Below are 60,948 nucleotides of genomic sequence, written 5' to 3'. Positions count from 1 at the left end.
TGGAAAATGTGGAAAGTTGTTGAGCTTCTACACAAGAGGTGATCAGTGTGATGAGACATAATTTTTTCATTGAGCTGAAAGATGTGATCTGTGGGAAACTTGATAAAATGATGAAACTGAAGCAAATTTTTTTTTTTGAGAAAAGAAACTGAAGCAATTTTGAACACTCAAAAGTGATGAAATTGAAATGTGCATGAAGTGTCATTAAACTTTAATTTCAAGAGGGTTTGCCTTGGAGATTCTTCAAGTCATTTCCAGGCCGCCGCAGATCGTATACAAATTCAGGCACTGGGGTTACATGGAGGGTCCTTTCAATGGCCATGCCCCAACTGGAGAACTGGTCGAGGTCTACGGAATGGCCATTTTTCATGTACAGTAATCTTGACCGATCTCTAAGTTTAGAACACTTGTAGAGTGTTAATTCTGTTTTTGGTGAATTTAAATACAGTTGGACGAGAATGAAAAAATAGTGAAGGTGGAGTTCTTTTACGACCCAGGACAGCTACTTGGAGGACTCTTGAAGGGTCCAAAAGTCGGTTCTTCTGAGGAAGAGATTGCCTCAGGCTGCCTGTCTTAAGGAATACTGGGTAGTGTACGTGTTATACAAGTATTGCGTACTCCATGACATGCAAAAAAAAACCCATCATCAAGAAAAAAATAAAATCTCTCTCAGGTTTTTTTGTTTTGTTTTGTTTTGAAATGATCTATTTCATAGTTTGATCTTAATAATTTATGCCCATATAGGTATCGGACTATTCTGTGTGAAATTATTATGTGTCAGATTTCTTTCATACAGCCACAATTAAATTATCCATGAATTATATATGTGATCGATAATGAAACATCCTCAGTCACCTACACTACTGCACTATAGTGCTATACTAGCAGAAGAAAGAGAAAGCATTTTTCCAGTACTAGAAACTGGATTGGATGAAATGCGCAACAATGAACGAGCATTTTAGTAATTTGTATATCACTTTTATTGACTACTTGACCTCCTGGCTATATAAGTACAAGCTAAACCGAGCAAATTCGTTTCTCATGAATCATTTAAATTTTGATCCCTTCGGCTGCTTATTTACTTGTGTCACTACTAATCATGTTTTGTTTTTTTTTTTCTAGTAGAAATTCAGGCCTATTTTATTAAATCCTCATACTGCAAGACAAAATCACAAAGACAACTAGCTTCACTATGACTATCCTTGCCTTCTAAACGTACGACCGAGAGCCAGGAACTAAGATTTAGTTATATTATCATGGGTAAATTTAATAAACAATAACTCAATTATTAGTTATTCTAATTTTTAGTACTTTATATTTGAAAACTATCGCATTGGTACCTCAAGTTTCTATTTTAAGTGAATTTTAGTTCATTCCGTCACTTAACACCGTTAGTGTTTTATTTCCTACCAATTTTTAAAGGCATTTTTGTCACTTTATTTTCCACTGATTTCACTTAGTTTATAGCCAACATTTTATATGATGAATGCTCGATTACTCGACATCAATATTTAACCCTGAACACATCATTAGTAGTATAAAGCAAGAGGGTATCGTTCACAAACCGGGGATCCAGCCAGGGCTTAGGATCACAATACTTAACACGAATCCATAAAGATATAAAAAGTTGATATAAGTTTCGGATTGAATCATAAAAACAGTAAATAAAACCTAAACTAATATATACATGTTATCAACCAACCAACACATAAACAATCACCAAAACAATTCACATAAAGAGATCGAAACAAGCTTCATGACTTCTTTTTAGAATTATGCCGAGACTATATATTGAACAACTAAGGATGGATCATGCAATTAGGGTTCTAAGCAGTAACCTAAACACATAGACACTTAACACATTCGATCAATACCAAGCAGCCATAATCGAAATCTAACATGTTCATCTTCATCATGTAATTCCAAAGCCATGCACATTGAATTCATCAAGTATGTCACCTACTTAACCAACAACCATGCAATTCGAAAATTACATATAAAAGAATAAACATGTTCATAGCATAAGTCTTTAATCCAACAACCTAAATATCATGCTACAAGCATAGTCATAACACTTAGAAATCGAAATTGATCATATATACAACTCGGCAGAAACCAAAACAGAAATTTCATAAAACCAAAATATAATTTTCGAATCCTTTATACAAATTGAATCAAGTAGCTATTTCATAGACAAAATTGAAACAAGATTACACTACACAAATCGCAAGCTTCATCCAAGAACAAGAACAAAACCAAAACCGAATTTAAACAAGAGTGAATCATGGTTACACTTTATAAATCAAGCAATCCACAAGTGTAGCCGAGACTTCTATGGATGAAACCTTCTTCACAACCGTGGTTGAAGGCTATTGATTGGTGGGGAATGATGGAATCGGTTTTAGGATTTCTTGGAAGGGTGAGGGATGAATTCGGCAGAGCTATGGCTTGTGTTTGTATGTAAGGCTGATGATGATCTGAATGGAGAGGCCGAGCCTCTATATATAGGAGTTTAGGAAGCCTCTTGCTGTCCTATAAGGAAGTAGAATCCAATTGGGAAGCTGAAATCCTCTTTGTTATGGATTTAATTTATGTACTCCATATCCAACTTGATGTAGGAAACCAAGTCCAATAGGGAGATCACAAATAGGGCTGCACGGCAACAATCTTGGTCCAACTAGGAGTAGCTAGGCCAGCCTCCTCTTCTCCTTCTTCAACTCGGATATGATTTCCTTGTTCAACTAGGAATGCAACTCGGCAACTCTTCTTACTTTCCAAATATGATTTGTCTTTCCTGAAAAGAAATCGTCGATTAAGGAATATGAAAGAATGAAAATAGGAAAGTAGAATCATAGTTGAGTAAGGAATCCTAGCTCAACAAGGATTTCTAACACTTAGCACAATTTCATCATCAATTCATTCAAAATTCGAAATAGCTCTCCTTAGAACATACATATGACAAATATGAACCTAAAACAACTAAATAAGAAGTAACAAAGCATAAGAATATGTCATATATACATTAAGAACGTCACACTTTGTGCTCCTATCATTATACCATTCAAATTAATCAATTGTTATATAAGCATTTTCTTTTTCTTTTGAAACATTTAAATGTCTATGATCAATGGTCTAAATAGCAGTTATCGGCATCATATCGATTTTGTAAAATAAGGATATAGCGAGGATATATCGTTTTTGCTAGTTTTTAATTAAATTTAATATATTTATTAACATATACTTCAAAATATACCAAATACACTTGAAAAATTAAAATTTATAGGTTTTGCTAGTTTATTTTGTAATTGCGAACTTTAACTTGTTTGTAATAGTTGTGGTAAATGAAGAATGCATATTAATTTTATAATGAAATGTTGTGAATTAATTAACTTGGTTTTAAAAAAAATTGAAGTTAAAATTGGAAGAAAATGAAAGATGAAATTGAAAAATAATGAATTCACGAAAATGCCTTTAAAAAATTGGTGGGATCATAGCCACAAACGGTGTTAATTAATTGAATAATTTGGAACTTGATGCTGATATTTTCTCTTTTTAAGAATATCGAAATATAAAAATTAAATCTATAATACCTTGATAAGATTACGGGAGACGAAAATGCGAAGTCAAGCTGATAGCCCGCCTAGCCGAGAGGATATGCATGGACTCTCTTGGAGTAGCTAGTTACATACAAAACTACAATATAAATACGCGATTTCCTTTAACTATACATATGTTATATCTAAGGATAATATTATCAAATAATGTCACTCTTTTCTATACGTACACATGACTGGATCATACATGTAGACAAGGACGTTTTGTCTTTCAATAACAAACCAAATACATGCATTTTGTACATAGATAATGTGTATATATGCAATTACGACACTTCATCTGCGAGACTGCGACGTCCCATATCTATACATTACTTTATGTTTCAGTTTGCATGTCACCTCAGTTGGCCTTCAACTTGTCTAAGTGATAAAACCTCTGCAAAATTGAACCTTAATTACTCAACCATTTATAAAAAAGACAAATCCAGTTTCTGCCACACATTAGTTAGACCTTAACTTGAATGTACTTTACCAGAATGGAGTGGATCTGTTCAAGATAAGGCACAAGTAATGAAACCAAGGCTTCCATTTCAAGTTTCAAGTTATCATAGCTTTCATCTTTGGCCATGAGGCTACTAATGAAGGTCTCATTGTCAGGCACCAACATTAGAGCTACCTGCACAAGAACACTATAAACTGAAAGTCCAAATTACAATACAGAGTTGAACTTCATATGCATGTTAATTTGCAGGCAGTAGGGCTAGAGCTCAGCTTTACGAGCAGGCCGTTGCCTAAGTCATAGATCCGTTTCTGAGCTAGCTTGATTATACGTCCCCTCTAAACCCTAGTTAAGACATCACATTTTTTTTCCCCTTCAATTCCCTCGCTATGAACAAGGTATCCATTCTCTGATATATCATGTATCATACTCACGATCTATTCTTCGAAGGATTATTGGCATGAATGGGAAATAAACTCTCTTCTTAACATTAAATCAAGAGGGCAAGACTTCAACTTTGTCGTGGAAGAATCCACGTTTCAACAAAATGGAGATCGAGCAGACGGAATGGTACCCCTTTTTTTCGAACTAAGTTAATTACCTGATTTAATTACCTCCATTTTATGCATACAACTTCAACGCTCGCGCGGCTCTGAGATTATGGAACTAGATGCAAGTGCCTGGTTGTAACAGAAGGGTAGTGAACTGATTTGAACTAATTAGGTTAATTACGATTTCCCTCGCAGACCTATAGATCGCTTCATCGCTAGCTGTCCCTAAGTACGTTATGACAAAATCGATGCATGCATGTACTAATTTGTTTTTCTTTGTATTATAAAATTGAGTTAGTAGTTTGTAGCTGTGAGAGAAAGACAATCGAACTGTACTTTAGAAGCAGCTGATGAAATCCATCTGTGCCATGGCTTTAGAGTGAGGTTGTAAGATTCTTCTACTGCCTCCTTCATGTTCTGCCCTGCTGGGTTCACCGCTACATTTTACAATAATTCTGCCGTAAAATCCAAGGATCTGAATATTTGGAATAATGTGATTATTAGTTTATAAGAAAAGAAAACGGATATGTACATCACTAATACAAGGTTAATTGATATATGCATTTTAATAATGGATTGTAGAAACAGAGTGAAGATTTATTAATTAAGCTGGCTGGCAGGCTGGGTATAGCTGGGTTGGTTAGTACCAATTAAAACTTCTTTCGATAATTGATTATTCACAGTATTAAAAAGTGTATTATTCTTCAAACAAGAGAATAGTGCATGACGATCCGTACGTCATTGAGTTAACAATTAAAATATCTAGGGTTGACATGAACCGAGCCATAAACTATGTAGTAGATAATGTTTTAAGGGTTTCGTTTTCTATTTTTAGCCAACTAAGGGTTTTGTCTAATTATACAGATAATCCAAGGTTGAAGGCATTAAACAATTACAAGGTTATTTATTATTACTAACCAAATTAATTACCTGGTGAGCCAAACAAAAGCTCTACTACAACTTGTAAGATTTCTTGCAGTGCCGTCCGTGGTTTCTGTTTTCAATATCTCAACCATGTTTGAATATGTTGAAGGATCAGATTCATGCCTTGTTTCCAATCTCTACACACAATAACATGCAGAAGCCTATTTTCAATTAACACTTATGAACAGAAGTTGATGTAGTATAAGCAATAGAAAAAAAATTGACCAAAAAAAATAAGCAATAGAAAAATGATTGTTTGACTCAAATTTTTTGGGCTTAAAGGCCTTAATACTAGGTGTCTTGCAAAGTCAGCTAGATACATTATATTTTTTTCAGATAATATGCAACATTAATTTTAAGTAAAAAGATTATCAAATCCTTTTTAAATTTGATTATTATTTATTTCCTACTTTTGGTTTATGTTTTTTACTCAATATATCTTCTTCAATACTACTCATGGTTCGATTTAAAAAAAATAAATTAAATATATCGTGAAAAAACACACACACACATATATATATATATATATATATATATGCTTTTGAAACACATTCAATGAGAACAATGTAAATGACAACATCAAATTTCACATTTGAAGAGAGAAATGCTACTAATTATTTGAAGCATCCCAACAAGGGGGGGGGGGGGGGGGGGGGCGGAAATGAACTAATTTGATAGCTTAAAGACAAACATAACTTAGATGTTAACTTGTTTACCATCCAGCACTACATCCTATAGCTAGAAAGCAAGAAATCAGGTATTCGATTTTCTTGCAAATCTAGCATATATACGTACACGACATAAGGTTGGAAAGCTTTATTGTCAAGTTTATGTTTACCAAGCTGCAAGCATGTTATGTTATCAGAGCAGATTGCGTTAATTTTCATATGTAGGTCAGATCCTTTTCTTACCCGAATATTTTGATGAATATCCTGTCGTAGAACTGACATCGTCGGTCCTATTTTATCTGTAGAATGGAGATGGACAGTAAGTAATCAAGTTTTTAACTAGTAGTAATCTTAATGTGTCTGTGTGTGTGTGTGAGAGAGAGAGACCCAGAACTTGAAGAAGCAAGCAGCAAAGAGAAAGAAAGGGCCTGGCGGGAATATGAGCAGCCTCATGATTGATAAACGCAGCATCATGATCACCATTTTCAGCTTGGAGTGTCATTATACCTGTAACTTTAACCATGACTGACAGTTCTTCAATGGCAGATCTAATCTCTGATCCCTTACTCTGATCCATTATCTTCCTTTTCATTCTTTGGATAAAAATATAGATAGAGCTATAGCTAATTAAGCATCTATGATTGCATAAATGTGGATAATGACTTTGAACTTCTTGTTGAAGGGATACTCTCTATGTAATGTAACCCCAGTTGTTGCTTAATATATATACTACTCGATCTTGATGAGAACATGGGGATTTTTTTTGTCATAATGATCCTATGGTATCAGATGCGCGTTAAATTATTTTGAACTGTTTGCAGCTCATTATACAACTTGATGGTGACATTAATTTTAACCTGTTATTTTTTAGGACTTTTTATTCTTGGCTTAGCATTGTGGTTATCAACATGTATCGCTATTTTAACAGTTAATTAGCAATACTACTACTATATGATATTTATCCTGTGGGAAGAGATGTTCTACTCAATCTCATACACTGATTATGATCAATCTGCATAGAGTAGTTAATGTGAAAGGATTAATACCCCGTACGCGTACTTAATCTTCACTAAATCTTCCAAGGATTGTGGTGGCTAGCCGGTACGTTGGGTGGTGGTTTACCTTCTATCGGCAAAGCAGTGCCAGTAAATTTGTTGCTATGGCTCCTCCAGTGTGGGGCGCAGTTTGGTCTCTTCAAGTTGGTGCGATGAATGTTGTGCGAACATGTTCGAGTTTTTAGGGATGCTCGAGTTTGGTTTTTGGGTCAGTGATCGAAACAATGAGAGATTAGTGAATAGTGGTGGTGACAACTAGGCCTCATTATTTAGCCCGTGGAGACCCGCAAGTCCGATAGGCTTTTACACGGCCCGTCCCGCGAGAAATCCTGTAAATATCGGCTTTCATGGATAGAGGGCCGGGCTTAGTTTAGAGGTGTGAAACCCGACCCTGCCCGCCAAAAGCTTGCAAGGCCCGGCCCGCCAAAATCCCGTCAGGCCAAACTCGTAAAAGTCCGCCAAATAATAAAATATTATACATACATATTCTATTAGGTTTAGAATAAAACTATCGCATTATGAATCAACTATATGAAGGAAACTTCTCGCGATCGATTGACACCAGCAGATATGATCGGTATATATATATATATATATATATATTTAATGATCCTGTAAAAAATTTATCCAATTCGGACCTCAATTGATTATCGGAATTTCTGGTAAACCAAAAACACCACTAATATGCCCTAAGGGATGACCTATTACCAAGATGCGAACACCGAAAACTGTTTGCATATATGAAATCATCTAATTTTTATCACCGATCGTGCGCAGTCACACCAATTTTGAATCTCATTTGGCAAAGCCCCGGTCAATGGGGGTTTTCATATGTCAAAACTCATCTTTTTTGTTGACCGTAGGTACGGATAGTCAAACCATGTCCAAAACGAACGAAATTTTTACAGGATCCCTAAATATATATACCGATAACATATGGTGGGTTCAATCGACCATATTTCGAACCGGAGTTGTTGATTGCTGAACTATCCACTAATGTATTGTAATATTTATAGTAGGTTTAGAATAAAACTATCGCATTATGAAGCGACCATATGAAGAAAACTTCTCGGGATCGATCGACACCAGCCGATGTGATCGGTATATATATTTAGTAACCCTGTAAAAATTTCATCTAATTCAGACCTCGTTTGACCATCGGAATTTCCGGTCCACTAAAAACACCACTAATACACCCTAAAACAGGACCCATTACCAAGATGCGAATGCAAAAAGCCATTTGCATATCTGAAATCACCTAATTTGTTTCCACCGATCGTGCGTGGTGCATTAAGGAAACTCATTTGACAAAGCCCCGATTAATTGGGGTTTTAATATGTCAAAACGCCTCTTTTTTTGTTGACCGTAGGTACGGAAGGTCAAACCATGTTCAAAATGGACGAAATTTTTACAGGATCCCTAAATATATACCGACACATGTACTCATGTCAATCAACCATATTTCGAACTGGAGACAATTGCCGAAGTGTCTACTAATGTCTCATAACATTTATATTAGGTTTAAAATAAAACTATCGCATTATGAAGCGACTATATGAAAAAAAAACATCTCAAGATTGATTGACACCAGCTGATGTGATCGGTATATATATTTGGTGACCCTGTACAAATTTCATCCAATTCAGACTTCGTTTGACCGTCGGAATTTATGATCAACCAAAAACACCACTAATATGCCCTAAGGGATGACTCATTACCAAGATGCGAACGCCGAAAGCCGTTTGCATATCTGAAATCACCTAATTTTTGTTACCACCCTGTGAGCTGTCACACCAAGGAAATTTATTTGGCAATGTCCCGGTCAATGGGGGTTTTAATATGTCAAAACGCCTCTTTTTTTTGTTGACCGTAGGTACGGACAGTCAAACCATGTCCAAAACGAACGAAATTTTCACAGGATCCCTAAATATATATGCCAATCACATATGCTGGCGTCGATCGACCATATTTCGAAGTACAGTTGTCGATCACCAAAGTGTCCACTAATGTATCATAGCTTTTATATTAGGGCGATTGACACTATCTGATGTGATCAGTATATATATTTAGTGATTCTATAAAAAATTCATCCAATTTGAACCTCGTTTGACCGTCATAATTTCCGGTAAACCAAAAACACCACTAATATGCCCTAAGGGAGGACGTTTAACCAAGATGCAAATGGCAAAAGTTGTTTACATATTTTAAATCACCTAACTTTTTTTACTGATCGATCGTACTCGGTCGCAACGAGAAACCCTTTTGGCACAACCTCAGTCAATGAGGTTTTAATATATGTTAAAATGCATTTTTTACTGTATGTACGTACGGTCAAACCATGTCCCAAACAGACAAAATTTTACAGGATCCCTAAGTATATATATCGATCATATCTATTGGTCTCAATCGATAATATTTCGAAACTAGAATTTATTTGTGACCCTTAAATAAGAGTATTATATTTTTTCTTCTAATACAAGTCCGAAAGGCCCAGCCCGTAAAAGCCCGCAAGACCCGTTTTAAGTGGGCGGGTTTGGATCTTGTGGACAGGCTTAGATATTTATATTTGTGAAAATACCCGGCCCGGCCCGGCCTGTCACTTATTTAAATGTGCTTAAGCCCGGTCCATTGACGAGCCCTAGTGACAAGGGAGTTGGGGTGTGTTGAAGAATATTAGAAAAGGAGAATACTGCAATTATAAAAAAAAATTAGAAATGGAGCTACCGAGCTAGGAAGGGAGGGGGTTGGGGTATAATCAATGTTTTAAAAAACTCATTTCAATGCTTGCCTAAAGCTTAAAAAGCTTAAGGTTACTTATAAAACGTCTATATTTTTTGTCTAGGCAGTGAGGCTTAAAAAAGCTTACGTTGTTCACATCTATAGCTTTTTTCACGTCTTTTACTACGCCTTATACAATAAAATTTTTAGGTATCTTTTTATATTACTGTATATATTGTGTTTACATTGATGAAAACTATCTAATAAGTTTGGATTATGAATTTCATTATATCTAAATGTAATCTATTGGTAAGTTTTCATGTATATATGTTATATTTGTCTGTATATAATTATAAATTTACGTATTAAGTACTAATTGTTTATAACATAAGGCTTATGTCTTATACGCCTCAAGTTTTAAGGTTTAAGGTTCTCAATAAAACCCCTTCGATGTGTCTTTGCATTTTAAAACATTGGGTATATTTTAGAAAGAATGACAGTGATAATAAAAAATAAGATCGAATCATTATCTATTATCTACACTCTCCTATGAAATGAAAATGGAGGACTCATTCGATCTATAATTTAGACGGGGCGCCATAAAAATATAATTTCTCCATAAATATTGTTAATAAACACCTTGCATAATGGGAAATTCCAAACAGTCCACGCCTTGAGAATCCAGCTCAGTAAAGACCATTTTGTGACTTCCAGTGGGTTGGGAAACTTTTCTCTGGCATTCCATCGTCATTAAAGAGATAGTTGCCATCCTATAGAGGACGAGTAAAACAAATACATGTGAGAAGTCTATTTTAGAAATTATCTACTCATACAAGATGAAAGAAAAAAAGTATTCAAATAGAGTCAGCAAAGGTTATACCTTGAGCCATTTTAGCACAGTGCTTTTGTAGCCTGTAGCAAATACGATAGCATCATAACATTTCAGGTAGCCATTCTCGAATTGGATTTCATTTCCTTCTATGCTTGTTATGGATGGCAAAACCTGGACATGAAAATTGGTTAAATTGCATGATTCTCATGAACAAATGATCTTTATTGTATTCATTCATTTTTTAGGGTTATACGAATGGTGATATTTGGAGATTTTTAGTGTTATCATTTAGTTGGTTTTAATCAATGGTTAATGCATCTAAATTCGACATTTTGGATAGAAGTGTTGTCATGACCGACTCACTTTTGGGGTAGTTAAAGACTTATTAGTCTCCAATGAAGTTGTGTATGTGACGTAATTTTAGTTTTAGTTTAAGTGAGAGAAGTAGAATATTAATCGTTCTTTTAATACCTCAAGTTTTATTGCGTTGCAACATTGATCTAGTTAGGTGATGCTTGGTTATTGAGTGATTGTGTCAGCTAGTACTTTCCTTATTATGAGTTGAAGACACATCGGGAGCTAAGGTGAGTAAACCTCACAATGATCATCATGATCGAAGTAGTATTATAATTATTGAATTTAGATAAGTTGTTAACACAATCCTTGCATCACTAGCTTATAAAATTTATTCTAAAAAGATGTTTTAGTTTAAATTACGTGAACTGGATCATCTACGGTTCATGGATAAGTAAAACGGTATTTTAATCAAATGATTTTAAAAAGTTTTGGTGATTATGGACTATGGTGAATGTGAGAATGAAATTGGATTATACATCTGGATAATGACATGATATAGTCAATTTATATATGGACATTAAATGGTAATAATAATATACATATATGTAATGACCCGATTTTTTTGGGATCAAATTATACGAATTCTTAGAAATTAATAAACTTCGTGGACACGTCACGCGTTCTAATCGGACGTCGTACGTGAAAGTTATTAACGACGGAAGTTAGTTTCTGATTTTAGAACAGGGTATAAAAAGGAAGTTTTAGGAATTCAGGTTTCTAATTTCAGAAACCCCTCACCCACAGCCTTCCTCTCTCTCTCTCTCTCTCGCCCCAATTCTCGCTCCATTCCTCCCACCTTCGCTGGCGATCTCCACACCCCGGCCTCCCTGGCTCTCACCGCCACTCTCACGACCTCCACAAGGCCGACCGCAGCAAACCCTGGTGCCATCTGCAATCGATTTGGGGCCAAATCACGTCGCGCTTCGAATCCACCATGAAATCGATCACCGGCGACTTAACGAGCTCCTCCGACGACTTCCCGGTGGTCCTAGGGCCCGATTTAGGTAGGAAAACGTTCCTCTTCTTGCGTGCTACGATTTGATGTTGAAATTGTTGTAATCGGAGTTGGTTTTGGAGGGGGAGGTGGAGGTGCGCGTGTCGCCGTCTGTGGTGGCGCTTGGGAGGTTGTGGAGGAGCAGGGAGGCGGTCTTGGGCTATGGAAGAAAGGAGAAGAAGGAAGGAGAGATTTTGGGCGGCGGTGGGCTAGCCACGCGCTCCGGTTTGAAGGGTAAATCAGTGATTAGTATTTACTGACAGTCTCATAGGAGGTGCGTTTGTCGCCGTCTGTGGCGGCGTGTGAGAGGTTGTTGAGGAGCAGGAAGGCGGCCTTGGAAGAAAGGAGAAGAAGGAATGAGAGATTTTGGGCGGCGGAAGGCAAGCCACGCGCTACCACTATGGAGAGGCGTGTAAGCGCCACGCGCTGTCGCCGGAGGTAGCGCGTGAAAAGTGATTTTTCAAATAGTAATTTATGTAAAAGTGATTTCTGTACGGTGAATGTAAAAAGTAATTTACGTACAGCAAATTTAAAAGTATTTTATGTACAGTAAGTGTAAAAGTATTCTACGTACAGTATTTGTAAAATAAATTGAAGGATAAATCAGTGATTAGTATTTATTGACAGTATTTACTATGAAAAGTAATACGTAAACAGTATGTATATGAAAAGTAATACGTAGACAGTACATATATGAACAGTAATATGTGAATAGTAATTTGTTAACAGCAATTTTGTAGAAACCGAAAATTGCTTAATAGTAAAACATTAGTATTGTTTCGGCATTTGAGGTTTTACGTAACGTCTCTAATCACATCTTATCTAATCTAGGTGATCGACGAAACAAGTAAAGATTGCTTTCGGAATTGTGGAAAAATATGCTCAGGAATATAAGGTCAGTGAAATCTCACTGTGACGAATCTACCCTTAGCGGAGATTCATAATTACACTTATTTAAAAGGATTGAACTATGATATGTATATGATATAGTGGGTTGGGTATGTGTATAATTGGTAAGAATCAATACACATATATGGGTTGCTATATTATATACTGTCATATTTTCGTTTTCAAATAAGTTCATTTATGGCATTGATATTTATTTATTCGAGCATGTCACTTGGTTTGTACAATAACATGTGAGGATTGTTTTGTACGTGGTTTTAACTTGAGTTATGTTAAAATGTTTTTGTTGTCTTCGGACGTGTTGGCATGTCGGAACATAGCTTTGGTCAGGCGACAGTTACGATACAATTAGAGCTCTAGTCTGTCTGCTGGTGTACTGGCATGAGAGGTAACAGATGTGTTACCGGCTTATGAGTACCCATATTTTGATATTGGGTAGCAAGTGGTTGCCTAATGTCTGGCGGCGTACTAGCATGAGGGGTAACAGATGAGTACCTAAGTCTCATGAGTACCCTATTATAAATGTATTTGGGTAAACAGAGGGGTTGCCCGATTTCTCATGAGCACGTATATTTTCAGATATTATTGGACAACCAGATGGGCCGTCTAATGACTCATCAGTAAATTTATAATTAAATGTTTTCAGTATTGTATTCTATATTTATATGTGAGTTATATTATTTTTTTACTCATACGAGCTGCAAAGCTTACCGGGTTTGTGTTTACAATCCCGGTGCATCTATTCGATGGTGTATGAGATAGTTCTGCAGGTGTGGATTAGCAGAATTGACGGATTACTCTAAAGACGTCAAAGTTTATTTATTTATTTTGTGGTGAGGATTGTGAGGATTTTACATTTCCATTAAAAATAATTTTTTAATTTTAAATTTGTTTTGTAATAATCCATTCGACTGAGTTGTACTATGAGCTCAGTAATGATACGTTGTGACGATGAGACGATTTTGATTTATTGAGATTGTTTTTGAGTTTTCATGGCTTCGATTTTCGAGTTTCATACTTGAAATTTCGGGGTCGTGATAGTTTGTATCAGAGCCTAGGTTGTGTATTTGGCGATCTATCAGTATCATCAAGGAGCGGTGGCCCGACTGCAGCGGACCCCCATCACATGCTCTTCAGTATTGATATGTCGCTGGGTACGCAAGAGTGTTAAGAGCCACACCTTAAAGTTTTGTCCTCTAAGTATTGTGACAATACTTCGATGATACACCTTCTTTTCTGAATATGTTAAGTTAATATATGTTGGATCTATTTTTATTTGGATTCAAGACTTCACATGTATTGACTAAGTATTTAAATGTTCAAGGTGATGAATTTGGAGAAGGGCCGCGCACAAGGCCGAGAACGGGCAGGAGGCCGAGTCCGCAATGTAGAGAACCTCTATGAGGAGACGGCACCTCATGAAGAACAGGTTAACCCCGCGGCAGTCATTAGAGACGATGGTCGCGTGCTTAAGCTGATCAAGGACATCAGTAGTCTGTCACCGCCATCATTTCATGGGGGCCTGGATCATATGGTAGCGGATCATTGGATTGAGAGTACGGAAACCTTCTTTGAGATAGCCACATTCTTCTTAAAAGATGATGCTATGGATTGGTGGAAGAGCATGAGGCGGATTGTGGATGTGTCTACTATGACCTGCGATGGTTTTACTGCACTCTTTCGAGAAAAGTACTTTCCAGCTACAGTGCAGGAGGAGTTAGAACTTGAGTTCCTTGATCTAGTACATGGAGATATTACTGTTAGGGAGAATGAGGCCTGTTTTGCACAGTTGTATCGGTTTTTCAGACCAATGGGTGCAACCTCCTTAGCCCAGAAATTTCTACGGGGACTTAAGCAAGAGTACAAGACTCTCATATCAGCAGTTTGTCTGTCTACCAATGAGTTAATGTATGAGAGTGTCTTGAATTTGGAACAGGCGAATAAGACACGCGGAGGAGATGTGAAAAATAGGGATGCTAGAGGAAAAAACAAGGCAATCAGATCAGGCAACGGGTCCTCAAGACCAAGAGGTGGATCTTGAAAGAGGCCGAGACCCTATCACCAGACTCCGGCTAAGGCAGCATCTCCATCTGTTAGGACCGCACCTGTTAGACCGATAGCAGCAATAAGGTGTTTTGTTTGCAACGAAATGGGGCACTACGCCATAATTTGTCTGAAATCAAAGAGAACAGGCTGCGTTAAGTGTGGGTAGGTGGGACATATTGCTAAAGACTATACCCGACCTTCGCAGGGTAGACATGAACATCAGCATATACAGTTACCAGCATGCCAAGCGAGAGTCTTTGCAGTGGGTCAGCGCGACACAGGAGTGGAAGGTACTTTATCTATTTTTTGACTACCTTGCTAGAGTACTGTTTGATACAGGGGCATTGCATTCATTTATTGCTAGTTCGGTAGTGGAGATGTTAAGATTGATTCCTACACCTCTTGGAAACTCTCTATGTGTCACTTCACCTATTGGAGTGTCCTACGAACTGGAGACAATCTGTAAGGCTTGTCCTATTGTAATTGAAGGTAGAGAATTCTCTGCTTCTTTGATAGTGATTCCGGACCACACCTATGATGTGATCCTAGCAATTGATTGGTTGAGACCGCAGCACGCATTGATTGATTGCTTTGACATGGTATTCTTTCATAGGCCCGGAGAACCAATGTTTCGTTATCGTTGCCTTAAGTCAGATAATGCCATGAGAACAGAAGTTTTGGCACATGTGGAATTTGTAGATCAGAAAGTAACTATTGCAGACATTGTGGTAGTATCTGAGTATAGTGAGGTATCCCAGGAGATACCAGGGTTACCTCCTCAAAGAGTTGTAGATTTCTGCATAGATGTGGTACCTGATACGACACCAGTGTCAAAGACGCCTTATAGAATGAGACAGAACGAACTTAAGGAGTTGAAGGTGCAGATAGATGAACTATTGGACCAAGGGTTCATTAGACCTAGCGTCTCACCTTGGGGAGCACCGGTTCTTTTGTGAAAAAGAAAGATGGTTCTCTGCGGTTTTGTGTGGACTACAGGGAACTGAATAAGGTGACCATCAAGAATAAGTATCCCTTGCCTAGGATTGATGACTTGTTCGATCAGCTTAAAGGAGCTACGGTATTCTCTAAGATTGATTTGAGATTCGGTTACCATCAACTCAGGGTGAAAGAAGAAGATATATCAAAGACAGCTTTCAGGACCCGGTACGGACACTATGAGTTTGTGGTCATGTCCTTTGGTCTGACAAATGCACCAGCGGTCTTTATGAGTTTGATGAACCAAATCTTTAGCCCGTACTTGGATGAGTTTGTTGTAGTGTTTGTGGATGACATTATGATATACTCCAAGTCTTAAGAAGAGCATGTAATGCATCTGAGAACGGTGTTGCAAACCCTAAAGGAAGCAAGATTGTACGCCAAACTCGAGAAGTGTGAGTTCTGGAAGGAAGAAGTCAAGTTCCTTGGTCATGTAGTCTTAAAGGATAGAGTATTAGTAGAGCCGTCAAAAGTGGAGGCAGTGAAGAATTGAAGTCGTCCAAAGAACCCTATTGAGATTCGTAGTTTCCTTGGTTTGGCAGGTTACTACTGGAAGTTTATCGAAGGGTTTTCTTGTATTGCATCGTCATTGACCAAGTTGACCAAGAAGGACGTTCAGTTTGTGTGGACAGAACCATGTGAGGAGGCCTTCAACAAACCAAAGACCAGCTTGACCACAGCTACAGTGTTGACAATTTCCACTGGGGGCGGTTATGTCATTTATAGTGATGATTCGCTCCAAGGCTTGGGTTGTGTGTTGATGCAGCATGGAGGAGTGGTTGCGTATGGCTCTAGACAATTAAAAGTCCATGAGAAGAACTACCCCACTCACGATCTAGAGCTCGCTGCAGTTGTTTTTGCCTTAAAGATTTGGAGACATTACTTGTATGGTGAGAAATTTCAACTCTTTTCTGATCATATGAGTTTGAAGTATCTATTCTCACATAAAGAATTGAATATGAGGCAGAGGAGATTGATGGAACTTCTCAAGGATTATGACTTCACATTGGAGTATCACCCCGGAAAAGCAAATGTGGTGGCCGATGCCTTGAGTAGGAAACCAAGGGGTATGGTAGCTTCTCTTTTGGTTCAAGAATGGATTATGCTCGAAAATGCATCGGAATTTGACTTGGTACCATCGGGAAGAGAACCAAAAGTCTTTCTTGGTAGTGTCTTTGTGCAACCTACATTAATCTCAAGAATTATTCAGGGTCAGGCACAAGATAAATTCTCACAAGCTAAGTTGGCAGACCTCGTAGTAGATATGCTTGATGAATGTCCATCCGAGTGGAGAGTTGGACCCGATGGAGGGTTGAGGTTTGGGACAAGATTGTGTGTCCCAGATGGTACTGATCTCAAGGAGGAGGTCCTTTGCACAGTACACCGATCTCGTTATACCGTACATCCAGGGAACACCAAGATGTATAAGGACATATGCAAGCAATTCTGGTGGAACGGGATGAAGAAAGATGTGGCTGATTTTGTATCAAAGTGCCTTACGTGTCAACAAGTGAAGGCAGAACATCAACGACCTACTGCCATTTTGAAGCCATTAACTATTTCTCTTTGGAAGTGGGAACAAATATCTATAGATTTTGTGACTGGACTGCCTAAGTCCAAGAAGGGTCACGATGCGATATGGGTGATTGTCGATCGATTGACGAAGTCGGCACATTTTCTTCCAGTGTCTATGAAGTACTCCATGGACGTGCTAGGGAAACTATATGCGGATGAGATAGTGAGACTTCATGGAGCTATAGTTTCTATTGTTTCTGATCAAGATGAACGTTTCATGTTGAAGTTCTAGGGTGGTTTGCAGAAGGCTATGGGTACTACCTTACATATGAGTACTGCTTTTCATCCTCAAACTAATGGATAGACAAAAAGGGTGAATTAGGTGATGGAGGATATGTTAAAAGCTTGTATGCTTGATTTTAAAGGAAGCTGGGAAGATCACTTGAAGCTGATTGAGTTTGCCTACAACAATAGTTACCATTCAAGCATCGGCATTACACCTTATAAGGCTCTTTATACTAGACCATGTAGATCACCTATCTGTTGGGCCGAAGTAGGCCCGGAGGTGGTTCAGAAAACCACGGAGAAGATCTCGATCATTCGAGATAGGATCCGAACCGCACATAGTATATAGAAGAGCTACGCAGACTTAAAGAGGAGACATGTTGAATTTGAGATCGGCGATCATGTGTTCCTAAAAGTCTCACCTATGAGGGGTGTAGTGAGATTTGGCAAGAAAGGGAATTAGCTCCGAGGTATGTTGGGCCCTTTGAGATTATCGAGAAGGTATGAGAATTAGCATATCGACTAGCCTTACCTAATAGCATGTCTGGCGTTCACAACGTCTTCCACATTTCTATGTTGAGGAGGTATGTACCGGATGAGTCGCATTTGATTGATCATAGCTCCATAGTGGTGAGGGAGAATGCCACATTTGTTATTGAGCCGGTTCGTATTTTGGATAGATCCACAAAGAAGCTCCGGAGGAAAGAAGTAGAGCTAGTCAAGGTGTTGTGGATCCATCATGATGAGGGCGATGCCTCTTGGGAACTAGAGTCGGATATGAAGACAAGATATCCGCAGTTGTTTGTTGAGTAGAGCACTTGAATTTCGGAACGAAATTCCTTTAAGGGGGTAGATTGTAATGACCCGATTTTTTCGGGATCAAATTATACGAATTCTTAGAAATTAATAAACTTCGTAAATTTAATAAAACACATTTGTTTCACTTCGCGACGTTGTCAAAATCAAAAACGGAACCGTATTCGGAAAACTAAATTGGAAAAATGTTACGTAAAGCGACGCGAGAATCTACTTTTACTCCATCGCTCGTTTCAGAAAACGTCCTTCACGAAAGTTGTAGAGCTCACCGATACGATTTCGTGGACACGTCACACGTTCTAATCGGACATCGTACGTGAAAGTTATTAACGATGGAAGTTAGTCTCCGATTTTAGATGAGGGTATAAAAAGGAAGTTTTAGGAATTAGGGTTTCGATTTTCGGAAACCCCTCACCCGCAGCCTTCCTCTCTCTCTTTCTTCTCTCTCTCTCTCTCCCCGATTCTCTCTCCATTGCTCCCACCTTCGCCGGCGATCTCCACACCCCGGCCTCTGTGGCTCTCACCGCCACTCCACGACCTCCAGAAGCCCGACCGCAGCAAACCTTGAGCAGGACGTGTCCTCCCTCGCTGCTGTTTTCCACGCCGAACCTCCTCCGTCGATTCAAAGCCCCTGCAACTTGTCGCCGTCCAAGTCTCGTCTCTGGCGACGCAAGCACACGAAGGATAGCATCTCGATGCCGATCCTCACCCCAGTGCCATCTGCAATCGATTTGGGCCCAAATCACGTCGCGCTTCGAATCCACCATGAAATCGATCACCGGCGATGTCTCGAGCTCCACCGACAACTTCTCGACGGTCCTAGGGCTCGGATTAGGTACGAAAACGTTCATGTCCTTGCATGCTACGATTTGATGTTGGAATTGTTGAAATCAGAGTTTGTTTCCGAGGGGGAGGTGGAGGTGCGCGTGTCGCCGTCTGTGGCGGCGCGTGAGAGATTATGGAGGAACATGAAGGCGGCCTTGGAAGAAAGGAGAAGAAGGAAGGAGAGATTTTTGGTGGCAGAAGGCAAGCCGCGCGTTACCACTATGGAGAGGCGCGTGAGCGCCACGCACTGTCGCCGGAGGTGGCGCGTGAACAGTGATTTTTCAAACAGTACTTTATGTAAAAGTGATTTATGTACGGTGAATGTAAAAAGTAATTTACGTACAGTAAATTTAAAAGTATTTTAGGAACAGTAAATGTAAAAGTATTCTACGTACAATATTTGTAAAGTAAATTGAAGGATAAATCAGTGATTAGTATTTATTGACAGTATTTACTATGAACAGTAATACGTAAACAGTATGTATATGAAAAGTAATACATAGATAGTACATATATGAACAGTAATACATGAATAGTAATTTGTGAACAGCAATTTCGTAGAAACCGAAATTTGCTTAACAGTAAAAGATTAGTATTGTTTCGGCATTTGAGGTTTTACGTAACGTCTCTAATCACATCTTATCTAATCTAGGGGATCGACGAAACAAGTAAAGATTGCTTTCGGAATTGTGGAAAATTACGCTCAGGAATATAAGTTGAGTAAAATCTCACAGTGACAAATTTACCCTTAGAGGAGATTTATAATTACACTTATTTAAAAAGATTGAACTATGATATGTATATGATATAGTGGGTTGTGTATGTGTATAATTTGTAAGAATCAATACATATATATGGGTTGCTATAATATATACTGTCATATTTTCGTTTTCAAATAAGTTCATTTATGGCATTGATATTTATTTATTCGAGCATGTCACTTGGTTTGTACAATAACATGTGAGGATTGTTTTGTACGTGGTTTTAACTTGAGTTATGTTAAAACATTTTTGTTGTCTTCGGACGTGTTGGCATGTCGGAACATAGCTTTGGTCGGGCGACAGTTACGATACAGTTAGAGCTCTAATATGTCTGCCAGTATACTGGCATGAGAAATAACAGATACGTTACCGGCTTATGAGTACCCATATTTTAATATTGGGTAGCAAGTGGTTGCCCAATGTCTGGCGGCGTACTAGCATGAGGGGTAACAGATGAGTACCTGAGTCTCATGAGTACCCTATTATAAATGTATTTGGGTAAACAGATGGGTTGCCCGATTTCTCATAAGCACGTATATTTTCAGATATTATTGGACAACCAGATGGGCTGTCCAATAACTCATGAGTACATTTATAAATAAATGTTTTCAGTATCTTCTTCTATATTTATATGCGAGTTATATTATTTCTTTACTCATACGAGCTGCAAAGCTTACTAGGTTTGTGTTTACAATCCCGGTGCACCTATTCGATGGTGTAGGGGATAGTTTTGCAGGTGTGGATTAGCACAATTGACGGATTACTCTGAAGACGTCGAAATTTATTTATTTATTTTGTGGTGAGGATTGTGAGGATTTTACATTTCCATTTTGAAAATAATGTTTAAATTTTAAATTGGTTTTATAATAATCCATTCGGCTGAGTTGTACTATGAACTCAGTAATGATACGTTGTGACGATGAGACGGTTTTGATTTATTGAGATTGTTTTTGATTTTTCATGGCTTCGATTTTCGAGTTTCATATTTTAAATTTCGGGGTCGTGACAATATATGCGTTGCTATATTATATTTTATATCCTTTAACATTATTATATCTTAATGTGGAGGAAGGAACCAGAAGGAAATAAAATGTACATTCCGGTAATTTGATTTATTGTGTGTGATTATTTGATATTGTTGGCAGATGTGACCGGAATGGAAGAAAATGTATCTTCTAGTTAATTGTTTTATTGTATGACGTGTTGATGTTGTGATGTTGTGAGAGTTACTTGGTTTTATACAATATTATTATGGGTGGATTGATTATATTGTATGTGTTGTTTTAACATTTGAGTTTTGTTAAAACGTTTTCTGGTATTCGGACCTGGTGATGACAATTAAATCGGGAACTATGCCTTTGACTTGGTGATTGGTTATAATCAGTTAGAGCTCTAATTTGTCTGCCGATGCATAGCATGAGAGGTAACCTAGTGGGGTTATCTGGGTCTCATAAGTGCATGTTTTTAAAAGAGAATTTAATTGCGATATGTTTTTGTTAGTTGTTGAGTTGTTAAATTCCCAAATTATAATTTTGTCATGCATATCCCTTTGAGAAAGGGATATGAAGTTTTTAATGAAACTAATGTGTGAGTTGTTTCCTGATTTCATGATTTTGGGTTACGTTGCTGGTTTTTCTCGTCTACTTCATTTTGTTGTATATTTAAGTGAGTTCCTAAACTATGTTTTTACATAGGAACCATTAATCGTTATCATGCATTTATGTATGTGTGTGATGTGGAATTTAAATGTCGTTGCTTATAAATTATAAGCATGTTATTCTTGAGTCAAGTTTACTCATACAAGCTTAAAAAGTTTATCGGGTTAGTTGTTTACAACCCGGTGCACTAATCTATAGTGTAGAGTTATACGTGTGTATTGTAGGAATTGTCTTGTATGAATTCCTTGTAAATGTTACTTGCACTATTTGTTCAAGATTTGTAAATATTGCAAGTGTAATATAATTGATTTTGATTCAAATGGTTATGTCTTTGAATTTGAATTTTTATGATTCAAAATTTGGGGCGTGACACTAAGTGAAGCTTTAAACGATCATATGACGTATTCTTCCAAAGGGAAGCATAGCAATCTTATCTTTCGAGTACGATATGTGAGATATTAAGACGGTTAAGGCAAGCAGAGGTTGCTAGACCCGCAGGACCAGCACCTACTATGACTACCTCTACTTCCTCCATTTCTATATGATCGACAAGAGTGTTTAATTCTAGCTGGTAGATAAGATTGTGATGATGATGATGAACTGATAGTGAAGGTTTGCCTGTGTTGCAAGTTTATATAGTGGCATTGCCTACCCGAGGACAATGTTGATGTGAAGATACGTACATGTGCACATATGGCAAGCAGGAGTAGTCAGTATTCCTATCTAGTGGGATTTTGATTTCCATATAACTTTGTCCAACATTAATTGTCTAAAATGTCTATGGACTAAGATGTGATTTGAGAGCATTGAGTACCAATATGTGCAGGAAGATTTCATACTTAATTGTAATGTCAATGGATAGGTCCCGTTTGTTATAGGTAGAATTTGTTTCACTTTTTTACCAAATAAAGCTGCATTTCTGCAGAATGATTCTACAACAAGATGGATACATACGTATCTGATAACAATAGTGCAATGCTAAATTTGTTAACAAACTAGCAAAACTATTATACACATTGAATCTAAATTTATCAAAAGATGCAATTAACCAGATGCCTAATTTTCATTTAAATAGTTACCTCCATCTTCTTCACATTCAAATTTTAATAAAAATGGAAACTGATTATCTAAATTGATCGAAGTTTATCATTTGAATGTCAGGGACGTGGAGAGCTTCTAAGCCTTCTATTCATAAGTTAGTCCAGTTTTCTTCTTTGAAATAAATAGTTGATTTCATTAGATAACAAACCAAACGACTGTACGTATTCTACCCGGTTTATATAAAAATCGGGTAGAGAGCTCATCAGCGGTAGCTAAAGAGCTCGACTTATATATCAACGGTACGGTGTGTTTGGAGGGTGATGACTCTGCTCTTTTCATCAACTGTTCGTGTTATGAATTCGAAAGAACCTTAAGATCACGTGGAGGCTTAGTCCTATCAAGAAGGATATTAATTACGACGTTTGGTGCTGGGTTGCAGTCCAGTTCTTTCGCACATACATAGTGATTGACGGAACTTAATTTCGTTGCTAATGCCTTAGCGATTCTCGGTTACCATTTCGGTTTTTCTAGGACCATCATATCCCTAACAGTGTTGTGGGCTGCTGCTACTTTTGACCTACCTCTTTGGCACTTGCAGGCTTGCAGCGCAAAAGGATCCTTGTTGCAATTCAGTTGTCTAGACAGGAGGAAGAAAATAACAGTATGCCTCTTAAAAATTAACAAGACTTGATCGTTTTCAAGCAATCTAGCTAGATATATATATGTACCATTTCTCACCAATAAGACGTACAGGCCAACACACTATTATCTTCTTTTAGTAATTGATATTGGATAATATATTAATATATATACTACCGAATATATAAGAACTAAGCAGCTTAAACTATATATATATATACTCACACACCTCTCCATATATTTCAATTATTATATATATCAGCTTTGTTTGCGAATTATCGAGACTACGCTCCCTTCAAACATATGTTTCAAACACGGAACTGTTCGTCAAGAAATGTAGATTTGCGTCAGATCCTCTCGATTAGGACGAAGAGCAAGAATGCATAAGCATGGATTTGGGGCACAAAATTGTTTCTCTAACATGGCCGACAAGGCCGAGAACCTGAACAAATTCTGGTTGTAGAACGAGAATCTGAAAACAAATGAAAATGCAGACACGTATACAAATAAAATGTAATTTATTGATAATCAAGCGCGAAGTTACAATCTTTGTCAACTACTCTGATTCTATCTCCGTGTGTAACTTGGCTCAAGGATGACGTACACTTGATCTTGAGAATTTAAGTTTGAATTTGGACTTAATGAAGAACGAGCGATTTAGTAACTTGATGATTCTTCGTGAACTTGAGTTTGGATTTGGATTTGATAAAGAACGAGCGATTTGGTAGCTTGATGACTCTTCATAGACTTGAGTTGGATTTGGATTTAATGAAGAACGAGCGATTTGATAGCTTGATGATTCTTCGTGGACTTGAGTTTGGATTTGGATTTGATGAAGAACATGCGATTTGATAACTTGATGATTCTTCGTGAACTTCGGAGACTTCGGGATTTCTCGAGAGTGATCTTGCTCAAGTAATTTTCTCACTTCTTCTCCAGTTCTCTTCTCTTCATGTTGGAAGGGGTATTTATAGTGTCAAGGCTTCTATTTTATAGAATATTTTAATGACACTAAAATAATAAATTTCTTAATATGTATAATTAAATCAATATGTATTTTTTGATTAATTTAAAATTAGTTATTCTCATAACTAAATTAATCAGAAAATAATTGATTTAATTATAACCGTTAAGGAATTTATTAATTTAATCAAATGTCCGATTACCATTTCGAATCGTCGATAACATTCAATTTCCGATTTAAGTCGGAATCACGCAGCGTCGATTACGATCATCCATTTATGTGTTGACACAAGTTTTATTCGGATCCAGACTAATTTTGTTGACTTTCGGGCCACGTGTGTAATGTTCTCAGGTTCTTGGTCAATTTAATCATTTAATGAAGATGATTTACTTCATTCAATTTCATGTGTCTACAAATGCCCGCATTTCAAGTCGTGTTGCAGACATGTCGTCGTCACGTGCCGAAAGCGTAGCTTGAAGTATGCACTTTGATTTGGAGAATTTGTGGAGCTAGCTTCCGAGGCTCCACAAATTTTGTAGTAATCTTTCCTTATGACTTTGGAAATTTAGTTCGACACGAAAGGAAACTATTGACCTCTCCGTCGATTTATTTGATTTGATGTTGATTGGGTAAGTTACAATTCCGGATTTCCAATTTCTCTGCATCAAGGCACCCATTTTGTGGAGTTGTCTCACAATTTGATAGGTAAGACTGATTTATAAATCTAGAAAATACGGTTATAAGAATGTGATCATCACTTTTTTCCATGCATTGGTCATAAGCATGTGATCATCACTTTTTGACACGAGATCACTTCTCCATAAAACCCTCCTTCTAGCACCACCCCAAGCACGTTTCACTTTCTTGCCCTTATTTGTTTTCTTTGTCATCATAAGCGTGTGATCATTCCCACCTTTGTCTAGAAACTCCTCTTTTTCCACAAAAGGAACTTCACCAAAGGGGAATTTGAGAGTAGGAAAAAGGAACTCCTCTTTTTCCACGAAAGGAACGTAAGCGTGTGATCCTTCATAACTTTAACAATTGAGGCATATGACTTCTTACTTTCTTAGGCACTACTTTAGTTTTGAGAGTAGAGCTCACCACCACATGTGCAAACTGTTCAGCCACCACTATCTCCTCCCCCATTTTTTTTTTGTATATTCATGTCGAAACGTGATAACAATACTTTTGGTAGCACACTTTTGGTAGCATGTGAGCTTTATCATCTCAATTGCACGCCTTATCTTGAGTGTAGCAGCTCTTCCACATTTTTCCATATATATAGTAGCTGCCCTTTGTAGCATCTTTTCCTTCACGTTTTTTCCTCTGCCAGGGCAATGATATTGGCTCCATATTCCTTTTGCAGCCTTATCTTGGGTGTAGCAACTCCACATTTTCCCATATATATAGTAGTTGCCCTTTCTAGCATCTCCATCCTCATCATCATTCACCTCAGATCCTCCATCGCCATCTTCTCGTTGATCCTCTCAATCTCCCCTGCCTCTTTTGGTGCAATCTCTCCGTCGATATCATGAATGGTGATCCGATATCATACACCCCTGCTCGTTGTACCCTACTCTGCAGAAGCTTGATTCCAGCCAACAGAACACCAGTCCGTACAGAAGGATCGTCAGCATTAACGTGCTCACGTTCCTCATGGAAGAGATTGCGGACTTGAGAACATGAGAGGCTTCCCAAAGCTTGGAGCTTTCGTCCATGTACTCATCAAGCCACTTGCCTCTGACGGGTAAATGAAGCTTTTGGACGAGCAGAGGGAGTGGAATAAAAGGAAGAAGGGGGTGATATTTAAATGGGGTGAGAGAGGGAGGAGGAGGAGGAAGAAGAAGAAGAAAGAGAGGTAGAATGGACGGAATGGAAGAATGGGAAGGAGGGAATATCTTAGTAGTTCAGGTTTCTGAGGTTGAAATCGATTGTTGGGAGCAATGATGGGTGTTTCCTACAGAGGAGAAAGGATGAATAGTAATATGTCATTTTCAGTGTTTAATGGAATGCAAGATGAATTGTTTAATGGTACTATCAATCACTTTGATCAGTATGTGGCTTCTGTTGCTGAGAGAGAGAGAGAGAGAGAGAGAAGTAAAGAAGGAGAGTGTGGGTGAGTGGTCTCTGTTTCTCTTGGTGGGCTGAGCTCCACTCGGCTCCACTCCTGTTTTAATGCCTTTTTTATAGGATTTTGATAACAATTTAAGAGTCGTGGTCGATCTAGTCATTCGATTAATTTCAAAACGCATTGATTTCTGGCGGATTTGAAAAAATTAAATGACCTAATCGCTTGACTGCTCGCATTTCATAGACTTGAAAACACTCAATAAAAGTCTTTTAGCCTTTACACATCATATTCACCATGGTGGCTTTCAAGAGTTTGAAGAACGTAAACGACCTAATCGCTTGAGTGCTCTCAATTCATAGACTTGAAAGCACTCAATAAAAGCGTTTTAGGCTTTACACATCACATTCAGCATGACGGCTTTCAGGAGCTTGAAGAATGTAAATGACTTAATCGCTTGACTGCTATCAATTCATAGACTTGACAACAGTCAATAAAAGCATTTTAGGCTTTACGCATCACATTCACCATGGAGACTTTCACGAGTTTGAAGAATGTAAATGATCTAATCGCTTGACTGCTGTCAATTCATGGAGTTGACAACACTCAATAAAAGCGTTTTAGGCTTTACGCATCACATTCACCATGGCAGCTTTCAATAGTTTGAAGAACGTAAACGATCTAATCGCTTGACTACTGTCAATTCATATACTTAACAACACTTAATAAAAGCATTTTAAGCTTTATGCATCACATTCACCATGGAGGCTTTCAGGAGTTTCACGGACGAGACAATCACTATCCTCGATGATGTTGAAGATGAGCAAAATGATGGCACCACCTTAACCGTATATCCCCCTCTTACCTGGCCATTCGCTTTTAAAAGCTCCATTCTATGGCAGCTCAACTCCCTTCTTGCAGTGGACTTATGCAGTGAATCACCAAGTAGCCAGCTTCCGACTGCTCAAGTCAGGCAACAAGGAGCTAACTTCAGACGTTTTGATACTGAAGTATGTACATCGTCACAAAGATGCTCATATTTTAGTGGACAACCCCTTATTTTTATTTTGGTGTGACTGAACTTAAGATTTGTTATTCTCACACTGCCTACGTATCCTTCTAAAGAACGAATCAAGTCATCACGTAGTTCAAGAGTTTTTTTTATGTCTTGTGCAGTTTAAGCTCATGCAGGCGTGGAGCATTTTTTTGTTTTGTTTTTTTTTGTCTTGTGCAGTTTAGGCTCGTGCAGACTTCGAGCATACTTTGATTTTTTCAAGCATGGTACTTCTTCAAGAATTTTCCGTTAATGGGACCGATCCTCAAACCGTCTTCCGCCACAATTTTGTAAGCTCCATTGGTGTATACTTCTCTGACGACGTAAGGACCATCCCACATTGACTTGAATTTAGGGCCGGTCTTGTGTGTCATAATGATGGGTCTTCGAACAGCACGAACTAAATCATCAACTTGAAATGACCGTGGTCGAACACCTTGGTTTAAGGCGTGTGACATCCGAGCTTGGTAGCATTCCAGGTGTTGTTGTGCATTAAGCCTCTTCTCTTCCAAAGCTTCTAACTCTTGAAGGTGCAACTTGACATTTTCCTCATTTGTGAGACTTTCTTGCAAAGCGATTCTTAATGACGGAATTTCTTTCTCTAATGGTAACACGGCTTCGACACCATAGACGAGAGAATAAGGTGTAGTATTTGTGGCTATCCAACACGTTGTTCTATAAGCCTAGAGAGCTTCGCCAATTTCTCATGTCAATCCCTATGCTTTTTGCTGACAGTTTTCTTCAGAATGTTACAAAACGTTTTATTGAATGCTTCTGCCAAACCATTTGCCGGAGCGTTGTACATCGAAAAGAAGTGAAACTTGTAGTGGAATTTATTGCTTAACTTTTCTGTTGCGGTATTCGAGAAGTACTTGGCGTTGTCTATGATGATGCATCGCGGTATACCATAGCATTGTACAATGCTTCCCGTAATGAAGTCCACAACATTTTATTTCGTTATTTCTTTGAGCCGTATCACCTCTGCCCACTTTGAGAAGGAATCTCTAGCTGCCATAATGTACATATGACCAGCCGATGATTTCGGAGTGATGAGTCCGATTGCATCCATTCCACAGACATCGAATGGGTGCGAAGCAATTGTCGAATGCAACGGCTCAAGTGGCTGATGAATGAAGTTGGCATGCAACTGACAACCTTGGCATTTTTGTGCATACTCCACACAATCATTGACCATGGCGGGCCAATAATACCCTAATCATCTTACTTGAAATGTAACTTCGGTCCTGACTGAAGTGCTCCACACAGTCCAAAATGAACATCTTCCATGGCTTTAAGGAGTAATCCGTCAAATGACCTCTGATATAAAGTTTCTTTGTAGTAGAGGAAGAGCGGTGCTCGCCGCTTGATGCTCCACCTTTGCTTCGAATCTTCGGGAAGCTTGTTGTGGTCAACATAGTCGATAAAAGGATGTCTCTAATCTTCAACATCAATGGTGTAAACAGACACTACATGAGAACTGGAACACTAGAGTGAAGGCTTTGTTGTCACGATCCACCTTTGGCAAATTGGGATGTCTAAATTTTCGTCTCCAGACAATGCTAAAGTCGCCGCCAAGTTTGCCAATGTGTTTGTCATTTGATTTTCTTTCTGTGGCACATGTCTGAGTGCAACATTATCAAAGCCCTTCAAGAGTTGTGTGGCGAGTTGGAAATAAGGTACCAAATCTTCCTTCTTGACCTCGTAATTAGTGAGCAGTTGATCAATCACCAACTTCGAGTCTCCATACACTTCGAGACTTTGGACCAGCCCCTGCCCCGTCTGCCCTAGATGAGCCATCGAAAAAAATCTTCCAAGTAGGGAGGACCTCTACAAGGAAGACTTATTCGTCCATGAATCCATCTGAGATTTCTCAATCCACTGGAATAGGGTGGTCTGCCACGAATTCGGTCAACGCCTGTCCATTCACTACTTTAGCGGGCACATATACGATGTTGTATTGGTTTAATAGTAACGCCTACTTAGCCATGCCCCCGGATAGAAATGTTTTAGATAATATGAACTTAACTAGATCGGCTTGCGCCACCAAGTGCATTGTCTAAGCTTGCATGTAATGCCTCAACTTTTGAATGTCGAAGACGAGTGCAAGACACATCTTCTCTATCGGCGGATAATTTAGCTCATGTTCAGTGAGGGTCCGACTTAAGTAGTACAAGGCTTTCTCATTTTTGGCTTCATTTTCTTGGGAAAGAAGGGCCCTAAGTGATCTCTCTTGAGCCGCGATGTAAAAGATAAGAGGTTTCCCGGTGATAGGTGCACCCAACACCGGAGGATTCGCCAGGTATTTCTTTATGCTCTCAAAGGCATTGCGACAACCTTCATCCATACAAATGGAATATTTTTCTTCATGAGTCGACTAAATGGTTGGCAATGGCCCGCCAGGTTCGATATGAACTGTCTGATGAAGGCAAGTCGTCCTTAGAGGCTGTTCAACTCGTGCAAATTTCTTGACTCTGGCATTTCCTGGATGGTTTTAACTTTGGATTGGTGTACCTCGATGCCTCGGTGCTTCACGATGAATCCAAGAAACTTTCCATTACTGACGCCAAAGGCACACTTCAAATGATTCATTTTTAATTGGTATTTGCGTGACCTGTCGAACACTCTTTGTAGATCTTGTAGGTGATCACTTCTTTTCTTTGTTTTGACAACCAAATCATCAACATAGCATTCTATATACTTGTGCAGCATGTCACCGAAAATTTTCTACATAGCACATTAGTACGTTACACCGGCATTTTTTAACCCCAATGGCATGACCTTATAGCAATAAATTCCTTTGGGAGTTCGAAATGCAATGAGTTCCTCATCCTCTAAGGTTATATTTATCTGGTTGTAACCTAATGATCCATCCATGAATGACAAAACCTTATGCCCGGTTGTCGCATCCTCCATGAGCTCTATGATTGGCAGAGGGAAATCATCTTTTGGACATGCCTCATTTAAGTCACGAAAATCTACACAAACGCGGATTTGTCCAACAGATCAAGATATTCTTTTTCTTCTTCGGAACTTAAAGACGCAGTCACAAAAATATGTATTGGGTCTCCTTCTGTTCCCAACTTAATCTCCTTAAGTACGTCCATATTGGCTTGCCCCCCCCCCCCCCCCCCCCCCGTCTTCAAGTTCTGGAGGAGCTTTGTCTACTTAAATTTCAAAATCTTCATGATCGTCTTTCTCTACGGTATCTGCTTCTGCCACCATGACATGATAAGAGGTTTGGACAATATTATCCTCACCGCCATTACCGAGGTTGCTATCTCCTTTTATGCCAGTGAATATGATGGTATGTTGCTTCACTTTGAGTTGATCCGTGGAATCCACTTCTAACACACAATGCCTCTTCATACGTGACAGAATAAGACTTCGGATTTCTTTGCTCTCCGCTCGACTACAAGTCGTTTTCCTCTTGCATATTTGTCGTTCCTTAGGTGCTTGGATCCTTTCCAATGCAGGCGTCGCGAAATGAGGTTTGACTTTTTCTTATCTTTGTCTGAACTTGACATCCTTTTAAATACGGAATGCCGACTGGTTGTACTACCAATGCGATTGAAGACTGAATCTCTACTTGCTGTCATGTTCACACGGTCAAAAACAGACACCCTTGTGATTGATCCTTCAATATGTTTAGATGTTACTCTTCGGGAACCTGGATGAATGCGATCGAACGACGAAATGCGAGGGGTTGACTGAATCTCTTGACTCTTCTCTTCAACTAGCTCGACACTGATATGTTGCACATTGACTCGCTCCGCCCTTATTCTTCTTGAAATTCTGATTGGCTTACTCGAAGTGAAACTGAGACCAGCTTTAGAAGAATCAATTGTTGCCCCTTGCTCTCTTAACATCTTTTGTGGTTCATCGAGCTCATGCGCCATCTTTGCTATAGCTTGGTCGTCCTTTTTGCTTGATGAACCAAAGTCATATCCAGTCTTTTCTAATAGCTTATATGCGTTAAGATTGAACCATTCACTTGTTCTTTTCTTGGGCAACAACCTATGTTCCGTCTTACCTTGAATTGGTTTGACAAACCCCTTTAGTGACTGCTTTGTGGGATTTCAGTTGCTCACCTTTATTAACGGCAATGTTGATTCCTCCCTCAATAATTTTACATCATCCTCTTCTAATTTTCGTGGACACTCTTGTTACTTCGTCCCCACAAATGGAGACTCCCTCTCCCTTCGTCTAGACTTCGGAACATAGTGAAGGACTGGAAAGGCATGGCTTGCTTTTCTTTCTACAGACGATGTCGCCACTTCAGGTGAGACTTTCTGCGACACTTCACCATCAATCTCAATGTCTTTTGATTTGGCATCATTCTCCCTAATTTTAGAGGCTTTCCTTATTGAGGGTACTCGGACCAGAATGACATCTTTCATTGACTCCTCATCTGTGTAAAATTTAGAATCCGCAAAGTATGATTCAGGTTCTGTGAATGGTTTGGTATCTCCTACCACGGTTTTCACACCTCCGCGATAGAACTTGAAGAATTGGTGTAAAGTGGATGGCATGATGCCATTTTCATGTACCCATGGTCATCCCAACAACAAGTTGTACGAGGTCTTCGCATCGATTACATGAAACAAAGTGTTTGATTTTAGCTCTCCGATATCCATGTCTAGTCTGATCATTCTTATCGCTCTTTGTCCTCTTTGGTTGAAACCTTGGATCATGAGACGACTCATTGATAACTCATCAACATTGATGCCGAGTTGAGACATGCTTAACTTGGGGATGATATTTATTGCTGACCCTCCGTCTATGACCATGCGATTCAACTTCCGCTCTTGCATGTACCTTGTCACAAAAAGAGGCCGATTATGTGGCTTAGAGCCCAATTGGAGGTCATCATCTGTAAAGTGAATGATATCACAATATGCATCACACACGCCACATTCCTTCATGCTTTTGGAGTGTGTTCCTACTTCGATAAGCAACTCCACAAGTGCGCATCTAGTTGATTTTGGTAATTGCATCAAGTCAGAGAGGCTAAATTGGAAAGGTAGACTCTCCAATTGTTTCAACACCTCATTTTTTTTAACACTTGACTTGCATCTATTTCCCTTGCTTCAGGCTTCTCGTCTTCTTTGGAGCTGACTTCACAACTTGTGGCCATTGAAGTGACATTCGGTTGTTTTGTAGGCAAGTGTTCTATTGACAAGTTCCGGCGAAGAGGCTTCCACAAATATGGAACGACTTTCGTCTCAAAACGTCCTCGTCCACTCTCTTCCCGTCGTGGAGGTGATTTCTTATGACTGGGTTGGGCAATCGGTGAATTTGACATCATACCTTTCCGAGTTCTACGAGTGACCAAAATCCATCTTTCATCACTGGCATTAGAGGTAACTTGGAGGATATGCGTGTAAGCAAGGCATTCTTTAATTTCTTTGGTCTTCTTATGTTCGCGCGTCTCCTTTGTGAAACGGAACGGTGCTCTCATTGGGTGAAAAGGGAATGGAACTGGCTCGAACGATCCGAATGTTGACTTCAGCAACGTCGTCAGCGTCCAGCTCAATCTTCCCTTGCTTAGCGAGATTCATTATCAAATCCTCGAGAACAAAGCACTTCTCTATAGGGTGACTAATGAGGCGGTGATATTTGTAATACTTCGAATCGTTCACTCGATGCATTTCTTCTGGACCTTTGCACTCTGGAAGATCTATTACCTTGTTTTCGACCAGATCCTCTAACATGCCCGCCATATCAAAGTCGGGGAACGGGTACGTCTTTCGCTCCATCTCCTTCAACGTGCGTTTACTCCTATCGTATGTTCGAGGAGCTTCCACCTTATTGAACTCCTTCTTATATCGCGTAGAGATCTTAACCGGTGCAGTATTGATGATCATTAATTCTTTGGAAGGCTTCTTCACAACCATGTCAAATATGCTTCTGAAGACTTTGTCATTTCATTGGTCAACCAGGGACTCATTCTTTCCCTTATGACTTGCCAAGTTTAGCTCCATGTCGTGGGCTCGAGTAGCCAACTATTCGAAACAATGAGGCTTGATTCCTTGCAAGATGTATAGCAAATAAAAGTGCATGTCTTGGATGCACATTTCAATGGCTGACACCTCTGACAGTCGGTCCTTACAATCAAGGCTAAGTGAGCGCCATCTATTGATGTAGTCGACCATGGGTTTATCCTTTCATTGCTTCGTGTTAGTTAGTTCCATCATGCCCACCGTCCGCCTTGTACTATAGAATCGATTGAGGAACTCGCGCTCCATTTGGTCCTAACTGTCAACATACTCCGGCTCTAAGTCTGTATACCACTCAAAGGCATTTTCTTTCAATGAGAGAACAAACTGCTTAACAAGGTGATCGCCTTCTGTCCCAGCGTTACTGCAAATCTCAACAAAGTGGGAAACGTGTTGTTTTGGGTTCGCTTTACCTTCAAATTGTTGGAACTTTGGTGGCTGATACCCCAACGGCATCCTTATGTTGTCGATCCTCTTAGTGTAAGGTTTGGAGTAAGTGAGGGAGTCACGAGAATGACCTCAATATTGAGCCCAAATTGAGTTGGTGATGATGTCCTGCAATTGCTGGAGTGATAAGGAACCAAGCAAGTCGCTATCGTTCTTGGACGTTTCTCCATTTTCATTTACTTTGCTCCAGCCAGGCGACCCTTTGGTGGAGTTCTCATCATTGTGATCTTCCAACTTTCTATAGAGCTCAACATTTGCACATCATTTTCTTCAACTGTTCGGGTGAGCCTTTCAACCATATCCAACAGATTGGAGAGTTGCTCCTCGATCGTGGATGCTCCCGTCACCAAGACCTGCGCATTGTCAGATGAGGATTCAAGCGCCATAGAATGAAATTTATCGCCATCTTCTTTGGCATTCCTATGGTCTGATGTTGTGCTTGAAGCAAGGCATTCTATAATTTCTTTGGTCTTCTTATGTTCGCGCGTCTCCTTTGTGAAATGTAACGGTGCTTTCATTGGGTGAAAAGGGAATGGAACTAGCTCGAACGATCTGAATGTTACGGTAGTGAAATTGAGTTCAGCAACGTCGTCAACGTCCAGCTCAATCTTCCCTTGCTTGGCGAGATTCATCATCAAATCCTTGAAAACAAAACACTTCTCTATAGGGTGACTAACGAGGCGGGGATATTTGCAATACTTCGGATCATTCACTCGATGCATTTCTTCTGGACGTTTGCACTGTGGAAGATCTATTACCTTGTTTTCGAGCAGATCCTCTAACATGCCCGCCACATCAGAGTTTGGGAACGGGTACGTCTTCGCTCCATCTCCTTCAACGTACATTTACTTCTATCGTAGGTTCGAGGAGGTTCCACCTTATTGAACTCTTTCTGATCCCGCGTAGAGATCTTAACAGATGCAGTATTGATGACCATTGATTCTTTAGAAGGCTTCTTCACAACCTGTTCAAATCTGCTTCCTAAGACTTTGTCGTTTCGTTGATCAACTAGGGACTCATTCTTTCCCTTATGACTTGCCATGCTTAGCTCCATGTCATGGGCTCGAGTAGCCAACTCTTCGAAAGAATGAGGCTTGATTCCTTGCAAGATGTATAGCAAATCAAACTGCATGCCTTGGATGCACATTTCAACGACTGACACCTCTGACAGTCGGTCCTTGCAGTCAAGGCTAACTGAGCACCATCTATTGATGTAGTTGACCGCGGGTTCATCCTTTCATTGCTTCGTGTTAGTTACCTCCATCATGGTCACTGTCTGCCTTGTACCATAGAATCGATTGAGAAACTCGCGCTCCATTTGGTCCAAACTATCAACATACTCCGACTCTAAGTCTGTATACACTCAAAGGCATTTCCCTTCAACGAGCGAACAAACTGCTTGACAAGGTGATCGCCTTCTGTCCCGGCGTTTCTGCAAGTCTCAACAAAGTGGGCGACGTGTTGCTTTGGGTTCCCTTTACGTTCAAATTGTTGGAACTTTGGGTGCTGATACCCCAACGGCATCCTTAAGCTGTCGATCCTCTTAGTGTAAGGTTTGGAGTAAGTGAGGGAGTCACGGGAATGACATCCATATTGAGCCCGAATTGAGTTGGTGATGATGTCCTGCAATTGCTGGAGTTATAAGGAACCAAGCGAGTCGCCATCGTTCTTAGAGGTTTCTCCCTTTTCATTTACTTTGCTCCTGCCAGGCGACCTTTTGGTGGAGTTCTCATCATCGTGATCTTCCAACTTGCTATAAAGTTCAGTGATTTTCACGTCATTTTCTTAAACCGTTCGAGTGAGCTTTTCAACCATCTCCAACAGATTGGAGAGTTGATCCTCGATTGTAACTTGATTGTTCTTGGAAGCCATCACACAAACAAATTTGAAGATTTCTTTGGAGAAGGAGATGAGAGGCAAAAAAATGTCCCACTGGGCGTGCCAGATTGTAGAACGAGAATCTGAAAATAAATGAGAATGCAGACACGTGTACAAATAAAATGTAATTTATTGATAATCAAGCGCGACGTTACAATCTTTGTGAACTCCTCATTTTATCTCCGTATGTAACTTGGCTCAAGGGTGACATGCACTTGATCTTGAGAATTTGAGTTTGGATTTGAACGTGATGAAAAACGAGCGATTTGGTAGCTTGATGATTCTTCGTGGACTTGAGTTTGGATTTGGATTTGGATTTGATGAAGAACGAGCGGTTTGGTAGCTTGATGATTCTTCGTAGACTTGAGTTTGGATTTAATGAAGAACGAACTCTTTGATAGCTTGATGATTCTTCGTGGACTTGAGTTTGGATTTGGATTTGATGAAAAACGAGTGATTTGATAGCTTGATGATTCTTCGTGGAATTGAGAGACTTCGGGATGTCTCGAGAATGATCTTGCTGAAGTTATTTTCTCTCTTCTTCTCCAGTCTTCTTCTCTTCATGTTGGAATTGGTATTTATAGTGTCAAAGCTTCTATTTTATAGAATATTTTAATGACACTAAAATAATAAATTTCTTTAATTGTATAATTAAATCAATATGTATTTTCTGATTAATTTAAAATTAGTTATTCTCAATACTAAATTAATTAGAAAATAATTGATTTAATTATAACCGTTAAGTAATTTATTAATTTAATCAAATGTCTGATTACCATTTCAAATCGTCAATGACATTCAATTTCCGATTTAAGTTGAATCATGCAGCTTCGATTACGATCATCCATTTATGTGTTGACACAAGTTTTATTCGGTTTCACACTAACTTTATTGACTTTTGGACCACGTGTGTAATTTTTTTCGGGTTCTTGGTTGATTTAATCATTTAATGAAGATGATTTACTTCATTAAATTTCATATGTCCATACTGGTTAAATTGCGTTGTTCAAACCATTTCTCTATTCACTTGAACAACTCTCGTTTTTATTGATAGGAAATTCGGGGTAGTTTCCGAATTCCCTAGTCCAAAACTGAAACCGATTTAGGATAAAAACTCATAACAGTACAAGTGAATACAAAAATTAACGAGGTTCAGTCAAAATAGTTGGCATACGTCCTTCAGTGATGGTGATGGTGGATCTACTAAATAAGAAGATGATTGCAATTAAAAAATAATTCGTTTCTTCCACACTCATAAATAATTTCTCTTCTCACAACCTAAACTCTCACATTAGAGAATTCTCTAAATCACTCAAACTCTCAAAGTTTGTATCTCTCTAAATATATGAACTCTCAATTGATCCACACCTAAAACTACCCCTCTAAGGTCATATTTATAGAAGTCTGACAAATTGTGATTACTATTAGAAGTCTAAAATATTATATTTATAGACTCACACCTAAGTTTTTCTTATGATTACTTTTAAGAAAAAATTTAAGAATCCTAGATACACTAGAATAGTTTACCCAAATTCTTCAGAAGTAACGAATTCAAAACAGACAAGAAATCAGTTTTGATTCGCAATCCTAACATTCATCACAACCCATATTTTAGATTTTTTAAGTACAATTTCATAGACATATCTAGTTTCCATACTTATCATTGCCCACAAGCTAGACTGAAAAACTACACGAAAATGCTTGAAAACTAATTACAACCCCATTGCTATTACTCGTCGTTATGCTCTTCAAAGAGATTAAGTTTAGGATTTCCACAAGGTTAAAGGAGGACTTTAAACATTTAGAACTTGATCAAACTCATTGTATGAGAGCTAACAACCAGATAACACAAAGGACCTCTTTAAATCTGCCACCCAAAATGAGTATGATGAAAATGAGAAACAAAGGGCATAGAGGTAGTGGCATCTGGAATTGGTGATGGCGCGCCCATTGAGACACATAATCAGTTCAACACCAAATTTCATGTTAAAGCAACATCATGCATTCATGCACCCACCAAATTTATAATTCAAACAAGCATCTAAAGAAAACAACCCAAGATAAACTTAAATTTTTTCGAATGAGTTAATCGATCTAGCAGAACCGAAAAACCATGGTAAACTGGAAATAGGTAATTGGAGATGATTGACGGAGGGGTAGTATGGGTAGCCATGAAAAAAAATGAACTAACAATTAAATAATGGGAAAGGGTGTGTGAATGACACCACCAATAAACTTCTCTTACAAGAAAACCAAATCCACCCTTGTTAGAATTACTACAAAAGCAGCATCAATGATTATTTTCAACAACCCTTGAGGTGGAGCAGACCATTTGGAAACTTTTCCAACTCGAGGAAATCTGTGCACTTTTGTGTTGTGGAAAATGAAGTTACTAAGTCTTGTAGAAGTCATGAGAGCTATGTCACATGTTGTTACACTCTTGAACATGTCATAGGCATATTAGCCTCGCTAGGTAGAAATAGAGGCAGGGTGATTAATCTAACCAAGGAGACAAGTTGCGGGGAAGTTAGTCTCATTAGGAAATTCAGTAGCAGGATATTGGCCTCACTATGATAGCCAAGCAAGCATAGAGTCATGCGTCAAGCAGTACCGCAGATGCAGGCATATTAGCTTCACCAGCATGCAAGGCAAATACGAAAACAAGTGCTGAGGTTAGACTAGACATTAGCCTCACTAGCATAATCATTGGGCTGGATATTAACCTCGCCAGCAAGGAAATGGGCAGATTTGACTAGACAGGGACATGGACATCACCAGCAGATCTCTGCAAACACTAGGCAGGCAGTTGGCCGGATATTAGCCTCGCTGGCATGGAGAAGGTAGATCAAATGCGAATAGATTAGCCTCAACATGCAGTTGTAGACTGTGCAGGTAGATTAGCCTCATCAGCAAACAGTTGTGGGGAGATTAGCCTCATCAACAAACAGTTGCGGGGAGATTAGCCTCGTCAGCAGGGGCAGTTGTAGAACATGAATGATGACAGTTACCTAGACAGTTATAAGGGCTTTATGGGAGGTTACTTGGCTGCTTAGTGGGCGGTTATTCATGGGCAGTTAGCGCACACTGTGGAGAGGTTATCCATGGGCAGTTGGCGCACATTGAGGGGAAGTTACTTCGGCAGTTGCATGCCTTGACAAAGAATGCAAGCATGCCACATCATTTAGGAAGTTAGTTACCTAGTAGTAGGGGATGTCCACTACACCTATAATAAAGGCATGTATGCCATGTGTCCTAGGGAAGTTGGGGATGTCAACTTCCATGTAAGATGTAGGTATAAGTAGTTGAAAGTCATGAGCATGAGACTTTGGAGTTTAGACAAACCATTGTAAAGATCCATGCTAGGTTTTAGGTTGTACTTTGAATTCATAAATGAGAAAATGAACACTAGTTCCACAAAACCGAGTATGCATGTGATTACTTGTTAACCCCCACACACAATTGCAAATCGGGAAACACTTGTGTGTAGAGAGACTTGTGAGTTAGGAGATAATCACTCATAAGGGTAGAATATAGATATTTCGCTGCATAGAACAAAGAATCCGTACAAGGATTCAAGCCTACACCATCGAACACAAGGTGTAGTGCAAAGGGGATGGTTGGGATTGATATCCTAGCGTCATCATAGGTAAAAGGCAAGCGAGAAAAATTAGCTTGTGCACGGTTGTCATATATTGCACGTGATGCTTCTGACAATTTGGTATTAGAGCAGTTTTCAATAACTCGTGCACAAAGTTGCGAATCTACTAGTTGGGGGAAACAAGGAGACCACAACAACGTTGGAGGGAAACAAGGACACCACAACGAAGATAGTGGTGGAAACCAAGACACACCACAAGGCGGGACGGACTTATCACCGAACCGGATGAGGAGCAAGCTTAGTGGAAACTTAGAACGCACTAAGGTTCCTTTGTTTGGAGCTAGTGGCAACCAACAACACTAGACTCAGCATAGTAAGGTGAAAATGGCGGCACACAAAGACTATTGCATCGGTGTAAACTAGGAAACACCGACATTAAAAGCACTTAGTGTCAACTAGGACACACTGAGATTGCACAATCAGTGCATGGAACAGACGATGGCGTGCGGAGGGGCTTGCTTAGTGTCAACTAGGACACACTAAGACCTCGTACTTTGGTGCAGGAAGTCACCAACATTTAGAAACCGTTAGTGTCAACTTGGATACACTAACGCAGATTAGGCAGCACACAGAGAGGACGATGGCGTACGGAGGAGCTTAGTGTCAACTTGGATACACTAACACTCAGTATGCATTGGTGGAAACTTGGCAACATTAAGGCTTAGACATGTTCCAAATTCCGAGAGGAGCTCATCCAAGGATCAAACAATAATGGATGAACATATGCTCAAGGCGGTAGTGGAACAAATCAGAAAACTAAGTGGGAAATGGCGGCATTGCATGAAGAATTCAACAGCAATATCCAAAAAATGGGCAGAATGGAGATGTCCATCAAGGAATTGAAAGACCTTGTGCACAAGGCGAAGGAAAAAAGAAGATGGACTTGACACCAACATTGGAGTGCTAGTGTGCGTAGGCAATAATGATGGGGAAGGAGCAATGGAAAGAGATGTTCCCGTTGTCAAGAGTCTAAAACAGACCTCAGTCCGAGGGAAGGAAGTGGCGAGTACGGCCTTAAGAAACCTCAGAAAGTCAAGCTTAGTTCGGAAACATTTGTTGGACTTTGCCGAGCAGTTGGGGAATGCTAAGACAACTATAGAAGTGCAAGATCGCAATAGCTTGCATGGGGATAGTTCAGTTGACATGGAAGAAGTTCAAGCACTAGAAAGCATGTAGAAACGAAGGAGAACGTGGTTCATGAAGATAGGGTCAATCGGAAAAGGATGAAGGCAGTTGGAGAAAGTCAAAAATTCAAGGGAATCCACTCCAACATATTAACTGCTCCTATAAACAAGGGACGGTTTAATGGCTGTTTTATATGTGGAAAAGAAGGTCATTTTGCAAGACATTGCAAGTATAGACGCATAGCAGCCACTGTGATTGCCTCCAAGGAGAAATCAGACCCTGAAACACCCAAAACAGTTTACTTGAACGCCATGAGTGTAGAGTTGGATCATGACTCATGGGAGGACTGGATAATAGCCCCTATAGAAATGGAAGTGTTTGTGAACATCCACATTCATGTGGTGGACATGTCACTATGCTAGGATCACTGCGCAGGAATGGAGTAGCCACAAACAGTTTTAGAAGGCATGATGTAGACTTTGAAGTAGAAAGATATCTCTCAAAGAGATCGAAATTGCTGTTGTGTATAGATGCATCAGTTTATGGGCGAAGAAACTAATAGATCACACCTTCAACCTACGATCAATCATATATCAAAGCAAGGGTTGCTCAGATTGAGAATTCAAGCAATGGAGTTCAAGGTATGGGAGATACGAGAAGCTCTTGGACTTGTACAACTTCACTTGGATTAAATGGGCACCATATCACAGTCTTGTAAATAGAGGAAGGCAATAGTCACAATCGGACCACGTCATGCTCAATGGAGAAAAGCAAGTCATGGAAAATCAAGCCATGGCAGAACCCGAAGCAATGGATGAATGCTACAGGGATGATATGCAAGCAGCTTGGAAGGAGTTCACTAGGACGTTGGCGGCAATGCAGGAAAGCAAGATGCTAACCAAGGACCAAAGGAAAATGTACAATGGCTACAACAGACCAGGTTGTACAACTAGAAGCAGCACACGACGCAGAGAAAGTTCATGTCAATGACATGCGGGAGGAGTTTGCTAGACATGCAAATTAGCGAGAAGGCAACACCAGCGACACAGAATCAGCCACCCATGATCACTTTCCAACAAGGACGTTGTTAGAAGCAAGTGGGGGAGGTTTGTTACACCCTTGAACATGCCATAGGCATATTAGCCTCGCTAAAGGGGAGGTTAGCCTCGCTAGGCAGAAAATGAGGCAGGGTGATTAATCAAATGAAGGGGACAATCTGCGGGGAAGTTAACCTCACTAGGAAAATCAGTAGCATGTATATTGGCCTTGCTACGATAGCCAAGCAAGCACGGAGTCAGGTGCCAAGTAGTACAGCATATGCAGGCATATTAACCTCACCAGCATGCAAGGCAGATACGAAGACTGTGGAGAGGTTATCCATGTGCACTTGGCGCACATTGAGGGGAAGTTATTTGGGTAGTTGCATGCCTTGGCAAAGCATGCAAGCATGCCACATCATTTAGGAAGTTAGCTACCTAGTAGTGGGGGTTGTCTACTACACCTATAATAAAGGCATGTATGCCATATGTCCTAGGGAAGTTGGAGATGTCAACTTCCATGTTAGATGTAGGTTAAATAGTTAGAAGTCTTGAGCATGAGACTTTGGGGTTTAGACAAACTATTGTAAAGATCCATGCTAGGTTTTAGGTTGTACTTTGAATTCATAAATGAAAAAATGGACACTAGTTCCACAAAACCAAGTATGCATGTGATTATTTGTTAACCCCCACATGCAATTGGAAATCGGGAAATATTTGTGTGTAGATAGACTTGTGACTTGGGAGATAATCACTCATAAGGGTAGAATATAGATATTCCGCTGCATAGAACAAAGAATTCGTACAAGGATTCAAGCCTACACCATCGAATACAAGGTGTAGTGCAAGGAGGCTGGTTGTGATTAATATCCTAGCGCCATCATAGGTAGAAGGCAAGCGAGAAAAAATAGCTTACGCATGGTTGACATATATTGCACGTGATGCATGTGACACACGCCGTGCTGATTTCGTTGTCCCATACCCTAACATTTCTTTCTTTCCATATACTAGCTATGACCTAGGCATGACCATTTTTGGTTTAGCTAGAAGACTTCAACGTCTAGCCTTGGATAAAGAGGGTGGTTGATGTTTTCAAAGCATTTTGCAGGGGAAACAGATTCTATGCACCATGGAGCATATAAGCCAGTGAATATATATTTATATTATATTAAAAATTAACAATGTTGAAGTTATAGGTTGAAATATTACTGACATATGTGAGATTATGTGAGTTATCTAATAAAATTAAAAAAAATATTGTATTAAGAATTATTCTCAATGTTCGAAAAGACAAAAATGGAGAAGTTATGAAAATTAAGATTAAAATATGTGAAACTAAAGCAAACTACATACGAATTTCCAACAAAAAGACGAGTTGGTGGTTATTGGTTATCTATACGTACTATTATTTAAGTAAAGAGGTTTGTGTAATACCTCATAATTTCAATTTTTTTTTGTTCTCCTTTAGAGTTATAAAGGTAATTGTTGATTCGACTTCCTGTCTCATGAGTGAATTTAAAACGTTGCGACGAGTAACTATTCGTAAATCTCAATTGGAGAGGCAAAGGAGTTGACTTTTTATTCGTTGTATTTTTGGAAACTTCCTTTAGAAAATTTGTAGACCACGTGTATACGATTTCGTGAACATGAAACACTCGTAATTTAGATACCGCATGTAGAACTGATGGTCAATCTAGGATGCATGGAATCAGGTGCGGGTACGTGGAAGCGAAGCGTTTGGAAACGCGGAAGCGATTTTTTTCAAAAATTAAGGAAGCGGGTGCGTTTTAGAAGCGTCTGAATAATAAATATATATTATATACTATTTTTATCTTTTATTTTTTAATTATTTTATCCAGTTTTAAAATAACTTGATTACTATTAATAACTTCTTTTCTAAACCATGATTATCCTTGGTTATAGCAATATTAAAGTTTCCTTTCAAAATTCAAACAGAAGAATGTCCAATATAGTGTGAAGGTATTGGCCACGTGCAAGTCAAAGAGATATCACTAGATAAAATTGAATAAAAAAAGTTCGTCTTTTCTCTGTTTCGTCAAGATTTTCTTCATATGTCTCCTCAGCTCTTTCTCTTTTCTCTAACACATTAGATCAATTTATGTTATTCATCTTTAACCGCTTGAAGAAATTGAAAGAAGATAAGACGACAAGAAGAGACTCCAGACATTGATTAATGAAATAGAGGAAGGGAAGGAATCGCGCTTCCAATTAGGAAGTCAACGCTTTCACCGCGCTTCCAGTTTGGAAGCCAACGCTTCTGCTGCGCTCCCAAACCCTCATTTTCTGGAATCGTGCTTCCGTCGCGCTTCCGCTCCTGCTCCCGCTTCCGCTTCCGAAGCGGGAATCGGTCGTCAAGGCAAGCTTCCATGCTATGTAGTGGTCAATAGAAGTCTTGGGACCCGAAAATTTGAAGTATAAATAGAGAAAATTCCTATTAGGGTTTCATTTATGCACACACACACACACACACTCTCTCTCTCTCTCTCTCTCTCTCTCTCTCTCTCTCTCTCTCTCTCTCTCTCTCTCTCTCCGCCTCCTTGAGTAAAGGATTTTTTTTCTCTCTCTGGATATTAGGTGTCAAGAGCATCCCCTTTACGACTTGTGAGCGGAGCTCTGAGCTTTGAGGAAGCTCTCAATGGATTTGATCTCTTGTATTCGTAACTACGAGCATAATGATATATAATTTAGAGCCTTTCAAAGCCATTTGAGCATGCTAGAGTTTTCGGATCGTTCATTTTTTATTTATTTTTAAGAACCAAACTTAGGACCGATGTATGGGTGATTAAAACAAATTATCAAAGTGCCTCGATGACCTTGGAAGGCCATGGACGAAGAGTTGTCTCGAGTGACAAGTCTTCAAGTTAGGTATTGATCGAGTATATGGTTTTGGTAAAGTCATTTTGATTCTCATTGTTACTAAGTTAGGAACTTCATCGCTTAAGTGGTTACTCCGTGTGGATTCGAGATTTGAGTTCATTATGGCCGAGACATATTAACTTTTTTGTTCGTTTGGAGGCTTTAAATAGTCTCAGACTAAGTTGTACATTGCGTGGCCTAACTTCGGTTTTAGTGTAAGTGGGGGTACCTTAATCGTTGTACTTCAAGTGTTAATTAATGAGTGACGACTTTGATATGATCATGTAAGTGATGCTTTGTTATGTAAAGGTTTGCCGTGATTAGTGCTATCCATTTTTGTGTAGAAGACGCAATATGAATTCAAGATGAGTAAATCTCACAATGATTATCATCATCTCATGATTGAAGTTGAATTATGGTTGTTGAATCACATATGTGAATTTTTTTTATGTCCATAACTTAACCTCGATTGAAAACTTCCTTCATAAAATTTGTAGAGCACATCTATACGTTTTCGTGAACATGAGACACTCGTAATTTAGAGATTGCATGCAGAAGTTATGGTCAATAGAAATCTCTTTGTAACTTCTCACTCCCACAATTATAAGCCAATTGTGATGGCTCAAATCCCGCTGAGAGTGTTTGAAAAAATTAGAGCCGTTTAGAATCTAATATTGGAAAAGTTTATAATCATTTTTGGGTTAAAGGGAATGATACCACGTACACACACCGTTGCCGAGGTCTTTTGTGTTAAATCTCATACCCGACTTCAGCAGGTGGATAAAGTGAGATCGGAATTGTTTGAGTCGTGTGTGTGAGATTCTTAGTCCGCACAAGCCAACATCAGCAAAAGCAGGATATATACAAGATCACCCCTAAACCTGGGGCTTGAAGAGGCAGCCCAGTATTACCTAGATTCAAAGTATACAGCACAAAATAAAAGCCTGAAATCCCAGATCGGAACCCATCTTCAATCTCAATAAGCCACATAAATGAATGATGGCAGTTCCTTTCATTTGGAAGGGCCTGCCGTGTTGCTCTCATCTCTGTCTTAAATCAGAAATGAAGGTGTATCGCACCAATGATCATCTTATTATAGAAGAACCGAAGCACAGTCTTGACAACAAGGAACTCAAGCAACAATGTGAAGACAAATCAATTACTTAATTTCATATTAATTCGCTTAATTGATCTGTTCCAAAATAATTATAGTGATTCAATTCATATTAACAGAACAATCTCGACCCTTGTGTAGATTTTCATATGCAAACCAAGGCTAAAACCAAAATAATTGCACGAGGCAATGTTTGATACATGTGGTTGAAGATTCATAAAATGTTAGCAGAATTTAATTTCAGATAAAAACAATTTACCAAACAGATCGAAAGCAAAAGAAAAATGTCATGCACATGCTAGTGATACTACTATTGATTATGAATTCATGATCAAGGAACATCTAGGATACTAAGTACACTTTGAGTTGGTGTTTGATTGCCTCAACATAATTCATTGGAGTGTCCAAATTAAGGTTCTACTGTTCTAGACAGCAAATCAGCAATTTTTTATTTGTTGCGTGTGTGTGTATTTTATTTTGTTTTGCTAAATGTGAAGACTGAGGAAGATACACGCATGTTGTTGAGAACTTGAGATTCACAAAGATATATATCCAGTCAAATTAATTAGCTAGGTACAATCTTATATATGGCAAGACATTATTAATATATAGCTCAGTACTTAATATGCAGCTTGGCTACACCTGCCATTTCTGTAGTGTTTGATATGCATGGGTCCTGGGAGAAGACTTTTGATGCTAAACCATTTCTTATATATATATATATATATAAGATTTGTGTGATACCATGACTAGGGAATTGAACGACCCAGTTTTGTAGTATTATGTTGCGTGGTGTTTCATCTTACATGTTAATCACCTTCCATTATATAAACAAAAGTAAGAAAAACGGCCATTCTTTTCTAGTATATGTTCATTTTTCTTCAAAGTTAGAAGAATAATACTATTTACGAAACTTTCGTGATCAAATAAAGATTTAGTCAAAAGGATATACAAAAATTATTACATTAATACACATGAGGTTAGGGGTTAGATGGGAGCAGGTAAGGTAATCGGTTTGTTTGAATAATAGACTAATTAAGTGAACCACAAAGAGGAAATCAAAGTGAATAACTTGTATTCAAATATATACACCTTTAGTTTGGCCCACTGTTTGGACAGTCCAACACTAAAGGAAGAAGTCGCCGCCACGTACCTAACGTAGCAGTCATAACGTCAGTAAATTCTTTATTCACCATATACCACTTGCCACTAGGGGTGGGCGCGGATTGGGTTTGGGTCAAACCCGTATTCGACCCGGATCACATGGTTGGAAAAATCCAACACCAACGACCGAATCGTGAAATCAAGACAATTCCGTCACCAAACTTTTAGTTCGTCGTGGGCCGGTTTCGGGGTTAATTCCATCCAGTTTCTCCCTCCTAACAACTTCTTCATCGCTCCATCCTCAGTCTCCTACGTACCTAAATTGAAATAAAAAATATTGAAACCAAAAGCCAAAATAGAAGAAGTTAATCAAAATAAAAAGATAAAGGAATTAAGGAGAGGTTTAAGAGTCTGAGACATAGAGTAGAATCCATCTCTTAAAGTCTGAAAGCAGAGGTTAGTGGCGATGCACTCAATCAAAGAGAGCCACAGATAGAAGATGAAAAGAAATGACTCAATTGGAGAGGCCGAGTGTTTGCAGTTTGTCTGCTTTGTTTCGGGTTAGTAATCTAGTGTGATAAGAACCAACATTTTCTTCCAATTAAATGTAGGCACTTCCTAAAGCATTGAAAACCTAAAACATAATAAAATATTTGTATATCAATATGATGTGGTCTATTCGGTTCTCTTCCGTCGATGCACAACCTAAAACCACTTTCGTCGTCGTTGAATGAAATTTTGTAAAAATGATTTTGAATAGCAGAGCTAAATAGTGAATCACTTGTGATGAAAACATTTGACCGAAAACACTTGTAATTTCAGAGTGAAGGTTCACTCTAAATAAAGACTATATATATATATATATGTATATACCACCTTTATTAATCATAGCCTGAGTGAAGTTTGTTGGTTTAGGATTTAGGGTTATATTTATTTCATCGGTTATATTTGTGGTTATATCCATTAATCATTAGCGTGCAGTAACACTTAATGTGTTGTTTTCATAAAAGAAAAGGCCAAAACTTTAGTTGAATAGAATATTAATTGTAAACTACTTGTTGATATGATCAAGTGCATGTCTACCAATATAAATTCCATAAAAACTATGACAAAAAACTAAACTAACAAAACAAAATGAAAATAAAATATGCTAATAGTGATCCAAAGTACCAACTACCAAGAGATTAAGTACGAACCCCAAAGAACTAGATACAAACAAGGCACCAAGCCTTGCCAATGCTCAGACTAAGCACAAACTTGTGGCTTAAAATGGATATGCACAAATGTAGATATTTTTGTGAGACAGATTGATTTAGTAATTCCTAAACTAAGAAAAAACCAAATATAAATTAAAAAGAAACTAATTACCAATTGAATTTGAAATTCAAACAATTGGGGAGCATGAGAGCTTTCATGATTCACACTAACTTTTTCTTGCAAAATATTGACATTAAAGTCACAAATGCATGTATTTCCTAATGTGTCAAGTCTCGTATCTAATACCGATTAACGCTATTATACCAATTATTCATACAGTGTATTGATTATGTCGGTCAAGACCACAACCAACTCTCTAACATATGCATTACACTGGTTAAGACCGCAACATCTAAAATTAGAGGCTTAGAGTGCATGATAATAGAGACCCAAACAAGTTTATCTACAATTAAGCCATCTAATGGTTACCATGCTTAAATCCTAGATGTCACAAGACTAACAAGATAGTCAACTCATTAATCTATCATCAAAATTGCCCACAACATAATTTCTTAGGTTGACTAAGCCTAAAAATATATTTCTAAAGACCAATACATTTGGATTTAAAGCATACATTGAAATTTGCATTTATAAAATTTAAAACATCAACATTTAGAGTTTCACAACCCTAACTCCCATAATCAAACTACTCACTACCCATTGATAAATACATCACTAAATACAAAATAAGTTAAAAGAATGTTTAGAGGAGAGAGAGACACGTGATAGACTCACAAATTGTTAGAGACAAATATGAATCCACTTGAAATTAAGCCCTTCTGTATATTAAATTAGAAATCTGTGTGGTGCTGAATCCTTAATGGTTGTGGGTGCGAGCTTCTTATAATATTGCTTGAAAGGTGGTGATAATTTAATAGAAAGATAGTAGAAAAACAGAAATTAGAAAAACATGGAATTATGGTTGAAGTGGAGGGGGCGGCGGTCGTACGAGGGAAGACAGAGATGAGTTTTTTAATTAAGGGAAGAGGTTCTAGGCTGTGGGCTGGTGGAGGGAAAGTGGGAGGTCTACCACGTGGCAGCCTCATATTAGTGGAAATGAGAGAAAGAGAGAAGAGAGGGCACGGCCAGAAAACTGATGCAATTGAATGTTGACATTATGCTGACGTCAATATGGACATAGTATGATGTCAACATCCGATATTTATTATTATAATATTTTTTTATTCTCTTCATTTTCTCCATTTTCCCCTTCTTTAATTTTTCTTCGGCATGTGATTCTAGGCACAGGGCACCACTTGATTGGGAGGCACCAACTATATGATTATACTTATATACTGTATGTAGCTAGAAAACCTCTAATCTTATCTTATATTCAAACTTATATGTATATTTTTGGTGACTCAATTTTACTTATTAATTCTAAGATGTGCAATGTAGCATTTTAATATTACAAGATAGTTAATTTAAAATATAAAAGAAGACATGAAAACAAAATATGTAGGGGTGGGTATAAAAAGCTGAAAATCCCGATCCCGTCCCGATCTTGTCCTGAAATTCATAAGAATTAGATGAGACGGAGGTCTAAAAACGTCAGTCCCATCCCATTTCATAATAGTGAGATGAGACGTGAGACAAATAATTTATATCTCGTTTCGTTTAGTCCCGCAAATTATTAACTTCTAATTCTCACATTTGAATATCTCATCATCACCCTTCATTTAAGGTTTATGTCTTTAGCAGCCCTCATTCCTTTTCATTATCGTCAATGTAGAGAACTCATTCTTCTCTGAGTTCTCTCCCATCTCACCAGCCACCTCCACCTCCTCTACCGCATCTCCTCTGATCTCATCATCGCCGTCTCCAACCACCTATTCGTGCTTTCCAGCCTCAACCTCTATTCTCTCTACGCCTACATCTCAGCTAGTCATTGACGATCAGTTCCTCTCCTTCTCACTTTTTGTTTTTATATTGAATTGTTTCAATGTTGTTGCACTTGATGTGGATTGTTCTATTCTAATGTTATGATTCGTTAAGTTTATTGACCATGCTAGATGTGATATTGATCTAGTATGTGTTTATGTAGATATACTGTTCGACCAAATGCCTGAATGACCTTTTGATTACTGATTAAACTTCTTCCATTAACATTTATGGTGCAAATTGGTTAAGGATGGCTAGAGGAAAGAAATCAGGAATAGTTAGGTTGGTTGGGATTCGGTGAGTGAATAAGGATACATTAGGGGATTTCAAGAATAGAGCATTTATGAATTATATAGAAATGCTTTCAGTATGCAAAGTGGTAATAGTATGATTTGCATGAAGCATAAGAAAAGTGACATAAATCAAATTCAATACTAATTATTCTTGCTTTGAATGAGTTGACTTGCTTTGAGTTTCTTTGTGTATTTAGTGAATTAATCTTGTGTTTCTGTGCAAAGTGGAAGTTGTTACCTAAAAAATTCATATCTTATTAGTATGAATTCAACCTGGTAGATTCATATGTCATTGAAGTTTCTATCGTGGTATATTAAGCCATTGGTGACATATAATGGCCTCTTATATTGACTTCCAAAGTATGGCATGGTTTGCGATCTAATGTATTAAGTATATCTAAAATCAAGTTCACTGTTCTGTTAATGGTTTCTTTGTTTTAATTAATGTTCCATGATTTCATTTGATATAAATTGTTTGGTTTCAGTGTTTAAAATAGTGCTTACATCGGTGACTGGTGGTCTCTGCTTGCAATGTGTTGTATTGAATCGTTTGTTTGCAGTTGCGAGGGCACTAGAAGTACTGAACTTCACTCCACTCAATAGCAACTCCTCCATAAACTTTCATTCACCCTCCAATGAACAGAATTCTCGTTCCACTCCCTGCTAGCTCCAATTCGATGTTAGGTTTTTGATAATTTATGACTGTGTAATGATTATAATGCATCCAAAGCTTTGGAATATCTGTTTTGATGTTTTTTTTGTGACTATTTAAGTTTGGATGGATTGTTTGATGAGCATAAAAACTCAAAATTTCAAAGTCGTTAAACACCAAACAATCTCAACGAATCGAAATCATTTCAAATGCCACAGCGGATCATCTCTGAGTACTTCAGGGTACTTCACATTTGTAGGAGGAAACCCGGTTACTTGGAGAAGTCAAAAGCAAAAGGTGGTAGCAAGGTCTAGTGAAGTTCAAAATACAACGTCAAACCAATTATTACAAACTAAATTATAATTCAACATTATAACAAATGGAAATGTATAATCCTCACAAGATAGTCACACAAAATCCTCGCTCCAGCTAGAAATAAATAACTTTAAGTTCTCTGAGCAGTCCGTCAATTCCCGCTAATCCACACCTGCGGAGTTATCCACTACACCATCGAATTGGTGCACCGGGATTGTAAACACAAACCCGGTAAGCTTTTACAGCTCGTATGAGTAAAATAAAAACATAACTCGCATATCAATATATACGGAAATCCACAAATCAACAAATATAAATGCACCCATGAGTAAATGGACGGCCCATCTAGTTGTCCCGAAAATATGAAAATGAACGTACTCATGAGCAATTGGGTAACCCCTCTGTTTACCAAAATGCATTTATAATACGGGTACCAATGAGCGCTGGTACACCTCTGTTACCCCTCACGTAGTACACCGCCGGCATTAGGCAACCTCCTCGCTACCCAACGCCCGACATTGGGTAACCTCCTCGCTACCCAACGTCCGACTTCGGGCAACCTCCTCGCTACCCTAAGTCCGACTTCGGGCAACCTCCTCGCTACCCGATGTCCGACATCGGGCAACCTCCTCGCTACCCGATGTCTGGCAGACAGACTAGAGCTCTAACTGTATCGTAACTTTCGCCCGGTCAAAGGCTAGGTTCCGACATGCCACACACGTCCGAAGACTGGTCCGAAGACATAAACGCGTACAATAATTTACTCATTATTTGTACGAATCGCATTAACAGTCTCAGTATATAATTCTCATCACCACTGTGATCATATTCACAAACGAAATCCTAACAGTATATAATATAGCAAACTATATATATATGTACATATTTACCATTTATACAATATATATATAATCCACTTTATTATATACATGTCATATTTCATAAACACGTCCGAAGACAAAACGTTTTAACAATTCTCAATGTTAAAACCACGTACAATAATCTACTCATTATTTGTACAAATCGCATCACATGCTCAATATATAATTCTCATCACCACTGTGATCATATTCACAAATGAAATCCTAACAGTATATAATATAGCAAACTATATATATATGTACCTATTTACCATTCATACAATATATATATAATCCATTATATTATATACATGTCGTATTTCATAAACACGTCCGAAGACAAAACGTTTTAACAATTCTCAACGTCAAAACCACGTACAATAATCTACTCATTATTTGTACAAATCACATCAACATGCTCAATATATAATTCTTATCACCACTGTGATCATATTCCCAAACGAAATCCTAATAGTATATAATATAGCAAACTATATATATATGTACTTATTTATCATTTATACAATATATACATAATCCACTATATCATATACATGTCATATTTCATTCATTAATATTTTGCAAAATCTTGAATCTCCGCAAGGTAGATTCGTAAATAAGTGAGATTTTACTCACCTATTTCCTGCGTGCAACTTCCACGACACTGAAAGTAATTTCTTCACTCGTTTCGTCAGTCACCTAATAGCATGATAAATGCTTAGAAAATGATACTTAAAATATCAGGTGACGATTTCAGCACAGCTAAATGTTGTTCATAAAACATTGTTAACAGAACACTGTTCATGTTTTATTAATCACTGTTTTTACTAAACCACTGTACACAGTTACTGTTTTTGCCAAAAACACTGTTCACAGTTACTATTTACCGTGTCACTGTTCGCAGTTACTGGTTTACTGAATCACTGTTCACATTCACTGTTACAGATCGCTATTCGCAGTACTATTCATGCGGCACACTATTCACATTTACTGTTACAGATCGCTATTCGCAGTACTATTCATACGGCATCACTGTTCACATTTACTGTTACAGACAACTATTCACAGTTACTATTCATGCGCGTCACTGTTCACTGACCACCACCAATCATCACCAAATTTCACCACCACAACCTAAACAACATTTCCAACAACTTTCTAGTTGACACCAAGGTCTAAATCCGAGCCTAAACAGTCCAAACAACGAAGAACATAAATTCGGCACTATTCACAAACCCTAGAAATTGAAATTCTTGATTCGGGTACTTACACTTCGATTTGGCTCGATTCCTTTTGTGGGAATGTTGCTGGGACTGAGACAAGCAAAACCCCCCAAGAATCTCGAGCTATGGTGGCCGGAGGAGGCGGTGCCGACACCGCAGCAACTTCCGGCGGTTGCTGCACCGTGTGTGGTTGTCGACGGAGTGCAAGGCGTAGCCCAAAAGATGGAGATCGTCGAGCCCGTCAGTTTGATAGGTGGCACGACACAAGGTGACGTCGGATGGTGGAGAAATCGGCCGGAGAAGATTTTTGGGTCGGGTGAACAGTACCCGAGCTCGGGTGAACAGTACCGAGTTGATTTTTTTGGAAAAAAAACTGATTTTCTGATTTCTCATCTCCTCTCTTTCCTTTTATACTATTTCCAAAATCGGAAACGAACTTCCAACGTTAATAACTTTTACGTCCGATGTCCGATTCGAACGCTCACATGTCCACGCACTCGTATCGACGAGCTCTACGACTTTCGTGAAGAAAATTTTCACAAACGATCGACGGAGTAAAAGTCGATGTTCACGTCTCGGAAACGTAATGTTTTTCTAAATAAACGTTCCGTTAACGTTTCCGTTTTCAATTTCCCACTTCGCAAGGTGGCACAAACACGTTTAATGAATTTCACATACTTTATAAATTCAAAAGTGATCTAAAAATCATTCCGAAAAATCGAGTTATTACAGTTTGCAGTTGCGAGGGCACTAGAAGTACTGAACTTCACTCCACTCAATAGCAACTCCTCCATAAACTTTCATTCACCCTCCAATGAACAGAATTCTCGTTCTACTCCCTGCTAGCTCCAATTCGATGTTAGGTTTTTGATAATTTATGACTGTGTAATGATTATAATGCATCCAAAGCTCTGGAATATCTGTTTTGATGTTTTTTTTTTGACTATTTAAGTTTGGATGGATTGTTTGATGAGTTTGTTATGGATTTCTTTAGTTACAAAGTCAATGTTATCAATTCATAGTTGAATTGAGAAATTGGGTATTTTAAAGTCATGGGACGGTGGGATTCGTCTTGTCCCGTCCTAATTTAAAAGAGTGGAATGGGTCGTGGGATGAGCCTTGTCTTGTCTCATCCCATCCTGTGCCCAGGTTTACAAATATGAGAGACTCTTGAGTTTGTAGAGAGAAGTTTAAGGGTCAAGATTAAAAAAATTCTTTAAATTATGGTTTTAAAAATTGCTTGACTAATTAATTTATAGTCTCTATCCAAAGTAAACATTCACTCTGAAATTACAGAGTGAAGTTTCAATTTTAGCACATTTTTCGGTCAAATATTTTCATCATAAGCAATTCAATATTTAAGTATGTTATTCAAGATCATCTCTACAAAATTTCATCAAATTCGGACATCGTTAAGATATCGAAATTAGATTAAATCAATGAATGAATTAAAACTGTTCAACGTGAACCGTACGTGTAAATCTCAATTTTAAAAGATCAAACCATTATCAAATTGGATGAAACTTTGTAGAGATAATTTTAAATAACATACTTAAATATTGAATCGCTTATGGTGAAAAGGTTGACCGAAAAGTATGCCAAAATTGGAACTTCACACTGTAATTTCATAGTGAAGCTTCACTTTGGATAGAGACTGAACTAATTTATTCTACTTATTTGTCATCTTTCAAAATTTTGTAATACATAGATAATTATATTAGAAAATTATTTAATAGTACTAGACAATATTTCAATTAACTAAAAACTCTCTTTTCATATTTCTTATATAAATTAGGACATAAACACAATCCAAAAAATGAGTGGACTCAAACCTAAATAATTAATTAGTGCTGAAATGTCCAAACTACCACTATTTTTGTGAAAATTACCAATATGTCACTCTCATATCTAACAAGTTTCTCTCTACTCATTTTTTAGTTTTTTTTTTCCGGCAATTTTAAAATTTCCTAATAAACCACTAGCAATTTGGAGATGAGCTAATATATAAAGTTGTTCCTTACGTCATGAGATTTCATTTAAGTACCATATTGCATATTTTTTTGATAAATTTTGAAATTTCAAATTTTACTCATTAAAAACCACAGTAGCAGTTAATTTTCCAGTCAAAAATAACAGCTAGATTTATAGACGACAGTAGCATGTACCTTCCCAACCGACAGTAACACTTTTTAAGTTGGCAGTAACAACTAGTTTCATACTCGATAGTAGAAGGTTGCATAATTAGATAGTAGCTATTAGTTTCATAATTGAGAGTAGTATCTAGTTTCTAAATCGACAGTAGCAGATACACATGTAGATGTGATATGTGGTAGTGAGAATAAATTTTAAATTCTCTTAAATATGATTGACTAAATAGAGAAAAGGTATATATATATTGGGTTTGTGTGGTGCATAGACATATCGATTTTTATTTTCCGATTGTCAAATCCACAACATATTTGTTTTCAAGACCACATATATATTACAATACAATAAAATATCAAAATCATATATATAATTATAATAAACTACAAATAAGTGTCAGACAATATTTTAATTTATAAAAAACTCACTTCCTAATTTATCAAATTAGGAAAAGAAGTTACAAATAAGAACCACATAATGAAAAATTGTCACATGTCATATGATATTCTGAGCACCAAAATAATTTTCACCTTGGCATAAAAAATCTCAAGACCGGCCCTGAGTAAGGTTAAGGTATGGTCATACATGTGTACATATATCAACTTTTTATGAAGACAATAACAGTCTTTAAATTTAAACTAATAAAATTAATAACTATAGATATATTTAATTCATTATCAAACGTATAATATGATTAAGTTCAACAAATTATCTAATGCATTCATCTGGAAAATGGATTTGTAACGACCCCAAAATTTCGAGCCTAAAAACTCAAAATTCTAAAGTCGTTAAACACAAATAATCTCAAATAAACCGAAATCATTTAAGTGTAACAGCGGATCAATTCTGAGTTCTCAATACAACTCAGACAACCAATTATTACAACCCAAATTATAATCCATACACAAAATGGAAATGTAATAATTCTCACAAATCACTCGCAAATCTCACAAATGAAAATACACAAATCCTCACACACGAATCCATGCTAAAATATCACCACAAGTAGGATCCGAACGACTTCGAGCCTCTGTAGTCGTCACTCAACCTCCACTAATCAGCACCTGCAGAATTATCCCCTACACCATCGAATTGGTGCACCGGGATTGTAAACACAAACCCGGTAAGCTTATAGCTCGTATGAGTAAAATCACAATACAGTTCGCATATCAATATATACGAAAGATCACAAAACAACAAATATAAATGCCCCCATGAGCCAATGGTCAGCCCATCTGGTTGACCCAAAGAAATATGAAATAATAAGCTCATGAGGAAATTAAGTAACCCTTCTGGTTACCCAATGCATTTATAATACGGGTACCAAGAACGCTGGTACACATCTGTTACCCCTCTCGTAATACACCGCTGATATTGGATAGCCACCCGCTACCCAACATCCAAAATACACCGAGTACCCATGTGCAGATAACCACCCGTTACCTCACATGCAGTACTAAGGCAGACAGACTAGAGCTCTAACTGTATCGTAACTTTCGCCCGGCCAAAGGCTAGGTTCCGACTTGCCACACACGTACAATAATCTCACATCATATTGTACCAAAAATCACGTCCGAAGACAAATCACATTTTAACAACCTCAATGTTAAAAACACGTACAATAATCACACATCATATTGTACCACTCATCACGTCCGAAGACAACTCACAATTTTATTACATTCTCCGCGATAAAATCATGTACAATAATCACTCATCATATTGTACGCTTTGAAACTCTCATGATATCACCACAATAAAAATCATAACAGTATATTATATAGCAAACTATATATATTCGTATTTATTACCATTTATACAATATATACATAGTCCACTATATCCTATACATGTCATATTTCATAAACACCTGAAGAATTACGTACAATATTCTCACATACTCATGCTCAATTTTCCGTCACCGAAATGACTATTTTTAATGAATTAATAACAGTACGTAATTTAATGAACTATATATATAATATGTACTTATTACCATTATACTGTATATATGTAGTCCACTAAATTATATACATGTTATAATTCATTTGATAAACACACTTGCAAAAATGTTGAATCACCACGAGGGTAGATTCGTAATTCAGTGAGATTTTACTCACCTTATTGACTTGAGCGTAATTCCTCAATTTCCGATAATCATCCTTTCCCTCGATTTAGCGATCACCTTAAAAAGATAAGACAAGCATTTAGAATCGTTTCGTAAACCTTTAAATGCCGAAACAGTAATAATCGGTTACTGTTCAGCAATTTTCGGTTTTACGAAATTACTGTTCACTGTTACTATTCACGGTTACTGTACAAATATACGATTTATACGTATTTCTGTATGTATAAATATTAATACGTATTTCTGTACGTATAAATATCAATACGTATTTTTGTACGTATAAATATTAATACGTATTTCTGTACGTATAAGTATTAATACGTATTTCTGTACGTATAAATATTAATACGTATTTCTGTACGTATAAATATTAATACGTATTTCTGTACTTATAAATATTAATTCGTATTTCTGTACATGTAAATATTAATACGTATTTCTGTACGTATAAATATTAATATGTATTTCTGTACGTATACGTACAATTTAAATGTAAATACAACTCAGTAAATAAAATTTACTAAATTACCCTTTTACAAATTACTTTTTACATTTACTGAAAGTAATTTGTAATTACATTTACCGAAGGTAAAAATTAATTACATTTACTGTAGTAAATAAAATTTACATTTACATTTACTATTACACAGTAAATTACCAAAATACCCTTCTTGTCGAAACTATTCACACCGCCGCAGGTGGCGGCGCGTGGGGCACACGCGCCACCCGCCGGCAGGCGGCGCGTGGGGCTCACTCGCCGACGCCACCACGGCGCGTGTTGCGCCACCGCCGTGCCCAAACTCTCCCCCTCCTCCTCCTCTACCTTCCTACGGCCTCCGATTACCCCTAGGCCAATCCTAGCCTCCTCACGCGCCGCCCCTAGGCGGCGGTATCTCCCACCCTCCTTCACCCGATTTCTTCCCCAATCTCTCCAAATCGAATCCCTAATCTCCCAATCCATCCAAAAACACCACAAAAACATCACAACCATGAATCAAATGTCTCCTTACCTAGATCGATGTCCAAAACCGTCGGGAACTCTTGGATTGGTGAAGAGCTTCGTGCTCCCTCTTCGTCGTGGCTCCTTGGTGGCGGACAGAGGCACTGCGTGCTTGAGGTGGTAGCAGGGACTGGCGGAGAGCACAGCTGCCGTCGGTGAGGAGAGGGAGGGTGCGAGGGAGAGAGAGAGAGCGAGAGAGAGAGAGAGAGAGAGAGAGAGTGAGTTCGGATCGAGGGGGATGGAGTGAGCTCGGGGTCGAGAGGGTGAGAGAGCTGAGGGAGGCGGGGTGAGAGTGAAATGAAAGGGTTTCCAATTATGGGAACCCTAACTGATATCATTTCCTTTTATACCCCTTCCCAAAATCGGAAACTAACTTCCGTCGTTAATAACTTTTACGTACGTCGTCCGATTAGAACGCGTCACATATCCCCGAACTCGTATCGACGAGCTCTACAACTTTCGTGAAGGAAGTTTTCGCAACCGAGCGACGGATTAAAAGTCGATAAATCCGCTCGGAAACGTAACGTTTTCTTAATAAACGTTCTCGGAACGTTTCCGTTTTCGTTTCGTAAAGTTTGCAAACAATCAATTTCCTTTTAATTGAAATTCATAACCTTATAGAATTCAATTCAATTTCAATTATTGTTTCAAAAATTTAGGGTTATTACAATCTACCCCCCTTAAAGGAATTTCGCCCCGAAATTCAAGCTCACTCAACAAACAACTGTGGATATCGGGTCATCATGTCTGACTCTAGCTCCCAAGATGCATCACCCTCATCATGGTGACTCCACAGCACCTTGACTAGCTCGACTTCTCTCCTACGAAGCTTCTTTGTGGATCTATCCAAAATACGAACCGGTTCGACAACAAATGTAGCATTTTCCTTCACCTCAATGGTGCCATGATCAATCACATGTGACTCATCAGGTACATACTTCCTCAACATGGAAATGTGGAAGACGTTGTGAACGCCCGACATACTAGTAGGCAAGGCTAGTCGATATGCTAGTTCGCCCACTTTCTCAAGTATCTCAAAAGGCCCAACATACCTCGGTGCCAACTTTCCCTTCTTGCCGAATCTCACCACACCCCTCATAGGTGAAACTTTCAAGAACACATGGTCACCAATCTCAAACTCCACATGTCTCCTCTTCAGGTCTGCATAGCTCTTCTGTCTACTCTGAGCGGTCCGGATTCTATCCCGAATGATCGAGATCTTCTCAGTGGTTTCCTGAACCACCTCTGGGCCCATCAGTGCCTCATCACCAACTTCGGCCCAACAGATCGGAGATCGACAGGGTCTACCATAAAGTGCCTCATACGGTGCCATGCCAATGCTAGAATGGTAGCTGTTGTTGTAGGCAAACTCAATCAATCTCAAATGATCTTCCCAGCTACCACTTGAAATCCAACACACATGCTCTCAACATGTCTTCCATCACCTGATTCACCCTCTCCGTCTGTCCATCCGTCTGAGGGTGAAAAGCTGTACTCATATCCAAGGTGGTGCCCATCGCCTTCTGCAAACCACTCCAGAACTTCGAAGTGAAACGCGCATCTCTATCAGAAACAATAGAAACTGGAGCACCATGAAGTCTCACTACCTCATCCACATATAGCTTCCCAAGCACGTCCACTGAGTACTTCATCGACACTGGGAGGAAATGAGCCGACTTCGTCAACCGATCGACAATCACCCATATGGCATCGTGACCCTTCTTCGATCTAGGCAACCCGGTCACAAAATCCATGGATATCTGCTCCCACTTCCAAAGAGGAATAGTCAGTGGTTTCAACATGCCAGCTGGTCGTTGATGTTCTGCTTTCACTTGCTGACATGTAAGGCACTGCGATACAAACTCTGCTACATCTTTCTTCATACCGTTCCACCAGAATTGTCTGCATAGGTCCTTGTACATCTTGGTGTTCCCTGGATGGACGGTATAGCGTGAACGATGTGCCGTACGAAGAACCTCCTCCCGAAGATCATCACAATCTGGGACACACAATCTTGCCCCAAACTTCAACCCTCCATCGGGTCCAACTCTCCACTCAGAAGGGCACTCATCAAGCGTATCAACTACAAGATCCGCCAACTTAGCTCGTGAGTGTCTATCCTGCGCCTGACCCTGTATGATCCTCGTGATCAAAGTGGGTTGCACTGTGACACTACCAAGAAAGACCCTTGGTTCTCCTCCCGATGGCACCAAATCGAACTCTGATGCAGCT

The 60,948-nt window shown here is 38.5% G+C and overlaps 2 protein-coding genes across 2 annotated transcripts; one reads left to right on the top strand and one right to left on the bottom strand.

The window, feature by feature from the left end:
• Positions 1-3,814: 3,814 nt before the first annotated feature.
• Positions 3,815-6,860, bottom strand: LOC126783747 (glycolipid transfer protein 3-like). Its single transcript, XM_050509270.1, is given in 6 exon segments — positions 3,815-3,990; positions 4,087-4,230; positions 4,941-5,079; positions 5,535-5,665; positions 6,440-6,495; positions 6,584-6,860. Coding segments are annotated over 6 exon segments (711 nt in total). The 5' UTR covers positions 6,789-6,860; the 3' UTR covers positions 3,815-3,954.
• A 7,525-nt stretch (positions 6,861-14,385) lies between these two features.
• Positions 14,386-15,099, top strand: LOC126783995 (uncharacterized). Its single transcript, XM_050509511.1, has one exon. The coding sequence runs from the start codon at positions 14,386-14,388 to the stop codon at positions 15,097-15,099; it is 714 nt and encodes a 237-aa protein (XP_050365468.1).
• The last annotated feature ends 45,849 nt before the right edge of the window (positions 15,100-60,948 follow it).

Source organism: Argentina anserina, chromosome 2 (assembly GCF_933775445.1).
Source record: "Argentina anserina chromosome 2, drPotAnse1.1, whole genome shotgun sequence".
NCBI lineage: Eukaryota > Viridiplantae > Streptophyta > Magnoliopsida > Rosales > Rosaceae > Argentina > Argentina anserina.
Note: the sequence above shows the minus strand (reverse complement) of the source record. Positions and strands in the feature narration are given on the sequence as shown.

Bases quoted from the DNA above. Each gene is read 5' to 3' on its own strand.
- LOC126783995 (XM_050509511.1), top strand. From the start codon at position 14,386: ATGAATTTGGAGAAGGGCCGCGCACAAGGCCGAGAACGGGCAGGAGGC.